The sequence below is a fragment of the Neophocaena asiaeorientalis genome, unplaced genomic scaffold (assembly GCF_003031525.2).
Source record: "Neophocaena asiaeorientalis asiaeorientalis breed wild unplaced genomic scaffold, Neophocaena_asiaeorientalis_V1.1 scaffold145, whole genome shotgun sequence".
NCBI lineage: Eukaryota > Metazoa > Chordata > Mammalia > Artiodactyla > Phocoenidae > Neophocaena > Neophocaena asiaeorientalis.
The window spans coordinates 4034874-4096389 of record NW_020172629.1 but is presented as its reverse complement, the minus strand read 5'-3'; the positions used below and the strand labels follow the sequence as shown (position 1 = coordinate 4096389).

Genomic DNA, 61516 nt, shown 5'->3' with positions numbered 1-61516 from the left:
CTCTCTCTCTCTCTCTCTCTCTCTCTCTCTCTCTCTCTCTCTCTCTCTATCCCTCTCTCTCCTTCTCTCTCTCTCATTACACTTTCCAAAGTGGCAGAAGGAGAGTGCAGGGCTGCCCCCAGGCAGCTGACGAAGGCCGCACGTGGGTCCCTCAGGAACCTACCCCTCTGGCACCCACTCTGCTCCAGGCCCCCCGCTTCCCCACTGAAGTGACTGCCCAGGACGGAAGACGGGCCGCCCACCCCCAGGTGATGCCCGGCGCCCGGCAGGAGTCCCGTCTCCACCAAGTGACACCTGGGAACGTGTGAAGCACCCACTGGCGGTGACCGAACACGGGGACATAGCGGTTGTGATAGAATAATGCCCCCAGGGACATCTACCACTGAGCGCTGGAGCCCGCGGACCCCAGGCCAAGGGCCTCTGCTCTGTGGGCGGGAGGGGCCGCGGACGCTCCCCTGGAAGGCCGACGGCCTCCTCGGGCTGGGGTGGGGTGGGGGGCAGGAGTAGAGGCTGGGAGGTCGAGGCCAGCTTGCCGGGGGCCGTGGGGAAGCACTAGGAGGAACCGGGTGGCCTCTGGGGGCAAAGTGGGACCCCTGTCCTGGGGCTGCGGGACGGGGCCAGCCACAGCCTCGCGTCCTCCTGGAGACCTAGACTCCACGCGCCCGGGGGCCCAGCTGAGCCCCGACCCCTCACCCCCGGCCTGCGAGGGGCACACGTGTGGGTGTGAGCGCGAGCTTCACGCAGCGAAGGGCGGGGGCAGGTGTCAGGAAGGCAGTCCCACGGGAGCTGGGCAGGGTGGCCGGGTGCTGGCTGTGCGGGTGTGAAAAGTCACTATAATACCCTTGCCGAGGGCGCTTCTGGAGTGGGTATCGCTCCTCCATGAAAAGGGTTTTAAACCCCTGGGCCAGATCCCACTCCAAGGCCAGCCAACAGCCACCTGGTTTCCCAGCTGCCGTGAGCCTGGAGCGCCCGGGGTGCTGGACGTTGGCCATGGCACCCCACCTGTCCCCCCCCCACCAGGGTCTGGAGGCCTGGCCAGCGTCCAGCCCTGCAGTCACTTCCCCCGGGGGGCCCTGCGGGGGGCTCTTCTCACCTGTCTTTGGCCCGGACCGTCTGTGAAGGTGAATGAGGACTCAGGAAGGTTGGGACGAGTGAAGCTGAGCTGGTCTCCAGACAGGATGCTGTGACGGGGGCTCCCTGGTGGGCAGCGCTGCTCCAGACCCTGCAGAAGGGAGAAGATTCAGAGTCACCAGGAGTGAGAGCACGTGTGTGTGTGTGTGTGTGTGTGTGTGTGTGCATGCACACGCGTGTGGCTGAACTTTTGAGCCACGACTGTGACACATCAAGTGAACATCTGACACCTGTTGTTCACCAGGATGTGCTCTCCTGCACAAGTGTCCCCTCGTGGCGGATGGTGGACACGGGACACAAGGCACTTGTGGGCTCCTACTTCAGGGACCGTCTTGCAGAAGCCAGTGTCGTGGCTGATCAGGTCGGGTCAGATCTCTGCTTCCCCCTCACGGGTCCCCCCACCGAGCGCCCACGGCATCAACAGCTCATCCGGACGTGACTCCCCGGCCACTTCCCGGACGCGATCCTGCCGCACCCTCCCCTCCACGTACCAGGCTCCCCTGATGAGCTCCTGGCGGTTCCCAGGACCAAACACTCTCAGCAAAGCACAGAGACCCCCCCATGCCATCCCACAGCATTTTTCCTGGTGCATCACCAGGTAAACATCCCCTCCCAAGGTGGCGGCCTTGAGGGCAGCACGTCTGCACGTGTGACATGCGTGACTGCGCGTGCGCGCGTGAGACACGCGGACATGGGCTGGGACCGGCAGGGGCTGTGGGCGCCTCTCGTCCAGGCAGCAGCGCAGCGAGAGACGCCGTGGGAAACCCAGGGCTTCCTGCTGCTCCATCTCAGAGAGAAGCCTCCGGAAGCATCCAGCAGTGACCGCGCCGGGACCACGGCTCCCTATGGCAACGGCGTGTTGTCTGCAGTGCGCTTCCCCCACCTGCTCACTTCACGCAGCCAAAGGCCAGTGTCGGGTTGACCCCCGAGGAGCGTGAGAGCTTCGTACATGAAAGTGGACTGAGGGCTTCCCTGGTGGCGCAGTGGTTAAGAATCTGCCTGCCAATGCAGGGGATGTGAGTTCGAGCCCTGATCAGGGAAGATCCCACATGCCGGGGAGCAACTAAGCCCGTGCGCCACAACTACTGAGCCTGCGCTCTAGAGACCACGTGCCACAACTACTGAAGCCCGCGCGCCTAGACCCCGTGCTCCACAACAAGAGAAGCCACCGCAGTGAGAAGCCCGCGTACCGCAACGAAGAGTAGCCCCTTCTCGCTGCAACTAGAGAAAGCCCACGCGCAGCAACGAAGACCCAACGCAGCCCAAAATAAATAAATAAATATATAATTTTAAAAAAGAAAGAAAGTGGACTGATTTCAGCTGCGGCTGTCGGCTTGGACCAACCAGACGGATTTGATCACAGACATGATTGCACACCAGGGCTTTATGGTCTCCACGTAGAAGTCTGCAGGCTGTCCCCCAGGGACAGAAGTTCTCCCTCTGACCGTGAGGAGGGTTTCTTGGCTTCAGCCTCATCTGTCTGCATTTTTGTGAAAAGCCTCGGGGCCCCTGCCGCCCCCAGACCGTGTGCACCACCCAGCAAACATTCACGTCCTGGCTCCCGGCTTCAAGAGCAGCAGACGCTTTCACAGATGCTGGCTGTTCATACCTCCTTACCAGCTCCTTCCACACTGAAAAAAGAAGTGTTTTCAACAAAAACAACCAGAAAAAAAAGAGAAAAATCAGGAGTGCTCCCCGACAGACTTACTTGTCACAGCTTGTTCGCTGTAACATCAACGCATCGAAACAGAAACTGTTTCTGTGTCATCAGAACCACATTTAGGAAGGAGACAAGATTCTCAGTTTGGGGGAATTTCTGAAGTTGTTGGTACCCGTGGTCCTCATTAGTCACCACAGATGGCATGTGACAAAGGCGAGGCAGCTGGTGTACAGGCAGCGTCCCTCCTGCTCGACGCCCCAGGTCACCTCCCAGCAGCCTGATCATTTTTTTCAAAGAAGATTCCTATATTTGTTAACTTCAGCTGTCAATATTTTCTACGTTATCTATCATTCTGAGCGCTTTGTAAATGACTTTTAAAATGCAAAGAACAACTGGCAGGTGCCCCCACACGCACACACACCCCTAACTACGCCACATTTTGATTGAATACGTCCTCAAGTCTCTGGTGATGTCTTAGACATCAAACCCCATGACTTCCTGTGGCAGCTATAATACATCACTATTCGTATCAACTCTAAAACTCTTGGATTGTTGATCCGCGTCCCTAAAAGTGGTAATAAAAACCATATATTTCAGAGCAATGACCGTTTCATTCCAGGGATCTTATTTTATGAAATACTTGCTTACCAAAGACCACAATTCACTTTTTACAGTTTCATTTAACGATTTGACATTTGAAACATTCCCTAATTAATTCCAACTCTTTCTAAACTGGCTGTGATAAATATAAACTGTGCTGAGGAGATCACAATGTCAGTTCTGGCAAATCCACAGCACAGCCGAAGGTTAGACCCACACGCGAGGAAACTCACTTCCACAGAGTAATCAGCACCGGGTCGGTCCTGTTATTCTGACCTGACAACGGACACTGCATTAAAAATATGTAAGCGGTAGAGATTGTATATAAAAAGTAGAATTCCAGAAACGTGCAGGCAGCCTCTTACTCTGAAATGAAGATGGTTGTCTGGCTCTAATGAAAGGCAGATCTAATAATATTTATATTCTCCCAAGAAGCTTGCACTTACAGCGAAGTATTTGTCAATGCAGCTAAAAATGAAAAGAAAGTAGATTTAAGGGCACATAAAAGGGGTGGAGAGATGAATTTTTCTAGACCATGCCTGTATTTCCTAGTTCCTAAATCTGGGCGACAGGGCGGCGAGACTGTCACAGCCGCCCTCTCAACGTCTGATCGGAGCCTCAGCTGGGGTGTGGTGTCGGTAAAGCCTCCCAGCCCCCGACTGACGGGAGGTTTTTACAACCACCCGGAAGGACCTTTGAAACCCCACGCCTACTGTCATACGCTGTCCTTCCAACGCAAACCATAAACCCTTTAAGCCTAAGACTGGAGTTCACGAAGGAGTCACAGAAATCAACTGACTTTTGCATCAGAATGGAAGCCAGTCTATTAGGAGGATGTCGTTTCCTAGACTGGCTGGTGACCCCGGAGGTTTTCTTAGGTCCGAGGTTGGATCAGGGGGGTCGTTTGGAGGAAGAGGCTGCAGCAGGCATGTCAGAGCACAGCACGTATTTCAAGTTCCCCCCTGTGCGTTTTAAATGGGGACCGACGGGGAGGGGCGATGACTTCTCATGGGTGTTATTGGGATTGGGGCAGCTCGGGTTTGGCCGCTGTCTTCTTCCCCTTTATTTCTTCCGTCAGCTTGTCTTTCACCTCGGTTTCAGTAACAGTCTGGTAGGGAGTAGAGGACGGGGGACACTAGATGTCACCCTCTTTGACGTCACAAAGTGTCACATCACACTTAGGGGACAGGAAGACTTGCACTAGTTATTAGAAAGTTAAACCACACCTTGGAGAAATGACTCATTGTAAAAGTCAGGATTAATGAAACAGCTGCATGTTCGCACCAAGAGCTTCAAAAACAATTCTCCACCATCAAAAAAATCTACTAACAATAAATGCTGCAGAGGGCGTGGAGAAAAGGGAACCTTCCTGCACTGTTGGTGGGAATGTAAATTGATACAACCACTGTGGAGAACAGTATGGAAGTTCCTTAAAAAACTAACAATAGAACTACCATACGACCCAGCAATCCCACTACAGGGCATATACCCTGAGAAAACCATAACTCAAAAAGAGTCATGTACCAAAATGTTCATTGCGGCTCTATTTACAATAGCCAGGAGATGGAAGCAACCTAAGTGTCCATCGACAGATGAATGGATAAAGAAGATGTGGTATATATATACAATGGAATATTACTCAGCTATAACAAGGAACAAAAGTGGGTCATTTGTAGAGGCGTGGATGGACCTAGAGACTGTCATACAGAGTGAAGTAAGTCAGAAAGAGAAAAACAAATATCGTATATGAACGCATATATGTGGAATCTGAAAAAATTGGATAAACGATCTTATTCACAAAGCAGAAAGAGACACAAAGAGAACAAACATATGGATACCAAGTGGGAAGGGGAGTGGGATGAACTGGGAGATTGGGATTGACATATATACACTATGTACGTATATATTATGTATAAAATAGATAACTAATGAGAACCTACTGCATAGCTCAGGGAACTCTACTCAGTGCTCTGTGGTGACCTAAATGGGAAGAAAATCCAAAAAAGAGGGGATATATGTATACGTATAGCTGATTCACTTTGCTGTACAGCAGAAACTAACACAACATTGTAAAGCAACTCTACTCCAATAAAATTTTTTTTAAAAATTCCCAGACGGGTTTTTTTCAAGGGCAGAGATGCAATGCCTCCCATTTGCTCCCAGGCAGCCGGGATGGCGGGGCTCTGGTGCAAGTTTGGGCAGGTTTGACGTTTCCTCCCCATCACCTACTAGTGGGGGACCAGTGCAGGCTTCAGCAGGTCATGAGATTATTTTAGCCAGAAGGTGCTAGAAATATTAACAACAGATTTTATTTTTCTCTATTATCCCAGGCAACTACAAATGACCATTTGTCAGATGTTATTTGAGTGAAAGATGTAGAAATGTTCTTGGTGTGTGAGTGTAGGAAAAAAATCTGGAGCTATTGGTACAGCCTAATTTTATCTTTTAAAGTTGTGTTCTTGTGAATCCTTTGACGTGTTATTTATAACATGATGAGACTAGATGGTAAATGTTGAACAAGAAAAGCTTCCAGCTCTCCAGTAAAGCTATTTTATTCCACCGAGAGAGGAAACCACTCTGGTCCCCTCCCCCTCCAACTCACTTTAGCCTTGATTATTTTCAACATTATTAAAGTTTAAGGACGACCGATTTACTCTACCATGTGTGCCTGTGTGCACGCCTGTGCAGGTATGCGTGTGTGTGTGCAGGCGCATGTGGGAGGGGGCAGAGGTGGGGCTCCTGCCCACAGTCCTGTTTTCCTTTATGGAGTCGCCCTCCTGTGGCCACAGAAAATACTGCGCCATACGAGGCCATCTTGCCACGCGGACCTTTCTCCTTGAAGACCCTGGATAAGGAAAAATCCCCTCCAAACTGCACAGACACACGGGAATCTTCAGAAAATATTTGATGTGGGTTTTTTAAGTTGAGATGCTGAAGTGCTACATCCCAGAAACCACATCCTAAGCTGAATCTCCCAGAGCAGTGCCCACAGGCGATGGATGGATAGATGGACGGATGGATGGATGGACTGATGTATGGATGGGGCCAGGGTGTGACCCAGGCTGTGGCGGCCTTGCCCCCAGCTCCCGCCCGGCTCCTCCCAGCATGTCTGAGCCTCAGGCATCCTCCCTGTCTTAGAGGACGCCAACCCCTGCACTGGGGCCACCCTAGCCCACAAGACCAGTTCCTTGGCTAGATATACGGCGTCTGCAAAGACCCGATTTCCTCACAGTTTCCAGGCTAGGACGTGGACCCCCTTGCCAGGACGTGGGGTCTCCAGGAGCTGGGGCGGCGGGGCCGGGCAGTCAGCTGTGGCCATGGGACACAGGGTGCTCGTGGCCTGACTGGTCCTGTGCCCGGGCTGCTCTGCCCGGCGGTCGTCCTCGGTGCTGCCCCACATCCCCGTTCTCCCTCTGGACTCCTCTCCTGTGCACGCGTCCTCCAGGCCTGCTCGGTGCCGCTCGAGGGTGGACGAGACGGTGGGGAGAGGGCACCTCTCACAGCATCCAGGGATGACGGCCGAGTAGAGGGGGCTGGGGGCAGGACCCGCACCTGGAGCCAGGGGTGAGCTGCCAGGTGATCCTGTCAGGTGAGAAGTGATCCCTGTCAAGTGACAGGTGGCAACTTCAAGGCTGCCAGGAGACACAGATGGCGCCAGCCCTGACGCGGCGGCCACTTCCTGCAAGAGCGAGCGGGCACCTGAGAAGTCACCCTGTCGCCCCCCACCCATCCCCAGACCTGGTTCCTGCTGCTTCCGTGGTCCAAGGTCACGCCTGAGCTCAAAGGACCTGCTCTGACGTTGGGAGGGGCTTTCATGGGGCGAGCCTCCCTGCCCACCATGGGCGGACGTGGTCCTCAGGGCAGGTCCATCGCTGGCCCATCGGCAGGGCGCCTTGGCCTAGGCAGGCGGCCGAAGTCAGCCCGGCGCCCTCTCCTCCGGACGGCCGTGTTCAGGCCAGGCCTGCTCTGCTGGACTCAGCGCCCAGCCCAGACTCTGTTGTCCTGGAAGCTGCCCCGACCTGGCTCCTCCAGCCCACTGCTCTCCGCCCTACTCGGCCCAGACCCTCCTTCCCACGAGTTCTCCTCACCGGGACCACCCCCCCGCAGCAGATGCCCCTCCTCGGAGCTCCTCTTGCACTGTCTGAGCCCCCTGCCGGGATGGGGCCTGAGAAGGCAGGACCGGGGGTGACTCCTCCTACCTGTGCACAGTGCATGTGGGCCCATCTGCAGGGCAGGCTGCAGCTCGCACAGCTGTGCCCCCAACAAGCCTGCACACGCCAGACGCATGACTGGTATGCCCTGGATGGATGATGGATGGATGGATGATGGATGGATGGATGATGGAAGGATGATGGATGGATGGATGATGGATGGATGATGGATGGATGATGGAGGTGGGTGGATGGATGTATGATGGGGGTGGGTGGGTGGACCAATCACCATTGGTGGCCTCTCCTCCACGACCAACGGCCGTGGGAATCTGGAAGGAGCTGGCGGCAGCAGCCGGCCCAGGAAGGAAGAAGGGCAGCCTTGGGCCCGGCCTCTGCTGGTCACTGGAAGCTAGGCCTGCAATTCCTCCCACCTGGGCTACTCTGGGTCACGGGAGAGGCCGTGTTGTCTTCTCATCCCATCCGTTCAGCCCTGTGAGCTTTTCCCAAACCATTTTAACATCTCAGGGCCCTGATAACGAATGGACCTCCCTCTCACAGCACAGCACCGCAGCCCTCTGCCGTCTCTGCGGGGGACCACGGTGCCCTCCTGAGGAACGCAGTCCACAGGCCAGAGCTTCCTGCGGCATCTCTGCCTCAGTCTCTGTCTCTGTCACTCACACACACACACCAGGCCTAGCCCAGCACCGCAGAGTTACTCTGAGTCCTGGGATGACCCTTGGTTAAATGCACATATCCCTCACAATCACCCAGAGCGCCCTGGGATGTGGCTTCAATGGACAAAACACAAGAAAGATATCTGAGACTAAAAAGAGAAAGTAACCGGTCACCTTGGGTGTCCGAGGAGGAAGTCGGGAAACAAGCATTATTCTGAGGACTGAAAAGTAGGAAAAGGACACCACATTTATCAGGCCTTTTCTGTGCAAACTGCACTTCAGGGTCCCAGAGTGGGGCTGGGAACATCCGCGTTCATAGAATTCCAGCTGAGAACACAGAGGGAGACGGTGGTGGATACTCAGAGGCAAAAGGAGAGGATGTCCAGGCTTTGAAGGGAGGATCTGGACCAGACAGACCGACAGGTGCCACGTACTCTGTCCACTCAAATACACGCTGCACGTGACAAAGACTTCTCATCACAGAAGGAAAGAACGCAGAGTTAGGCAACATAAGCACAAAGGAGAATGTGGTCTTGAGTGAAGCATGATTTTATAACATTATAAAATCATTTTGAAAATGACTGGGAGTTTGGTGGCACTGGGGAATTACCGTTAATTTTCTGAGGTGTGATAATGGTATTGAGGTTGTGCAAAGAATGATATTTTTGGAGATGCATAGGAAGTATTTAAGAACCAAGTGTCTGATTTACTTTAAAATGGTCTGCAAATCACACACCCACACGACTGTCACATCTAGCTACTCTCCTGTAGGAACATCTCCCTGCTACCAAGTTAAAACCGCAAAAGCCGAACACAACTCCGGATGCTCAGCTCCCTGGCAACTGGTGCGTGAGGTGCCTGGAACCAAGCACACACCCCCGACACCCTGGCCAAGTCAGTCCTGAGCCCTTTTCACCCTCAAAGCACCCGGGCTGGGTTGATAAAGCCCAGGCCGCCTATCCGGGTGTCACCCAGTGGGGAGGCCCGGTGGGCGGCATCCCAGGCAGGGCAGGTGGCTCAAGACCCCCCAGGACCACTCCCGCCCGGAAGGGAATCGTAAAGAGGTGACAACGCTTCGGGGAGGCTGTCTCCCCAGCCACCCTGAAGACAGGCGAGCTGGCCCAGCTTTGCACGAAACACCTCTGGCCTTGGCCGAGCATGACCTGGTGGGTCGGGGCATAAAAACCTCACGTCAAACAGACATAGCTCAGAGCCCACCTCTCCTCTCTCTGTGGACATCAGGGACCATATTTGACATCCTGGAGCCTGCGGTCTCCTTGTAAAAGGACAGGGACACAGCCAGGCGCCTGACAGCCAGGAGTCCAGAGCACCTGGGTGTCCCATCCCGGGGGCATCGCAGCGCCAGCCCTGGACCCCGACCTGGGTTCAAGGGAGAACAAGGAAAGAGGCAGGGGCCTGGGGAGTGCCGGCCCAGGGACGGGCAGTGTTTCGGAAGCCTGGCCGGTGGACTGAGGGGCTCACTGCTTCCCGCAGCCCCGCCCTCTCCTGCCAGGATTTCTGCCAGGCCCGCCTTCACTCCAGACCCAGACGCCTGGCCGACACCCACGCACGACGTCGGCTTTCTCAGGAACGGGCAGATTCATCGTCCTGGTCACCCAGGGCCACCCAGTCACTGTTTAAATGGCTACTTGGCCAGAGAAACAATAATTTCTAAGCCACAAAACCGAATTCTGTTTGTCCACTAAGAATGAATGCTGTTGATCAAGCGAAACCTATGAAAACCCCAGAGACAGAGGCAAGGAATCCGCTGACGCAGCGGCTGCCGACAGGCCCTGATGAGCTGCGTCCGCCGCCCCGCGTCGGGGAGCCGCAGCGGCGGGGGCAGCGCCAGGCGGGGAGGCACGCGGCGCCGGCGTCTCCTCCAGACCCAGCCCCCGGCACCCACCAGCCATCCACACCGGCTGCTGGCAACGCGGCCTCACCCATCAACCTGACCCCGCCCCGGGGCTCCAGTCAGAGTTGCTGGACCCGCTTGTCAACGACTCCATGTCTTCCTGGGGAAGAAGTCGGGAATTCGGATGAAACGAACACTGAGCCATTTTCTGACAAATATTCACGGCGTTGGGCTCAATCTGAGAAGCTGGGCGCCCGCCCGGCAGCGGGGTCCGAGGCAGCGGCCTGGTGCAGGTGCCGAGCCGGACTACCCCTCTGCCCTCACGTGGCCTCTACCAAGCGTGGGTCTCTAGTTGGGCTGGGGGCCTCGGCCCCGGGCGGTAACCATGCCTGGTGAGACCTTAACAGCCACCCCAGGGCCTGTCCTGCAGCCACCCAACACTGGGGCACCTTTGGTGTCCACTCTCATCACCCCCACCCCAGGCAGACTCAGCTGAGAGCCAGGTGGATGCGGCAGGTGTGAGGAGGTGCCCAGGTGGCCCAGGCACGGGCAAGAGTGAACGGAAAACCCAGGGGGGCCTCCGAGGGTGGTCAGTGGCAACGGGGCCCGCGAGCTGCAGGGGGCAGGGAGGCGGGCCCAGGAAGGGGCCTGGTGCCACATGTCCACCCAAAGCCGCCTGGCTGCGGGCCCCGGACGCCCTTCCTGCCCGGCCTTGATCAGCAGCTCCAGGTGGGCAGGAAGTCGGGGGCCTGCCGTGGAGGACTGCCCGAAACTGGGAGGCGGCGGCCTGGGGAGCGGAGCGCAGGCAGCGGGCACCGGGCATGCCCCGAGCCCCAGCGGCAGCGAAGGCTCCGCTGGCTGCGCCCGGTCGGGAGCCGTGTCCGGGGCTCTTGCCAAGCCTGGGGCTCGCCTGGTACCCGAGACGCTCCACGGGCCCGTCCACCCCTGCTGCCTCCCGAACCCCAGACAACAGAAGAGCCCTGCCACGCACCGTGTGGGGCGGGAGCTGACACAGCACACGCCTTGCCAGAGGATGGGACATTTCCCGAAGGGTCGGACCCTCTGCTGCTAATACATCAGGATGCAGGCCGGACGCGGCCCAGCAGCAGCGACCCAAGTGTCCGCCCCTCCGGGGACCGTGGTCACCCACCACGGACGCCCACGGCAACGTGGATGCTGGGCGAGACACGCCAGTCACAGGACAAACCCTGTGTGACCCCACTCACACGAGGTCCTGGAGCCACCGACAGAGACAGGAAGGAGGACGGGGTGGCGGGGGGGACAGGAGTCTTGTCTCACGGGGACACGGTTTGGGAAGATTAGAGCAAGTGCTGGACATGACGGGGTGGTGCTGGCAGAACAGGGTGCCTGTGCTGAGCGCCCCTGAGCTGTGCAATGAAAAACGGTTTAAATGGTCCATTTCATGTTCTCTGCATTTCACCAGCACTAAAAAACATGGCATCTTAGGCAGTTCACGGCACAGCTGCGGACAGGCGGTAACGGGGCCACGGCAGCCTCCCGTGACTTTGCTCCTCCAAAGGCCGGGAGCCCGGCGCCCCCTCCTCAGCCTCTTCATCCCTTCACTTCTTCAAAATACGCGTATTCAGCAGCCTCCCTGCCAAGCACGGGGCTGGACGCTGGTGGCCGGGGAGGGTCCCTGGGCCAGGCCGCCCCCCTCTCCGCCGTCTCCGCGATAAAGGCAGGGCTGTCATGGTCTCCAGCTGTCGGCCAAGGCCGGGGCCTCGGGAGGGGGAGGCCAGCAGGTCCCGTGCATCTTCTGCACGCTCCAGGCTTCAACCCAAGCGGGAGCGGCTCCCGGGGGTGGGGGAAGAGTCCCAAGGGACAGCCCCTCTCTGTGTGGGCGAAAGGCCTCTGTGCGGGGGCCGGCAGCCCGGACCTCTGCGTGGGACACGGGCCCCTGCTCTCAACCTGGGGTGACTCGCCTGCGGCGTCCCCGAAGCTCACAGCAGTCAACTGGCTGAGAACACCGGCCGCCTCCCCTGGACAGCCCGCAATCCCAGGGGGTCTGTCCCCAGGTCCCGGGCCAGGCCAGCACAGCGGGCTCTGCGAGGGCCCAGTGGGAGGCGGGCCCCGGGGAAACCTGCCCCCGAGCGAGCCGGGCTCTTCCGTGAGGTGGCAGGGTGCCGAGGGCCGGGTGGACCATCCGGGTGGACCATCCTTGGGCCAAGGCAGCAGCCACGGGTAAGGGAGGGCCCCCAGGGGGCACCGCGATGACAAGAACACATCGCACTCTCCAGAACCCGGTCTCATCTCTGCTCACCAGGCGGGGGAAGGGCCCATCCACCCGCAGGACCAAGTGGGCCGCCACCCGCCCTCCTGGGCAGACGCAGCTCCGCAGCCGCCCTTCCCTCCTGCCCACCTGGAGCCAGGGCCGTCCGCGGGGCTGCCCTGCCCGGCCCCTCCCGACCCCGGGCACCCACGTCCCGCGGCCGGGCCTCCATCAGCTCAGCGGTGCCGTCTGCTCTTCTGTCCGCGAGGAGGGGGGCACACTGCCTCTCATGCGCAGGGGTGCCCCGCCGCACTCGTCACCTCCGGTGTGGTGTTCGAAGCTGTGCGGCTGCTCGGTGCCGGATGGAGGGGGCGGCGTGGCAGGGGCAGAGCCACAGCCCCAGCGGTCCTCGTCCACTCTGGCCCGAGGCCACCCTCAGGTTCCCAGGACGACACCTGTGAGGACCAGAGGGCGCTGCAGACAGGGGTGTGCCCGGAGGGGTCCTCCAGGTGGGCAACTGCAGACCAAACGACCCGAAAGGATGGCCTCTGGTGGCAGACTCAGATGGTGAAGGAGGGAGGGGCCGGCGCCAGGGGAGGGGCAGTTTCTGGTGCAGAAGCTCCATGGAAGCAACCAGGGGTGACCAGGACCACCGGCGTGAGCAGAGACGTGACCTGGATTCCGAGCCCGGTGAATCCCAGGTCTCCCTACTGTCAAACAACCTTCAAAATAAAACCTCATTTTGGCAAAAGTGGAAGAAGCAGGCGTCATTATTAACGTCACACGCCCCACTTTTTGAAGGCTCCCAACAGGAGTCTGAAAGAGTTTCCCTGTGGATGTTTCCACAGCATTTTCCTGGTTCAATGCTGCCCCATCAGATTGGGGACGGGACACGGCATGTCCTATGAAAGGGATGCATTTCAAATTGCACGTTTCTTACGTGAGCTTTGCAGCCCTTAACCCTCCTAACACAGGGGAAGAGGCGGCTCCAGCCCCACAAGCTCTGTGCCCACCCCTGGGCTGGTGTGGCTCTGCCCCCTCTCCCCTCTCCTCCGAAGCGGGACCCACCTGTGGGCCTCCCCTCCAGGGGCCTCCCCTCTTCACTCAGGAGCGGCCTGCAGGGCAGGGTTGTGTGAAGACGGTCGTGGGGTCCCCAGTACCCTGATGACCGCTGGGGCTCTGCCCCATGGCACGGACACTGTGTCTGTCCTATCCTGGGGGACCGGCCTTGAGGACCTGAAACCTTCCTCGCGTCGGGCCAGCCCTCCCCCTGGGTCCCCACATGAGGGAAGCTCTGGGCTGAGAGCAGCTGAACCATGTCAGGGCGCCGTGCGTGGTGGTCGCCACTCCGAGAGGCTCCAAGGTCTAGGAGGGAGCCTCCTTTCACAGCCCCGGGACGTGAACACTGTCCGCGGCCAAGACAAAGTCTGGAGGAATGCCCGGCTCATCTCCGTGCTTCCCATGGTGTCAGCAAGGACGCTGGTTTCATACATCGTGCATTCAGCGGCACCGTCATCTTTAAAACATTTCCACCCTACGGTAATGCATCTCAGAATCGACTTTTGCCCCCAGAATATCACTTGATCTCTCATAACTGAAATGACAGAGAAGAACTGCTTTTCTTTTTAATTACTAATAACTGATGTTTATAAACGATGGCAAGTGAGTGTTAGTCAATAACGCTTACAGTTTATTTACGTGGGTAGCACTTAAAATCGTTACGCTTTCATGGTTACATTGTCCACATGAAGCATCCAACACCAGAGTCCGCACCACCTTTCACCACAAGCAGGCACACGGAGCAAACGGCACAGCCACCCGAGAATCACACGCGCCACACTCGCTCCTGCCGTCCAAGCCCGCAGCTCGGCCATGAAAGCTATGCCCCCGGTACCCGGGCTCCCAACACTGCTGGGTGAAAGCTGCTGGCGTTTGAGAATCCCATCCAAGCTTTTCACGATGCCCTCGGTGCCCGAGGGCAAAGGGAAAGGGGACTCAGGCGGGTGCGGGAGTGAGAGGAGGGGCCCTGACGGCAGGCGGGGAGGGGGTTGGGGGCCTCAATCCTGCAGAGGAGTCGCTGTGGGAAGCTGGGAGACCCCGGCCCAAGGGAAGCGATTCTTCTGAAGGAGCCGGTGCTGGAGCCCGTACCCGGCTCAGCGCCTGTGCTCAGTACCTCACGAGCTGCATGTGGGAGGGGCTCGTCTGCTTCCCCCGAGCCTGAGCCTAACCTAGGCTACTGAACAGAACTTTGTAGACTCCTGTGTCCCTGCCAAAACAACTACGGATCCAAGGAAAGACGGGCTATTCGAGAAGATTAGAAGTAAAACCATAACCGTGAGGGGGCTCCACACCTCGAGCGGCCAGGTCACAGTGAAGGTCTGGCTCCCCCGAAACTGAAGAGAAGGTCACCCGGGGTCAGGAGTCACCTTTACGTCACCCTGTGCTTAACTTGAGTCTAGATTCCATACACTCAGCGGAGGAGCGAAGGTCGTGTCGCGAGCACGCACGCACTGTCAGGAGCGCCACACGGCCAAAGCTGCAAGCATCTCCTCAGGTGTGCACCAGGCAAGCAGGGGCGGCCTCGGCCGCAGAGCTGGAGAAGCAGGGACGGTCCGGCGGCTCCGTGCTCCCGCCCCCCAGGCCCTGACCGGTGTGCCCCCAGCGTCCCCAGCGCCGAGCAGGTGTGGTCTCGGGGTGCGGCACCTAGCGCGTGTGTGCAGCCCCTCGGCTGGCCGCCCGCTGCTCCACTGCGGCCCGTCTACGGGCGGCCCTTGGTCGACTTCTTCTTCTTCAACTCCTCTCTCTGCTTCTGCTTCTTCCTCTTGCCACCTTCTTTGAATCCTAAGGAAACAGGCGTGTGAAACACTGCAGAGCAGCTGCGGCCCCACTAAGAGGCAAACGTGTCTCTAGATATCCCCCCAGTTAAAACAAACCAACCTCGCGATAAAGTAATGTGTCATCACTCCTATCTGCTCCATATCTAAGGCTCAACAAAAACATGGACGGACTTCCAACTTGGCAGATGTAAAGCTCTAACATGATCCAACCAGCATCCCAGCCCCGCGGGCCCACCCATCATCTGTCCCCACGCCCCAGCCCCAGGTCACCTGGAGACAAGGCAGGGCAGGCTCCGCCTCGGGGGATGGGCCTCCCCGGGGCCCCCTCTGCAGGGAGAAGCCCAGCTGTTACAGGGTCCGGGGCTCAACCAATGCCCCACGCCAACCTTTTCCCCTGTGCTGTGTGCTTGCCCGAAGCCGGGGGAGAAAGAGGTGGGTGTGACCTGCTCACCCTCCTGAGATTTTGTCCAAGAGCCGGAAGAGCTCCAGGTTATTTCTGCAAAAACAGCTCAGGACCTTGTGCTGCGTTAGTCCACACAGATGTGGGCGGAGCGGGACGCTGAATTTGGTAACAAAGGATCGTTCTGAACGGTCAGCCTAGAACCAGGCCAGGGTCACTGCAGGCCTGCGACCCAATGCACGTGGGCCCCTAAGCCTGCTGAGAAGAGCACATAAAAGCATCCTCGAGATTTTAAGTTGAGGCAGGCGCCATTTTAGAACACAGTCTCTCTCCAGACAGAACCCAGACCCAGTCTGCTCACGACACGCATGTGTCCACACAGCACCACCCCTGGGTGGGCCGGGCCCGGGGGTCAGTTAGGTGGGCGCTGACAGCCGACCGGGACCTGATCGCGATGCCCGCTGTGGGGCGGGGGGGAAGCTGAGGACACACACATGCCTCCAACAGAACGAGGCTGCCGGGGCCTCCCGGCCTCACCACGGACTCAACGCCCCTGGAATCCGCTCGCAGAGGGTGGAGGCTGGCGCGGTCCCCAGGGTCCTGCGGCCTCCCGGCAGGACAGCCATCCGGGTCACGTGCTGTACGGAAGTGGCCCTGACACGGGGGTCGTGGCAGGGGCCCTGGAGGTCCTCACGCCCAGCGTCCTCCTGCCTGACTCCGCTACCCGCACAATAAGCCAAAAGGAAGGAGAAGAAACTCCTGCTAACCCGCCACGAGCGCACGGCAGCCCCGTCCCTGTGACCAAGCTGCTCCGGCCAGAAGTCGCTGTCCCTTTCACACTCGACCACGACGACCGACCGAGGGGGCCACGGGGGCGCCGGGACCCTCTCCTGCCTCATACTCAGGCCCCGGCCCCGTCTCCACTCATGAGTCTCCTAAGCCAGAAGGGGCCCCCGGGCACACACCGGGCAGAGCTGGGAAGTTAAAGGATCAATGTTACCCTTTCATTCGTGAATTTCTTTTTCACTACGAATAATTTTTCCTTTTTCACAGTTACACATTCTCGATAGACCTCCAGCGTGTGTGGAATCCATAAATGAAAAACACTCATCCTTTATCCACATCTCGCCGTCTAATTCACGGGCTCCGAGAGGCGTGCGATGCGTCCTCTGAAATAAAGCCGGGGCGGTCACCCCGTCTCACAGCAGGTTAACACCACAGTGAATGCCGGCAAGAAGGCACCGTCGGGCCGAACACAGAACTCCCCCCGCGGACGGGCCAAGGCTCCCCCAGCCACATCCTGACCCTGAACCACAACGGGCCGCACCGTCAACACGGGAGATGCTCCCAGGAGCAATGAAGCCCATGTTCTGTGGCCTGAGCGCATCACAAGCGAGAGCTCGTTTTTAGCCTAAAATCATCAGAACCCGCCAGGCCACTGCCCACCCCGCCAGCCCCGGGGGCACCTAGCCCGGCGATTGCTCCAATGGCTGAAGCACCAAGTGGGGGCACCGGACACTTTGTAGGGAACCAAGCCCTTCACCACATGCTTCTAAGAAAGCTGCCCGCAATGTGAAAGCCTGGCAGGAAGCGACCGCGGGAGCCTCCAGACCACACGGAGAGCGCCCGCTGGAGGGGCAGGCGTGGCGGGGCAGGACGGGGGCCCATCACTCTGCTCCCTGGAGGCCCTGACCCACTGGGCACCTAGCTTTGCCCTGTTACCCAGCAGCCTTTTCCACTGTCCCAGTTTTGGAGTCTTCCTCTGGAGCAGCTCTATCGTCTCTCGATAAGAAGTCAAACGAGCTCACTCTAGTCATGTAAAAAGCGTATCTTTAATTCTTTGGTGATTCACTCTGACACTCTTTTGAAGGCCTCGTAGCCTGATGTGAAAGAAGGAAACAAACCACACACAAAAAAGAGGTGTGCTCCGCAGCGCCCAGCACCTGCCGGGCCGAGACCTGGCCGCCCGACATGGCTGTGGAACACGGGCAGGAAGCGTTCGGCAAACGCACAAGACCATTGCTGGCCCTCGTGTGTGAGCACGTGCGGGGTTCGTAAGTCAACAGTTTCCCCACCTGGAGACGACACCTGGGAGGGACCTGATGGTAAAAACTGCCAAAGCACAAGATTTCACAAAGAAGAATTCTCTTCTGATGATTCCCCAGCAGTGGCTACTCTCCTTCCGCCCACAGCCCTGGTCTCTGGCGCTCAGAGGCAGCACGGGCCTCACTGTGACCCCAGGTCCACTTCCCGTTCAGGAAGCCAGCTAGATGTCTCAACAAGGCTCCTCCGGGCAGTCCTGAGCCCACACGCCTCACTCTTGGGAACTGGGATGTTCCCACCCAGTTTAGACACCCAGGTTTATGGTAACCATCCAACCAAAGGGACAGCCCGGGAAGTCCCTGTTCAAATCGTATTTGTTCAGGGAAACTGCATCTACAACCCTGCCCCTCGCCAAGTCCAGCCAACGAGCGGCCAGGACCAGGAGGTGACGATAAATCTGGGGAGAACATCCACACGCCCATTCGAGACAGAACAAGTTTTTTCTGAATCCACACAGCCCTTCCAATCACCTCTATTTTTCTTTCAATTACCCAGGAAGAGACTAACGTTCCCAAATGGCCCATCTGCCTCGGGTGGCACTGCTCCCTGGCAGCCGGTGGCCAGGTCCGCACAGTCCCACGGGGCTCTGCACCCTGGCTCAGAACCCAGGACACCCGCCTTCCGGTGGGTGGATGGGACAAATCCCGTCCTCCTCAAGACACACACACACCCCCCTTTCCACATGAAAAGGGCCAGAAGGGGATTGAAGGGACAGAGCTCCCAACAGAAAGTTCTGGGAGAAGAAAAGGATAGACCTCATCCTTCCAGTTCCCTGTGCAGACGATGTTTTCTTGCCCTAGGTTCACAGAACTAACCTCACGACGTACACAGAGACGTCACCCTGAAACAAGGGACCAAGGATCCACCTCTTCCTCCACATAACCTGCGGTGGTCAACCTGGAGACTTCCAGTGCTGAGAGCCAAGACGGGCACAAATGCTTCAAACTGATGAGTAATTCAAACTAGATTTACATCGGCCTTTAGACTCAGCCAGGGTCAGCCTGCATGCACAGCCATGCCATCAGAAGTAATCCAGAACTTTCTACAGGGAACACACTTCAAAGACCCATCTGGGCTAAGAAATTACAGGTCAAGAAGCTGGAAGAGGGCAGAGCGGGGTCTGGAGAAAGGGGGTCACGAAGCCTCACTGCATCCAGAGGTGGGAAACCTCCCGTGGGGTAAGGGTGGGTCAGCACCCATCCACCTGACCACAGGACCCCTGGGGGCGGGTGTCAGGTTCTGTCTGTAATTCAACAGCAAGGCAGGGAGGCACGGCTGCAGCCGCAGGGCCCCCAGGAGAGGCTGGGCGGGTGGCCGCTCTGCGGGACCAGACTCCCAGCATGAAGTTGGAAGTTACACGAAGGGGCTCAGCTGCTGCCCACGACAACACACGGCATGCCGTGGTGGGAGACCGGCACCCCGCTTTAATGTGGGCTCCACGCGGCCTCCCTCCACCCGCCCGCCCATCCGTCAGGCCAGGACGCAGCAACACAGGTGCCATCTCGGTCCTCGGGGGCCCCGGGAAGGCCGGGAGGCAGCCCCGTGGGGAGGCTCCACGGCGGACACCCCGTGCACACCTGCGGGGAACGCGGCCGGGGGCTCCCAGCTGCTGGCGGCCCGGTGGTCCTCGCCCTCACCCGGGGGGTGGGGCGCGTGTTTGGGCACAGAGGCCGGCCGGTGGGACTTCAGAGGGCGGGCACTGGTGCTGGCGGGCTGGCCGGGCAGCGCGTGCTGGCCTCGTCGCCGGCACTCCTCCGCGAAGGCGTCCTCGTCGGCCACACCTGAAAGCACAGGACGGAGACGGGCATGAGCCGCACAGCGGGAGGTCCTGGTGCCTCAACCGGACCTTCCCAAAGAGAACAGAGGAAACCAAAGGAGCGCGGAAATCCAGTGACAGCGGCAGCTCCCCACCCGGCCCCCAGGGGGTCGGCAGCGAATCCTGAAAGCACACTCGACCTTCAGGAGGGAGGAGGACGGGGCCCCCATGACAAATTTCACCCTCAGAATTGGCACAAGGGTGTCACCCCGGAGGAGTGGGCTCCGGGCCAGCCATTGGTCTCTCTCTCAGGCAGCTGTGATGCCAGGACCTGCACAGCCCTGCGGTGATGGAGGTGGCGGCCACCCTGCTTCCCGCCCGCTCGTGCCACAGGGCGGCTCCGAGCTCTGGGCCGGGGACCCGCACGCACGGTCACCTTCACCAGACGCACAGCCAAGAACATTTCTCATTGCTCTCCACATTGTGTTTTTCTCGGTCTTTTCAAAAACAAAAGTTTTGCACATTAGGTGGAAACTAGCAATAAAATTAAAAACGAATGATAATAGTTACCGAATAACTTCAAATTTCATTCTCTGGGGGGTTTCTGACCAGCAGTCACACGGCGGGTTGGCAGGGCTTAAGGGAAAGGCTGTCAGAAACCCGGTAACAATGCAGGCAGGACACAACCTGTCTGATGGGACCAGTGACACCAGGCGGTAGCCTTCCTGTGCCTCAACAACCCTGCTCCCTGGAGGGTGGGTAGGCCCGTCACCCAAACGGCGACGTCCAGGGCGCACACCACTGACCCCCAAGCAGGTGACAGCCAGTGTGACCCGAGGTGCTCGCCCACTCCAAACCCCACCAACGCGGAGGACAACAGGCCTGCAGAGATGCTCCCTGTAACGAAGACCTGCTCTCTCATGGGGGTGCGCGATTACAATCATTTCCGCACCATTTACACGACCCTGAGCGCCAAGTTCAGTGCTGGGTACAGGCGTGGGGCCTCCCCTCCCTCTCCTCCAGACACCTGAGCTCAAGTACTGGCCCCGACCCGCTCTCATCACACCTGAGCTCACTGCACCCCCGCTCACTGCACCCGAGCTCACCGCACTCCCGCTCACCGCAACTGAGCTCACCACACCCCGCTTACCACAATGGAGCACACAGCACCCCGCTCACTGCACCCGAGCTCACCCCTCCCCCGCTCACCGCACCCGAGCTCACAGCACCCCCGCTCACCGCATCCGAGCTCACCGCACACCTGCTCACCGCACCCCCACTCAGCACACCCGCGCTCACAGCACCCCCGCTCGCACCCGAGCTCACAGCACACCCCGCTCACCGCACCCGAGCTCACCACACCAGCTCGCCTCACCCCCAGTCACCCACACCAGCCCCCCAACCCCGCGCTCACAGCGCCCCCGCTCCGCAGAGAATACCTCCTGAGACACCGCAAAGAAGTATGGTGACCCCGGGCGTGCATTTTAAGGCTCTCCTCGCCCTGCAGGGCCTCTGACATTCCCAGCACTGCTCCTCGGCAGGGTGCCCGGGGCTCATCGTCTTTCCCAACAGCACATCCCCTCCCTCCAAGAGACGTGCGCCAGCCGCTTGTGCGGCCAGCTAACCAAGCGCTCGGAGAGAGCACCTGGCGGTTGGCGCACGTGGCCTTGACCACCGTCACACCAGATGCCACCCCTAGCAGTCCCCTGGGGACCTATGGCCACCGTCACGGCGGCTTCTCAAACAGACCGCTGAGCTGAGGAAGCAGGCCCTGGGCGCGGCCGTCACATCTGCTCGCCGTCCCTCGAGCAGGGGCGCCCCTGTGCCCGCCGAGGGGGGTCATCAAGCACCGACTGGACGCAGGCTTCACTCGAGAGCAGAGCGCTCCCAGAACACGCCTGTCTGAAGGAGGAACGTGTGCGAGCGAGGGTCCCAGGGCAGGGCGAGGGCTGGGGGCACTCAGAGCCATTCCACCCCCCAGGGACTCTGCGGGGTCCAGACACAGGTATGACTCCCAAATCCACGAAGCCCTCCCAGGGGAGGGGGCCCCACGGAGCCGCGGCTAAGAGAACACCACCACGGCGACTTGATCTCAGAATCCGCACCGGACGCGGCAGGTGGGGCAGCGTGGGCAGCCCCAGCACGGCCGCAGGGTCTTGCAGGCTCGCGGCCCCTGCGTCAGGGGCAGGGAGCTCGGCACCCAGCAGCCCAGCCACAGGCTCGGCTTGTCTCCACCTGGGGAGGCCTCCAGGGTGAGCAGCCGGCCCCTCCCCGGCTCCAGGCCCAACCACGCAACCACGCCCGGTGGCTTTGATGAGACTTTAAGGATGACATGTTGCCCACAGGTGTAGCCTGAGCATCCCAGGTGCGGGACAACACACATCAGCGTGTTCACTCTGAGTGGCTGCGTGACTGCGACGGGCCTAGACGTGGTAGGGGTGGGCATCCCAGGAGGTAAGGGCACCCCGGGGGCCGGCCCGCCGCTATGTTACTCACCTCAGGTCAGTTCAAACCCACTGGGTCCCTGTCGGCCGCTCAGAAGAGGTGGTGCTCCCCCTGCCCCATTCCGCCCAGGGAAGCCCCACCTGCAGGACCGCACGGCCGTGGGCACAGGCGTCACTTACCTGCCAGGCGGGCGCGGGAGGCCCGGTGAACGGACAGCGCCGGCTGTGTCTCGCGCACGGCACGGCCACCTGCCCTGCTCCCTGACGGTCTTCAGCGGCGCCAGCGCACAGGCCGGGTGGCTCCCGTAGGACCCACATCCGCCCAGCGTGCCCCCTCAGCCGTGCTGTCACCCCGGGGCCCCGGCTGCACACACCAGCCCGTCTCCAGGCCCCCGCCACCCCAGCTCTCAGGGCCGCTGGGCACGCTCCATGTCTGCCGTCTGGTCAGAGGACGAAACGGTCACTAAGACGTTCCTCCTGGCATTCCGGAACAACTCCCAGCGCACAGCACAGTATACACTCCAGGCCTTCAGGGTCTGGTGACCTCCCCGAAGACCGGGACCCGCTGTGGGTGAAGGTGGGGACACTCTTGGGTCCTGGGGACCCCCTCCCCCGGCAGCCGCCCCGGGCAAATACTGGCGCCCTCCCACTTCTGGCCTCGCCTCTGTGAAGCCCCCCTCCCGAGGGCCCAGCCGCACCGTCTCTGGACCAGGGATTGTCCAAGGGTGGATGCAGGGGCCACAGCTGAGAGCCGGACTCTCGGGCTTGGACTCCGAGGCGAGCCCTTCAGAAGCTGCAATGGACACACAGCTGGGCGCCTCACTGTCGCACGAGCTGGCCCTGGTGGACACCGTCACCTACACCGTCACCTCTGTGCCCCAGAGGCCCTGGGTCTGGAGCAGGGTGGTCAAGCCACAGACCCCACAAGGCCCCCAGAAATCGCCTCCATTTCTCAAGTACCGGGAAAGGGATTTGCGGAAAAGAAAGAAAGGTGGATGCTGAGAAGCTTATGTGAGTGTCTCCGCTGGACACTTTCTGGAAGGAATCCCTCGACGTGTTCATTCAAGCGCTCATTTTGAACCCACTGCACTACACGCAGAATACCAGCAGGCACTGACAGACTGACAGAAGGGGCGGCACTGACAGACTGACAGAAGGGGCGGCCACCACACCCACAAGCGCAACCAGCTGCGGGCGACACGGGACCCCCTGGTCTGAGAAGATGGCCCGCTGCTGCTGCCGCTCTGAGTAAGAGCCATCAGCACAGCCAACTCCTGCCACGTCACGTGTTCACGACGGTGCCTGCCCTGCAGGGACCTGGCCTCACTGCACACAGCGGGGGTGAGCGGACCCGTGCGGCTCGCTGTGTCCCACGGCTCCTGAGCAGGAGAGACGAGAAGCCGAGGGGCACAGGAGGCTCGGCAGACGTGCAGCGTGCAAAGGAGAGCGGGCAGCCCCGGAGGGCAGGGAAGGAGGCCGTCCTGCCCCAACCCAGCGCCGTTTTCCCTGGGCCCAGCTGACGTCTCAGAACCGACACAGGCCTCTATCGCGTCTCCCCGCGCCGCAGCCCGGCTCGCCCCAGGAGCTGCCCTAGCTGCTCCAGGACGCAGATGGCAGAGGTCTGGAAATGGCCCCCAGCGACTGTCGTGTGCACCCCGAAGCCGGGCCGCGGAGACGCCCCCCGGGCCTGTTCAAGGGCAGGTCTGTCCAGGGCAGAGGTGGCTCTGCCTTCAGGGCAGACGGGGCCAGGGACGCCAGTGCCTGGCCCAGCACCCGGGTGGAGGGGGAGCCCCTCCCCCGGAGGGCAGGCGTCTCAAGGGGACGTGAGAGGCCCCGGGAAAAGCAGCGCCGGAGCTCCAGAGGCAGACGCCGACGCCGACGCCTGGGCGAGGGCTCCACAGAGGCCTTGCTGGCGGCCTCTCCCGCATCCATGGCTCCAGTGCGTCCCAGTCTGTTCCAGGGCTTCCCCGTTGTGCCGCCTGGGGCTCCTCGTTCTCACAGCGTCCCTCACGCCCCGAGTCCTCCCACAAGACCCGCCCCAGCTCCAGGGGGCTGGACCACGTGACCCGTGACAAGGGACTACCAGGCCTCTCCCTGAAGGCAGAGCAGAGCCCGGGATCTCCCTCCCCTGCAGGTGTGGGCGTGGGGAGGACTGAGCCGACCTGTGCCACGCTCTGCCCTCAGACCCCCTTCCTCCCCAGCCCCCAGCAAGGCACCCTCGGCTATGGGACATAACCGCTGAAGCAGCAGAGACACCTCGGGCCTCGAGGGTGTGGCAGGGAGGCCGGGCCTCGGGCGAGGGGGTCCTGGACGCGGAGATCCGTCCTCTCTGAGGCCCAGCCGCCCTGGCTAAGCATGTGGGGCCCTGATTTCAGACGGCAGGAGGGAGGGACTCACGCCACTGGCCCAGCTCCATTCCAGGTTCAGACGATGGGCTGTGAGTCCAGCTGCGTGAGGAGACCCCGTCGCCAAAACAATTCCTGAGCCTGTGGTTCCCGAAGCGGAGAGGAAGGTTCCCAGACGGTGTCCAGCATGGTGGACGCTGCCCGGGAGGCCCACAGAGGCTCTCCTCAGCGAGACACTCTTCCCTAAAGACAGGATCCCTCTGACACCCAGACGACAGCCCAGGTGCCTCCACCACCCGCCCAAGAAAACGCCTGCAGCCAATGCTCCTCCACTTTAAAGGAGCCTTGGGCTCTGCGATGCTCAGTTGCTAAACTCAGCATCGGCCGGCACCCACTTTCAGGGAGGGGCAGGGGGGGGTCTTAGCACTCACAGGACCCCTGGTGCCTCCAGACCCCCCCCCCCAGGCCCCATGGGGATGGTGGAGTGGGCGTCCCAGGGTTGGCTCTTCTCTGAACAAAAACCTTCTCCAAAAAAAGGGCGCTGCCCACCCAGGGTCATGGGACGCAAAATGCCGCCACACAGCAGACGCTTTGAGTCCGCCAGAGGAGGCGACAGCGACGTCCAGCACCCGCTAAGGACAGGAGGACACGCCCCCTCATGAGAAGAGAAGGCCCCCACGCAGGCCACCCACAGCCGCCGTCAAAGATCCACGTGGGGCCTCTTGGTACAACCTGAACTTCCAAGAGCTGACACCAAGAAGAGATGACCGCCACTTCCCATCCCATCCCCCCACTCCCAACATCACGCTTTCTGAAAGCCAACCACATGTTGGGCTTCTTTCTACAGCCTCTTCCAAAATTTCCATACATTTCTGTTAACTGCTGAAAGATTCCTCTTCTACGGAAAATTCACTAATTGTTTCAGCAATTTACTATAAAGGCGAAACACATGACTTGAAGAAAAATAAATAAGTCACGTCCACTCTTACAACCCAAACAGAATTTACTGTTTCGGCATAATTTCTGCTAACTTTTTCCTCCGCAGAAATCAGCTATTAACACACATGAATTTAACTAAAGTTCACGTGGGATACAATTCAAGCATCCTTTTCATCTGGGAAACAGAAAACATCCTGCCTTGTAGCACCAAGTTAGATAAAATTTCAAAACAAAGCACAACCCGCCCGTGCCCCTGTGGCAAAGCTCCCTGAAGTCACCGAGGAACTATGCAGGGGAGTTCCAGCCGCCGTCCCTCGGGCACAACCACCAACCCACGTGCTCCGCTTCTTTCCCCAAATGGAGGCCCAATGCGCAGCAGGAATCTGGCTGCTAACACGCAAATGAAAGCAAACTTCCTTATATAAAAACAGAACCACTTGTTTCCAAATACGTACAATCCAACAGGCCTCGGTTGTGGCTGCTGTTTTCTTTCTTCGAGGGGTCGGGGCAGGGGTTAATCCCATACTTCTTCCTATCACGCATACCACTGACACAAATGTAGATGACTCAGACAACCAAAAATGCATCACTGGCCCAAGAGAGGATTCAAATATTTAGGGCCTGAGAAGTGCCTGACACACACGATGCTGCCTCGCTCTCAGGGACTCAGTGCTGGACACACGCAAACAGAAAACCATGACACGACGAGGCGGAGGACGCGGAGACAGAAGCAGGGGCAGAGACGAGGAAGAGCAGGCGCCGCTCTCAGGATGGGGAAGAAAGCAAGGCACGGAGGCACGCGGGGAAGCCTCGGGAGCCGGCACAGACCACGATGTGACTCGGGTGCGGCAGGGCAGGCGTCACGGATGGGACAGGACGCAGGAAGAGCGGGCACACGGCCAAGTCGCCAGCACCTCGCAGGCGATTCTAAGCAGGGATCGACTTAATTCTCGCTGCCAGACTGCGGGCAGGCGACACGGTGGCAACGCGTCAGACCGACCATCAGATGGACGGAGAAAGCGGTCACGCGGAGGGGGACCCAGTCAGGAGGGGCCCAGGCTCTGGCAGGAGGTGGGCGGTGGTGCTGGCTGCGGCTGTGCGGACACGGGAGGATCACGGACCGAGGGTAAAGGTCAAGGAGACAACAGCAGGAACTCTCCTGTCCGAGCCCCTCTGAACTTAAGTCCTGCACAGAACCCACACCAAGGGTCGGAAGCTCCCGTTAGGGGCTGGTGGGGTTGGCCTCCCCCCCAGCACCATGGCTTCGAGCGTCCTTCATGGTAACGTCACAGAGGGTGGAGCCCCTTAACCTGCTCTGAGGCATCCGCCAGCCCCGCATGCGCCCGCCTCCCCCGGTGGGTGGGCTTCACTCGTTTGTCTGTGGAGACAGCTGCGGGGCAGGCAGTTCAGCAACCTGCTCCTCGGATGGGGGGGGAGTTCCTGAGGCATCACAGCACCCTGGGATGGAGGGCGTGGCCGGCCGGGCTCGGGCGGATGGGGCCCCACACTCACCCGGAAAGTAGGGGTGTCACAGCTCCGGCCAACAGCGCCTGGAGCTCGGATCTCACCACCACACACCCCCGGGGGTTGTACGCTTCGAGAACAATCACGACATGGAAACCCAGGGAGGCAGAAGCAGAGCCAGCCTCTGCCCCCCGGCCTCCCGACCCCGGCACCTCACTCTGCCCAGGAGCCGCCGAGCCCCCGGGACAAGGGGAAGCGGCAGAGGGAGAAGGAACCCAGCAGGCCACGCTCGCAGAGCCCCAGGCCCACAGTCCTCCAGCAGAGACCACCGTCTCCGGGGTCACGTGCTCGCTTGGCTGAAAAAGGCCCCGAGAGCAGCAGGGTAAGGATCAGGACCTACGGAGAGGAAGCAGGGGCGAGGGCTGTGTGCTGTCGGGGGCACCCCTACCGCCTGCCCCGTAAAGGACAAAGTAATGCTCTGATGCCCTGAGCACCCGCGGGACGCAGGCCGGCCCTGAGGCGCGAGCCACCAGGCTTTCCTGCTCAGTCCTCACTCAGGCTGCAGGGACTGGACCGTGCGGCTGAAGCACGACTTCCATCAAGATGACCGAAGGGGCTTCCCTGGTGGCTCAGTGGTTAGGAATCCGCCTGCCGATGCAGGGGACACGGGTTCGAGCCCTGGTCCAGGAAGATCCCGCATGCCGCAGAGCAACTAAGCCCGTGCGCCACAACTACCGAAGCCCAGCGCCTAGGGCCCGCGCTCGGCAGCGAGAGAAGCCGCCGCAACGAGGAGCCCGTGCACCGCAACGGAGACCCAACGCAGCCCAAAATAAAAAAATGACCGAAGGCTGTCGTAATAAACAATAACTGAAATAAATCATCAAAAAGAATAAACATTCTAATTTTGGTAGGGTCTTATATCCACAAAATCTTATTTTCCTAAAGACACAGTTTAATCCACATAAAAATCTCGAGTGATTCTAGCTTCTTCTCGATACCGACATCCGTTAAAGACTTACTAAAAAACCATATTACGTAGACTAAGCGGCCATGTGCCATGAACTCGCAGTTGTTTCATCAAAGCACTCCACCAGCGGACACCACATGACAAAGTGCAACCCGGGCTGAAAAGAAGACCCAAAGGACAAGAGAACACAAGTCCTGAACAGTTGCGTGTTGAATGAGATTTAATAGGTATTAACACTGGCAAGAAATCTGGGAGAAAGTTGGGTGTTTTTAACACATACAAACGTTCCAAGTAAATTAAAGAAGCAAACAGACATACAAGTGAAAGTACATTAAAAAATATGAAAATTTTTGGGCTTCCCTGGTGGCGCAGTGGTTGAGAGTCCGCCTGCCGATGCAGGGGACACGGGTTTGTGCTCCAGTCCGGAAAGATCCCACGTGCCGCGGAGCGGCTGGGCCCGTGAGCCATGGACGCTGAGCCTGCGCTCCTCAACGGGAGAGGCCACAACAGTGAGAGGCCCAAGTACCACAAAAAAATTTTTAAAAATTTAAAAATGTTTTAGTTGTGGAACATGTAGGACATTAAACAAAAGGCCACCCCAAAAAGCCACACAGTATGTCAAATGAACATGTGACAACTGAAAAGGAAAATCACTTTAACAGAGCAAGCAAAGGACTCATAAAACAATGAATTAACAGGGGCCTGTGAAATCAGGGAACAACTGCAGAAAAACAGGCATACCCGCCAACAACCAAGAGGCTCCACCTCATACAGTAACCAGAAATTTGAATTTTGACAACTGTTATCAGACAGTATTGCCAAGTACGTTGGCAGGCACATACTCTTTGTGGAAAGCAATTTATGGCTACCAGCTTCAAATGCCCACATTTCTCCACCCGACTGTTCAACTTCTTCTAGGCACCCGATTCAACGGAACTCCTCCTCCAAGGACACGCACGCACGCCAACACCTCAACAGTCACGGGAACAAAGGAGCGCCGACGCTCCCCAGGCTGCACGAGACTCTCAGGCCAGAGATGCAACGGGCCCCAGGCACAGACCTCGGGCTGGACGGCTGCCCCAGCCAGGCGCACGGGACCACAGCCGTTCCAGAAGCAGCTGGAACCCAGACCCTGCCCAGCAGGGCGGCCAGCAGCCAGTTCCGGGCCTCCACAGGACCCTTCCGCCACGCTCCTCCAACACGCAAGCACGGGCCGACTGCGCACGGTCCCCTCGGGAGGCACGGGGAAGCGCAGGCATCACGCGCGGAGACCGCCTCGCCTGCCCGCCCGGTCCTGGAGCCCGTGCTACCGGAGGCCTGGCGTCACCTCCAGCACGCCGGTGCGTCAGGTGAGAGCCCTCGGCCTCAGCTGGGGGCCGACAGCTGCAAGCGCAGCCCAGCTGGGTGCAGGCTCCGGGCACCTCCTCACTGCCGCGGACTGAGGGGCGGCAGAGGGGAAAATGTTCCCCCAAAGTGGAAAGACGGCAGCAGGAAAGGGTAACTCTTCCCTGGAAGCAAACGCAAACCAGAGTGAGAGGGAGGTGTAAAGCCCAGTGGACGAAGGGGCTCAGCAGGAAGCTCGGGCGTCTGGCTGCCTCGCGCTGGGAGGGGCACAGCCGCGCCCCGTGGGTGGTCCCCATCTTCCCCCTTGTGCAATCACAGGGGTGTATTTATCACCTCTTTGGTAAATGCAAGATTTTTTCAGGAGCTCCAGAAACATTTTTAATTAGGAAGAAATCCCACATCATCCCATCTTCAAGTACAAACGACTCAAAGAGGGGAAATCGTTTGGCAGTGTTTTTTTGGTACAACCAGAAAAGAGTGGTCTCTGAACGGGTGTCAGCTAACACTCCGAAGATGCTGGGGGTGGTCTTCACAGGCTGTAGTACACGGCACATGACGCGGCAACTGGATATAACCCACTCATACAGTTCACGCGTCTTGAATACCTTAAATGACTCCTATTCCCCGCTGGCTTCTGCCTGATGCTGGCCGTCCCAGTCAGAGCTCAGCGCCCTCAGACACCTGTGCTGGTGGCCGTCCGACCAGGTTCCCTAGTGAGTCGGCTAACATGTATGTATGTAGGCACAGTGTGTATGACAGTAAATAGTGCAACAGTGGAACTCGGGGTGTAAGAGCTTTGTCCACATTTGAAGATACCGGTACCTGACATCCTCTTAAGGAAATGCTACCTCCAGAACTTAAGCTGGAAAGTCACTGGAATTACTGTTTCAAGAAGAAAAATATCTACATGACTTTTTAGATTTTTGGTACATACATCGAGAACTGTGTGCAAACTGTAATGTCCTGCGTACTGATCCTCAAAACCAATAAATCTCGATTATTGAAAAAGAATTAGGGGAACAAGCCTAGTATTAGTCTCTTAAGACCGTGGTCACACGGTGCCCGCCCGCTGCACCCACCTGGGGTGGAGGGACGGCCACCAGAACGTTGGGACGGCCCCTGGAAGGACCGAAGTCCTCAAAGAGGCCACCTCCCCCTCCCGGCTTCACCGCCTGCACTACTCTCAGCACGTCCACACCCTGGCCGCGGGCTCGCGCTGCCGTCCAGCTGGGTGGAGCTCCGCAAGGGCAGGGAACTCCCCGCATCGCACGCTAAGGAAATGTGGTCTTCTCTACGAGACGACGGGAGAAAGGATGCAACGCTGCTTCTGCTACAGCGTGCCCAGCTCTGGGTCCTACAGCCCTGGGACCTGCTCCAGGTAAGAAAGTCCTGTTCTCGTGATGTCCTACCGATGCCTCAAATGCCTCTGGGGACCAGGACGGGGCGAGGGAAGGGGTGGGGAGAACAGACAATGCTGCTGTGCTGTGTTCAAGAAGCAACTCAATCCTACTGGGCGAAAAAAGGACAAGTAATGCGCTGCTATACTTACTAGACTGGGAAGCTCACCACCACCACGGACTATTCAGTGGTCCAAAGCACAAAGAAATGTCATAAACCAAGATGCACCCCCCAGTCCTCCCACACCAGACCTGGTGGTTACTCGGCACACTTGGACTGGGAGATACGGTGCTCCCAGGCTCACAGGGCAGCATTCCAGGGGCACAGTGGAAATGAGTGCCATGGGATGATTTATACAACAGATACTTAGGGAATGCTTCCAGCACCACGGGCTAGGGAGAAGCAGCAAGAAAATGGGCAAATCCTGCCCTCGTGGGGTCTGTATTCCTATGGAGGTTGGACTGCAGAAGACGAGTCTTTGTTCCCTGAATGCTGGGGCCAGAGGCAAAAGGAGAAATAGTCATGGCTCTCCACAAAGTGCAGAACTCACCCGGGTCCAAAACCTCAGTTAATGCCTTTGTATGTAGTTTGGTAAGAACAACTTACAGAGTGCACGAAGCAAGGAGCAAAGATTCACCTAAGCAAAGAGCAAGCACCGGGTCTTCTGACACCCAATTCCACTTCTAATGAACAAGACTCTCTCCAAAGTCCCAGCCAGGTCTAGTCTTTGGAAATCCATGATCACCATGATTTCTAGATTTCTGATTGACAGAGAAACAGCTGTTGTAACCTTCCCTCCTCTGACCTTTCCAAGTAGCAAGATGAAATAACTCATTTAGTCACCAAAAAAAAGAAAGAAAAAAAGTTGTCTTATCCCATTTTAACCACTAGTCATACTCAGTACTAAATCTCCATCTAATTAACCCAATTCATTAGAATAGAATTGCAAGGAATAGCAGATTCAAAGGTGCTGAGACAAGTCACCCCTGTGACCAGCTCTAAAAGCAGAAGCCTTAGACTGACTTTAAGGACGCAAGAAACGGTGACTGAGGAAGAATCTAATTATTTAAGCAAATGTTTCTAGACTTGCAGCATTAAACCACCCACTCTGAAAGTACCAATCACCTCGAAAATAACTCAAAAGGAGGCAGAATCTCGTACCTCATTAAAAAAAAAAAAAAAAAAAAAAAAAAAAAAAAAAAAAAAAAAAAAAAAAAAAAAAAAAAGCCACTGGGTCATACAGTTCATTCAACCTCCACCTGCCCACCATATCAAGTGCTCAAACTCACTCCACAATTCTGTGCTTGAAAGCCTCCTGAAATAGTAAGAACTATCCCATTACTAAACTTGCTGACGGCTAACCACTGAGAAGCAATAGCAGAGACAATGAATTACAAATTACTGTTGGATTCTCTAAAAATAAAAATATTTTCATGTGATTATGTAGTGCTGAAAGGAGAAACCTGAGCAGTCCCTGAAGAGGCTGAGGACAGCTAGTGGGTAATCAAGCAGGAACGGTGAGGCTTTAGTAGACAATAAACAAAGTGAAAACTGACCGGAAAGATGCTGCCCACAAATAATGTCCCTGGAGCTTCCCCACATCTGTACTGAAGACTCCAGCAGGCAAGATACACAGGTTACAAGAGTAACTTCAGGTAAGTCTAAAGCTATCTCTGCAAACTTCTACAATGTGCCCTTTGTGGACCCTCAAGAGGAAGAAAGATGAGCTACCGGGGCAGGTGTGACCAGTGGTATCATCTGTATCACAAAGAAGCAGTAACTGGGCTGCTAAAAGCAAACCTGGAACCTTTCGAACCTGAGCCGAAAAGGCAGGAACGAGGCAAGTGGCCATCACTGAACTACATCAAAGCAACGGAGGTGCAAACCGCAGCGAACGAGAAAACAAAGCATAAGTGAGAAAAGCAGAGCACACTGCTGCCCCCTCAAGACTGTGCTCCGGGGAGCTGAACAGAAGACCTCCATCCTGAGCGACTGTTACGATAACCCCCCGAGCATGGAGGAGACGAGCGCACACATGATGTGACAGCCCCGCGGCAGGCTCTCCCAGACGGTGGGCGCCGGCAGTTTGCGGGGAGCTCAGTCTCCGCTGCAAAGGCATTCAGGGCTACAGGAAGATTTTTGGTTTTTTAATCAGAAAGCACAGGGACTAACAAGTGACCAGACCTGTAACGTGAATTAAATGCTCTTGTCCCGAGTCGCTCCTTACGTGGTGACGCCGTTCACAGCTGTTTCACAGCACACTGGACCCAAGGCTGCGGGAACGAACCTGACTGCTTCCAAATACTCAGCAAACGAGACCCGACAGCAACAAGTTCTCTTTCCTATTTAATTAACATTTCTATCACCAGACGTGCAGAATAACGGCAATTTTCAAAGTGGGAATGGTGAACGTGTGACTGTGACGCTCCCCTAAAAACATGTCCCCAGAAGAGGTTCATCTTCCACCTGCGCCCTCAAGTGGAGCGACTTGCTCACAGCCGGGGCTGCACTAAACGCGACCATCCCAGGACACTCAGCCGTGTAAAGCCAAGGTTCCAATCAAAAGCTTCCTGGGACACCAACAACTGTGGGCTGGATGAGACTTCTCTTCATTCACCTGGTGTCCTGAGGGGGGCCATCGAGCCTGTTCTACCGAATGGTTCGTTCCACCCACCAATGAGAAATATAATCTCCAAGTCAGGGAACTGGCAGCCGTTCCTGTGAGCTTCTCACTTAGTAACAGAGAAACCACCTATCCTGACAGCAACAACGAAAGCAGACTTTCTGGTACTAGGGTTTTAGTTTGTGAAAGGAGATTCTACAATGTGGTTTCCCAGCGTGTGGTGTGCCTACACCGTCTCCACAGGCTCTGTGAGCTAAGACGGCGGGGCACACGGAAGCCCCTTTCCTTGTCTTCCCGGGTCCAGCTGTCTTCCAATACTTACATTCAAGGTTGCAATGTCTTTTTTAACACCTTCTTCTAGCAGTTTCACACTGCTTAGTCCCAAAACAAACTCGAGTGGGGTAGTATAAATACAATCAAACTCTTATTTAGTATTCCCCTGGCTGGAATTCCAGTTATCAATGGTTATCGTGACAGATTATACTGATTGAAAAACAAAAGAAATACCTTTACATTTGCCCACACCTGTATCGTTCCATGACTTTACTATGCATATTATCTTTAAATGAGCTGGCATCAAACATAACCTAGAAAACTACAACATATTCTGAAGAATGGAAAACTGGACAGCCGTTTCCTCCCTCACCAAAGAAATGTTCAATAATTATTGCTAATCATTATTCAACACTGATAGGAAAATTTTCATACGCACTCCAAATACACCAAAGAACACACGTAACTGAAGTCCAGCATCGGCCTTAGTGACCGGACACAGCAGGAATGAAAGGACTCTGGGAGCCCAGGCACAAAGTCACACACACACACGCAGGAGGCCTCGCCCCACTCAGGAAAGAATGCACCAAACACATTTGCATTTATTTTCTTTTTTTTTTTTAAGCAAATGACAAAGACCCAGTTTACCAGCTTAACTTTTTAAACCTAAGCTTAACACGTTACATATTTAAACAATTGTCAAAACTTACTAAGTTGCCAGCATTCATGCACAACTAGAGAACATCCTCAATTTATATTAAACCAGAAATGTACTACCATTAATTCATTAGTATCTTTCACTGCTAAATACTGAAAAAACTTGAAATCACTTTGTGGAAGATGTGCCCTGGCGACGGTAACGTCACAGCAGCTGACACTACTTGGCTCATGTTTCAAACACAATGGAAAAGCAGGTCCGTGCTGGTGTTAGTGTACGGAAGAGTCACGGCCACCTTGGATTACGTTTAATAAAAAAGCAAAGTGCATACAGAGATTTACAACAATTTTAAAGACAAAAACAAATGGTCCTATCATGTGGTCCCAACAATAAACTCAAAGGTCTATGACAAGTAGGGCTCCGATGAGCTGTGTATAAATACTTTAGATTAAGTACAGTTACACTGAGAGTCGAGTTCATGTGAAATCTTCAAAAAAATGTTCCTGCCAATCCTCCCATGGCGCGCGCCCGAGGGGACGCTGTGCTGCGCACGTGCGGCGAGCTACTTGTTATCCAAGCGCAGCAGCTGCTCCTTACCATTTATCGTCAAGGACTTCAGCTGGCCGTCTTCTTCGACTTCCACTCTCTCTTGACCATTCTCGACAATCCTGGCGGGGGGCGGAATAAGAGGCATTTTACGATCTTGTTACCAAATACGTAAACACGTATGTGAATATAAATGCGTACTTTTACAGGACTTGCCACAGATACACGTGCAATTACTCATTTTGTGGCTGAAGCCAACCTGCTGAGGACAGACGTTTCTTACAATCTGACACTGAACACGGGCACAGGCACTAGCAGTCAGAACGGTCCCGGTTCCACTATGAATGGTTCCATTTTACCATCCAACACACTATTACCCGTGAACACGGCTCTAAGTAAGGGTGATGTCTAATATGTAACACTGAGCAAAAATTCAGAAGGAAAAGCTCTAAATCGGAGATTAAGATTCTCATGGTACCAGACGGACTTAACATACAACCCGTATGTCACACACTGGAGGGTGTGCAAAGAAAATGTGGCACCAATGAAACACCACACCTACTTATTAGAAATATGAACTGGAGAAGATCACTGTACCTCTTTGTAGTGATTTTTCTGCCATTAACCACTTTAGTAGAAGTTGATATAGATTTGTAGTTGCCCATCCCACTGCCACCAAATGCCGTGGAAGAGAATGAGGTGAGGCCCCCATGACCTAGTGAACCAAAGGAAGTGAATCCTGTAGGGAAACAGGAAAGAAAGATTAGAGACTAGTATGTCCATTGTTGATTTAATGCACACATTTCCATCAGAGCCACAGGGCAGGAGGAACCCCCCCCCTTTCCAAAGGGCTCTGCTGGGCTTCCCTGCACTTCACCCTACTGAAGGGGAGCAACTTGGAGCCATGCATCTCACAGGAATGGGGCGAAGTTCCCGCCACAGATGGGCAAAGCCAACTTGCTTCTGACTTGCCCCTTGTAATTGTGACCACAGGGAATAAAAATCTGAATTATTAAAAAGCTGAAACAGTTTTAGAAAGAATACCACCAAGAATTATCTGGAAAAGCACGGGTCTGCAGTTCACGGACTAATTCTCAATTACATGGTGATCGACTACGGACACTGACTTCCACAGCCACACCAAAGCAAGCCAACTTTGATGTTGAGACTGCTTGCTTGTTCAAAGAACTTACCTACCTGTCCCACTCCAAAAGGCCCACATCACAGCACACATTGCACACTCCCTAACAACTCTTCCTGAGGCACCTTAAAGGTAAGGACTGCGTCCCACACACATTTCTTAAATGAAGCACTGTTGTGATATTTTTAACCAGCTCTATTTTACTCTCCCTCACACCTGAGTACACTACATGGCATCTAACGAAAGGATCTGCTGGATAGAAGTGCACCGACATGTGCCCTGTGTAATCAAGTCCAGCCGGCATTTGAGGAGAAGAGCCCTCGCAGGTGCATTGTGTGGGGTGGCCTGTACGAGGAGCACAGCCAGTTCTCACCACCGAGCGTTTAAACGAAAATGAGCCCCAGAAACACAGCAGCTCCTCTGTTGAGAGGAACTGGGTGAGCTTCAAAGAAAAGCTAAGATTACAATTCTTCAGGTGGAACACAGCGCTGCACCAGGCCGTGTGCACATGACTGCAGCTGGCGGACGGCCTCTACATCAACAGCTAAGCTCTGTGCAGCAGCGCGAACACAAGTGACCACGCCTCACCTGGGGACTCAGCTTGGCTCTGGTCACACAGAGACCTCATTAAAGCCCCGCCTCCTGACCCCATCAACCTGGACTCTCCTAAGATACTGGAATTTTTTTTAACTGCTGAGGTTAGATAAAAAAGGATTTAGTGAGATTGTCTAAGCGGGTTATTTCATAGTTATTTATCTCAAAACACCTTACTCCTTTTAACCAGAAATTTCATTAAATGCTGGCCACCTTTAACAGTTAAGATCAGAAGTAGGTTTTCAAGTATAACATTCTTGGGAAGATTAGGAAAAAATGTAGGTTACTAAGCACAGCCTTGTACACATAAAAAATACTGGCAAATCTGCTAAGCTGTTCTACCAAAAGGCATTATACACATACTGCAAAGTGCCCGAACTAGAAGAGCACCGCACTGATGTCTGATCACACGTTTAGTACCTGTATCAAAAGAAGAAAATCCCCCTCCAAAAGAGGGAAATCCACTGAAAGTGGAGAAAAACGACCCCGTGCCTCGGTTCCGGCTTCCGCGGGGGCCCCTTCGATTCCCAAAGAAGTCCTCAAACGGGTCTTCTAAAAACAAACAAAAGTGCTTTGTGAAATCTTGATTCAATTTTGCTTTTTCACAGGAGAGCTTCAATAAGGGTTAATGCCTTATGATACACTGTTCCATTAGGAACAAAAAACTTACCAAGAAATTACAACAATGTAGCGTATCTACAGAGCAGCCAGAAGTCCATCTAACCAGCAGTTTTACTTACTTGTTTAATGCAACTAAAGCTAGAATACATCAGGGATTTACAACAAACAAACAAAAAAACACAACACTATAAATATAAAACTCAAGGTCATCAATCTGCACTACAGACTTGGACAGAGAGCTGTTTTAACATAGCTTTTTACTGAAAGTTCTGGTAGACACTGTCCCAGCTGACGCCATTTAAAAGGTTAGGATTTCACACCTAAGCAGTCGTACTGCATGGAGTCTGGGTTGCCTTCTCCAAAGTCATTCAGGAATAAAAACAAAAACGGATTTTTCTAACGTATTTACTTATAACGCAAGAGAACGCTGTAGCAAAGTGAGGCAAAATTTAACAGCCGGTGATTCTGAGCCAAGTGCTAAGGAATCCCTTCGACTTTTCTGTAAGCCTGACATCTCAAAAAAAATTTAGGAAGGATAAGCTGAAGTCAAATCTGAATAAATGTTAATTGGCAGACACTACATTATACTTTAATAGAAAATTACTGACATGAATAGGCATCGTATTACTACTGGAGATGCTCCTGAAAATAAAAGCAAGATCAGCCTTGACAGTTTAGGGGCTTTTTTTGGTTGTTATTATCAATCAGTGAGCACCTACTGAAAACATGAATTACACAAGCTTTTAAAAAAATTCACTGAGGTTCTATGAAATTAATCAGCGCTATACTTTTTTTTTCGAAGAAACGGGAATTCTTTAAGAAATGAAAACAAGGACTCCTGATGGATGAGTAAGCTGGAAATGCACGTTGGGGAAAGAGAAAAGCAACCCACAACACACAAACTACAGAATCAGCACGGCATATTTTTAAGACAAGGCAAGAGTGACCAAAGCAGGAAGTTAATGCATTTGAGTAGTGAAATGAAAGAAATAAAAGTAAACAGAAAAATAAACACACAGTGAGCACAAAACCAAGTAGAAATTGAGATTCATGGCGCACTCGTGTTTACAGACAAATGTGACCTGAGCAGCGTGCCACACCCCCAGGGCAACCGGCAGTGACCTGAAAGGATGTGCGAGAGGTTACGTGCGCTGTTGCTCACAGACCCTGAGGAATGACCAAGGGCCAGGCAAGGCCAAGGCAGCTTAAACAATACTCAGAATGGGGGCGAGGAAAGGGGTGGCAAAACGACATGGCCGCACGCGCCTAGAGCCCGTGCTCTGCAACAAGAGCAGCCCCCGCTCGCCGCAGCTACAGAAAGCCTGTGCTCAGCAACAAAGACCCAAAAATAAATAAAAATTTTTTAAAAAGCAAAAAAAAATAAAAACCTACAAGGCCTCTCTTAAATAAGAGAGCTATGCAAAGTACACGAAAACAGGCCTGAAGAAGCAAACATTTAGAAAACCTGGTCACTGGTGGCCTGTTGAGAGACCAGAAAGAAGGAATGTTAGAGGGAGAAGGAGTGAACATGTGCACAGAGACCAGGTCCACCACCCCAAAGGGGGCCCGAGCCCCACGCAGCACTGGGCAAGGGCCTCTGCTGTGAACAAGAAAGCTCCAGGGCCTGCTGGTCTTGCACTTAATTCCCACGTTCCACAGTAAACGCCACTGTTTTCAAACACAACTTTAAGAAATTCATTTACCAGCTACCTTGTGAACAGGGCTTACAGTCCCATTATTACCATATCTAGAAGTGTAAGTAGAAAAATGGACCATAAACTTTATCTAGAGCTGGAGACATTCTGTAAATTTCTTCAGAGACTTCATCCTGTTCAAATAAAATACAAGCGTTCTATTTACTAAGTCACCTTTTACCTTATTATCATGGCCTACAAACCTGCAGGGACACATTCCCTATAGATCCGAGCTACAAGATGGCAGATAATTAACATTCCTATGTTACAACCACCCACGTTAAGACACACAAACGTAATATAACAAGTACAGTTTCAACTCACAGTGCAGTCATTTTCTCTTTCAAGCAGTAGCCGTTAAGAAGAATCTACAGGACCAGCTTTAGATTTTCACTATCCACATATGAGTTCCTAAACGATGTGCTGTTCTGCACATGCTCTGAAGTTTTAGTTTACACTGAATCACGTTGTGTCCTTCTGCAATGTTCCTTTTATTACTGCCGTAACAATCAGTTATGTTACAATTTAAGGTTCATACAGCAACTAAATCTTTAAAGGTTGTTCACAAGGCTTTGGAGACCAACTTAAACCAGTGTCCATGTGATACCACCACTGAACAAACGGTTGTAATTTGTTCACGTGAAGCTAAACTAAGCCTTTCATAATTATAAAATCACCTTCAGAAGCTGCTTCAAAAGCTGGCTGAGTAGTGTGCTGTAAGAAGGCCAGCTGGCTTTTCAAGTACATCTTCTTGTACTTTTGTATTCTTTTATTTTTAAAATCTTTTATCTCGCATATTTTTCTATTATACAGCCTAAATATGACTTTCTACAATTCAAGTAGTCACCATATTTTAACGTGTAGTTTCAGATATTACAGTTAACCCTAAAAATGAAAAGTCTCATTTGTAACAGTCATGGTGACACCAAAAAACACATTAAATAAAATGTCATGATTATAGTGATGTGTTGTTAACAGGTGCCACTGTGAGATCAGGCAAGTCCTTATTAAGAGCTTCCCATCACTGGCTGCTGCTGGTTTGGGGAGTATGGACCATGAGCTTTTACGATCTTCAGCCCCCAAGCTAAATACAATTTTTAAAGACCCTTCAATCCAGCAATTCAATTCTACTTCAGGGAAATCAACTCATCAAACATGGAAATAACTTACTATACTAAAGGAGTCCAAAGCATTTATAGTGAAAACTGAAACTTACCTAATTTTCCAAAAGAGTAAATGAATGGAGAGCATGTTAAATGCAAGTATTTGAATGGTCATCAAGTTTACGCTTTAGAAAAAGGCAGAAGAGAACATATATATATATATATATATATATATATATATATATATATACACACACACACACATCCCAACTATAATATCTGAAAAATGTTGACAGTGGACTTTCAATTGGTGGTAAGACAAAGGTTGATTCCCCCTCCCTCCTTTTTATCTCATTTATGTTTTCCAATTTCTTACGTTGAGTCTGTGTTATATTATTATTTTTGAGGTTAAAAGGGGCAAATACTGCATTTACTCTAAGTTTTAATGAGACATGTCAACATAACCAAATATTCTACCAAGTACTTCTTTACTTTCACTCCCCCAGGGATACAGAACCACACCGCCAGCCGAGGTGCCTGGTGGGCAAAGGGAACATGGACCAGGCGGAAGAAGGAGGTAGTTACACACAGCAGCTGTGCCCACAGGCCCTGTCACAGAAACAAGGGGTGCAGCTGCCGAGTGTACTTCCTCCTCATTGCTTTATGGATACTTTGTGCACACATGGTATTCATAAACACTGAGCACAGCTTTATCTTCTTGCCTCTTTTACCCCCTTATCACATCACATCACATCAAATGCAGGCTTTGCATCACAGTGTTTCAGCTATGGGACAAGGAGAAAGGTAAGTTCAAGGACCTTACCTCCTATGTGGGAGAAAGGTTAGCGCATTCTCGATTACATGCAGGACAGCCATCACATTAGGCACGATTACGATCTTGCTATTGTCTCCATTTGGAGATTAAGCGTGGTTTAAGGAGATAACGAGTGTGGGTGCCAAGTTGGGAGGGAGTGGACAGCTTCTGTGTGTCAACTTGAAGGGGCCACAGCACCCAGCTATTGGGTGCATCTCCGAGGGTGTTCTCAGGTGAGATGACCGTTCACATCAGTAGGCTGATTAGAGCAGACTGGCCTCCCCAACGTGGGCAGGCCCCATCCCATCAGCTAAAGGGCTGAATAGACCAAAAGGCCAACCCTCCCCGCTCTCCCCCGCCAAACACGAGAGAATTCTCCTGCCTGATGGCTTCTGAACCGGAACACTGATGGCACTTCTAGCCTGATGGAGTCAAACTGGGACATCAGCTCTGCAGATTCTGAAAGTGTCCATCTTCATAATCAAATGAGCCAATTCCTTATACTAAATTTCTTCAGAGAGAGATATAGAGATACACACCCTGTTGGATCTATCTCTCTGGACAACCTAAATACATTTCTAAAAGACTTCCTAAATTCTGTGTCCTTGGTCCTTTTAGAAGGGTCTCTAGCCAGGTCTTTATCCCGTAACAATGCTGTGCTGTGAGATACAAATATTACAGGCAACAGGCACATGCCTACCCTATGATTTAACTCTTTCCTTCCAGTGTCTCAGGCGTCCTGGATCAAGCACACCTCTACAACTTGGTGAGCTCCTGCGCTTCTCTCAGAAGTGCTGAATGCAATCCGTGAAGGCGGTATTTGCAGAACACTAAACTGACCAACACCCTAAGTGACGACGCCAAACCTACGACAAAAAGTATACTGCACTGAATGCTGTGAAAAAATCAGGCGCAAAACGGGACAAGTGTTTACGCGCATACATACACAGAGGAAGACTTAAGGGAAAAACCAAGTGCAAAGACGTTTAGAGACACACATTTTCTTAAATTTTACCAAAATTCAGTATCTGACAGAAGAGTAACCACACCACAATGGTTGGCTGAAACCAACTCAAGCCAAATACTGAAATCCACACCAAACGCCAACAGACGCAAAGCCAAGTGCCATGATTACCAGCACTCTTCCCTCTGTCCCAAAGGAAACATTTCAGTGAACACAAAACCCAAGCGAGGGAGAGGCCTGCGTTGGTGACTTAGGGCAGCAGCCGGTCCCTCCCTTATGGCCACACACCATCAAGTTCCCAGGCACACACACAAAAAACTGCACAAAAAAGGATAACACCATAAACCCAAAAAAGCATCCTGGGCATTTCAAACAAAGGAAAATCACACTGTACTACAGTTTCAAAGCTCAACTACAGCAACCCTTAGGAAAGGGGAAACACTTGAAATTCAAAGGCCGAGGGGAGCAGACAGATCTCAACGTGATAATCTCCCAGCTAATCCCAACACCACAAACAAAAACCGAAACACTCCTTTCACGACAACTCCAAGTTTTAAAATGTTTTTTTCTCATATTCAGAAGTAGAAAACAACGTATTTGAAAAGAATCTGAAACAGAAACGGAAACAAATCAGAAACACGGCCACAGCGTGATGCGAGACTGGAACCCTGGGGAGGATGGGTTTGGGACACGTCTCCGTGGCTGAACCAGCATCGGGGTGGTGCCTGGCACTGAACAGTAAGCAGGTAATAAATACATGCCAAGTGAACAGCATACTTTCAATTCTGCATGCAACTACTGTGTTACAAAATGCAATTTCTAGTTTCATCACAGGTCTCGTAGGGGCACTGTATTTTCTAGTGATTACAAAAACCTGACCAAGCCAAGGGTCCCAAATACACACCCTGGACCCAAACCACCCTATCTCAGACGCCAGCAGAGGTCTGGGCTCCCTGAGACTCTCTGTCCCTCTCAGGAGTCTGTGAGGGTCAGTGTGCGGCCCGTCTCGCCAGGGTCCCTTCTCTCTCTTGGTGCCATGTGCCCCCTCACAAACCACTAGGGAGCCACCCGCCCAGCACCTGAGGCTGGGGGAGCACAGCTCCAGGAGGAAGAGAAGGTGAGCAAGCCCTACACGGACTCGGGGAGCTCTGCCCTGGGTGGCACCGGGAGCTCCATTAAACCCTCAAAATTAACTCGTGGCAGGTGCTGGCTTCCCCGGGGGAGATGATCCAAACCTCAGGGCTGCTGCTCTTGTGGCCCAGAAAACCACCGAGCATGCCCTCTTCAGGAAACCCTTTCCCCTCCCGCTGGGGATGGGCTGGGGTCTGGCTCAGAGGAACACGAGGCCCGCCGGCACGGCACGCCGGCACGGCACCCACCCTCGCCCAACTATCTTCGAACGCCTGCTGCCCGTTCCGACAGAAGACTTCCCAAACACGGACAGAGCCACCCTCCTGTCCTCCTGGCCACAGCACCCCTCCCCCAGCGTGGGGGACCAGGGGCTTCGTAGTCGTTTTAAGTCTCGCGCAAAGTGTTTTTCTTTTAACTCCTTTAGCAGGAAACTCCACACGCTGCTGGTGTGGACCTGAAGCCTTACTCCTTGCCGCCTTTCCAATTCCACGCGTGCAGGTCTGTGCAGGTGGAGCCTGGGTGCACGGGACGGGGGCACGCTGGCCACCGGGTCTCAGGCCCACCCGGGGGGTCACCACCCAGGCCCTGCTTCTCCCAAGGGCCTCTCCCACCGCCGCAGCTGCGCTCTCCCACGTCCAGCTCCTCTCGGCGCGCCTGACTTCAAAGGCTTCCCCTCTCAAAATGTGCTGTTCCTAAACCGCAGGACAAGTCTTCACACGTTATACCGTCAACGGGGCCCCCATCGATGCGGCCTTCCTAACCCACAGGCCAGTGACTGTGACCTCATGTGGGAAGTAGGGCTTCTGCAGACGATCCAGTTACAAGCTCTCCCGGGTGGCCCTGATCCCATGTCACTAGTGTCCCTATAAAAAGGGACATTTGGACACGCAGAGGGAACACGATGTGAAGACACAGAAAGGACCATCTGAGGCCACCAGAAGCTGGAAGAGGCCTGGGGAGGGACCCAGCCAGGCGCACCGTCTCAGGCTCCAACCTTGGGGTCTGCTGTTCCCGCAGCTTGGACACTAGCACAGGCGCTGCCTCGGGCTGTGACATGGCTTCCCCGTGGAGGGTGGCCTGCAGGGCGTCCCAGGCCCCTGTGCGTCTCCACTCACCTCCACAACGGCCGCGGGGAGCCGCCCAAGGACGGTCAGGCACTAGCAGCAGGAAGTCTATTCCAGACACACTGTGGGCAGGGAGTCAGGCCCCCGCTCACCGCACAGCCCACCGGGGCAGGAGCAGGGCCTCGAGCTCGGCCCGCGTCCTCACACCCCTCAGGCCCCCCGGGGGCCCGTCCTCACTGGAGGTGACCTCCAGGCCCTTGCTGGGGAGCCCGCCCCGCCCCGCCCCACCCCACCGGGCTCCTCGTCACCTCGCTGGCTACCACCCCCAGGGCCTCGCTGGCCTCCACCACCACCTCCTCCCCAGGCTCCAGCTCCTTGCCAGCCGCCTCCGTGACCCTGGAGGAGGACAAAACGACCGGCTCACGACCCCCCACGCCTGGCTGCACCCCTCCCTCTGCAGCCCCGCCTGCCTGCGCTGCACCCACGCCCCCTCCTCTCCCCTCCTCGGCCGGGTGCCCACGCAGGACCCGCGCCCACACGGATGGGACACGAGCGAAGTGAACTCACTCTCGCTCGGGAAGAGGCTTTCGGTTTCAGAGCCTGGTTTTGGCTATCCAACCAGAGGGTACGAGTCAGGAGAAATGCCTCCCAGACAGCATTTCCTACTAGGCTGTAGTGGTCGAAGCTTTTCCATCTCAGAACATCATTCTAGCAAGTAACGGGCTCCTTCAGTAATAAACAAACGACGAGACCGCCCTAATTAATTCACATCAGGGTAATCCCTGCTCATTAGTTCTTTCCAATTAACACGCTCCTAAGGCCAGTTCTGTGCATGCTCTGCATTCGGGAAAGTCAGCCTTGAAAGGTCGGCCTGCATCCCCCACTGCAGAGCCAGTCTTCAGTGTCTTAGAAATGGTTTCCCCTGCCTCTCTGGGAAGGCGTCTGTCAAGGAGGCCCACGTCCTCTTCCCACCACATAACATTCCTTGCAGCGTGGCAGTCTGTGCGGCACCCCTCAGGCCTCAATCCTTCCCACCAGCTCTGGTTCTTCAAGTCTCCTCCCCTTTCATCTGGGGAGTCTGAAGTCAGAGGGTTTTATACTCTGATAAACGCAAAGCGACGCTCAGAATGTCTTTTAACAGGTTTTGAGCTACTCTTTTTGTTTTGGAAAACGGAGCGGAAAAAAGTTGGTCGTGTGAAAAATTAAGATGAAAAACGAACACACCCACTATAAATGGACGTTATAACCGGGTTGATCTGGATACTGAGAAACATCCACTAAATCACTGCTAAAGCAGAAAACCCCCAACCCTAGGTTCACTCGGATCTGCACTGAACATACCGCCATCGGGCCGCACTGTTACTTCATACATGCAGCAGCCGTGGCGCAGATTCTCTTCCTGTGTGTAAACCCTGAGAGCCTGAAAATGGAAGTCACCTAGAACACCTACAAGAATGGACTGGACAAGTTATCACTGCCACGCTAATCATGAGAAACATGGGAAACGCCTAGCGCTACAACGTGAGCAACGCTGCATCTCAAACAGAGGGCCCGAGAGTCTAGATCTACAGGACGACTAGGTCTCTCCTAAACTGGACTCTGAATCCAACGGAAGACATTTCCACCGTACGTCCTGCAATCTGTAACTCTTCTAAGCGAATTACATACGCACATAAAGATTTCTTTCTATACACGAACCTCAGTTTAGAAGGTGTGGAAATCAGTACTCACGATGGGATTACACACGCACATGAAGATTTCTTTCTATACACGAATCTCAGTTTAGAAGGTGTGGAAATCAGTACTCACGATGGGATTACACACGCACATGAAGATTTCTTTCTATACACGAATCTCAGTTTAGAAGGTGTGGAAATCAGTACTCACGATGGGATTACACACGCACATGAAGATTTCTTTCTATACACGAATCTCAGTTTAGAAGGTGTGGAAATCAGTACTCACGATGGGATTACACACGCACATGAAGATTTCTTTCTATACACGAATCTCAGTTTAGAAGGTGTGGAAATCAGTACTCACGATGGGCGAGAACCACATGCTACCTAACTCACCCACGTCTGGTTATCATCTCTACCCCTTCTTCACTCTAGAAAGAGCGGCTCAAGGAAAATCATTTTTCATGAGAAAGCTTGGCCTGTCAGATTTTTCTCCCAAGGAAAACAAAACCTGGCTACTGTTCAAGCACTAAGGGACTCTTCCCTTGAGAAGCCCTGTAAGTGATGAAGAAGCACGTATGAGCCGCCGGCCACAGCCCTGGCAAGGGCAGCCTGCTCTGCCTTCTCTGCCACCCCCATCACAGCTCGAGGTGGCAGAGACCAGGCCAATTTCACCCAGCACTGCCCTGCTCCCCAAAATAACACATCTGGAGCTCGCTAAAGGTTGTAATGAGACACAAGGTAATTTTAAGACGGGAAAGATCATTAAAACTGTTTGTGCTTTTCTTACAGTAAGATATCTTACCAATATAAGGGAAAATTAATAAAGGACATAATTATGTTTTGTATCATATTTATAGGGAGCCTTCCCAATACATACTTCTGCTTATGGTAGCAGTAATTAATGCAAAAAATAAAGTCTTTAAAAAAGATGACATAGTCTCCTCCCCCATCCCATTGGAACACTCCCCTGCTTAGCTTTTGTTGTTACATTTGTCCGTGAAAACGCTAATATACGCTACTATGCGTACACACCTTTCCTCCATAAGCTACTTTCTTAAAAAGTAAAGCCATACAACAGTAAAAAATAAGGAAATGCAGAAACTAACACACCGTTGTAAAGCAATTTACTCCAATAAAGATGCTAAAATAAATAAATAAGGACAGTCTCTCTGAACCCCCATCTGAAATAAACTGAAGGACCGCGCCAGGTAAAAGGCCCAACACCTACCAGACACGGTAGCGCCTTACTCCTCTTCGTGCCTGCGATGGGCAGGATCCACCGGTTCCCGTGTTAGCTGCAGACAGAACTGCTGTTCTTGTCTCCCTCCTGAGGGGCTGCAGGTGGCGTTCAGCCTTGTCGACCAGGCTCCAGGCAATGAAGCTCGGAGCAAACACAGGGTATGTCTCCCCCTCCAGGAGCCAAAGACAACAGTGGCCTCAGCAGCACACGCTGAATGAACCCTGACCTCTCGAGTCGCCCAGCACACAGGACGTTCCCGACACCAGACCCTAACATGAGCTCCCGACACTCTGCCTCTAGTCGGGCACCAGGACCAAGAGGTGCAGCGGATGGGAAACCCTCTCCTACAATGAAACAGCAGCTACAGCAGGACAGTCTCCTTTGGCAAAGCTATTCTCTCAAAGACGAACATCTGTGATGCCTTGCTCTAGAGGTGTCCTTTCTTTTCAAAAACTACAAACTCAATCGTCCTAACACCACAAATTAGAAAAACAAGTTTATAGATCAAATGTCTTCTGAACAATATCTGTCCCAATACTTAGTGTTTCTAACCAGACTATTACACACAGAATTCATTGTCCGACCAGGAACAGCATTTCTGAGCCCCCCGTGTCCACATCCTTCCCACTGCAGAGGTAGTTCAGCAGAGCCAAACACAGCCAAGGAAATGAGTACATGAAAGCCTTTATTATGTAAACACGCGAGGTGTACAATTCAGGGAAGTGTTCTGAAGGGAGAAGGAGAAGGGGTTTAGTTAAACTCCTGCACTGCTCAGACAGCAAGTTTAAGGACAAGCTACAACTGCGGTTACACAGAACGCGTATGTCTGTCTTCGCGAGTCACGGACACATTATGTAACCAACGACGCAGATGATGAACTTACCGAAGAAGTCGAATGAAAACGGGTCCCTTCCACCAAAAAATTCCCTGAAGACATCATCTGGGTTTCGGAATGTGAAGCCAAACTGAAACGGACCGTCGAAATGACTTCCACCTGCAGGAGCAAAGCACAGCTCTGTTACGGGTTCCTGCTCGCGGCTGACACACAACCACTTGTCTACAGAACATTCGATTGCAGTATAAATCATGATCTCAAAAGGAAAATGTTTCAGAAACCTGAGGCTCTCTCAAGCCCTACCGAGATCAAAACCACCTGAGCCCAGAGCTGGGAGACGTGCCTGGACGTCAGCGTTCCTGAGCTGCACACAGCACGAGGGCTGCCTCACCATCTCTAAGTGTGTCACCAGCACACAGTATAACACTATTTTTATTCTTTGTTGTGAAACTTCATGTAAGCCAAGCACATAAACATTCACTCATACGTGTGTACGGTCAGTTTGGAGCGTGAATGTCCAAATGCCCACTGTGGAGCCGGAAGGACAGCAGATCGCTGCAGGAACTTTTCATCAAAAATACACACGTCTAGGCCTCACCACCAGAGGCAGTTACTTTGGCGAAAGAATCTGCTTTTTTAAACCCTGAGGCTATTCTGACATACCAGGTACTGCTCTCGGGGTACAAACTCATGACGTGAGGTTTTACAGTATTTCCTATCTACAAAATGTACACCAATATACACTTCCTAGTATAACGAGATTTTTAATAGGCTTTTTCCGTGTTATCAATTTCTCCTCCCTTCCCCCATCCAGCCCACCCCCCCAAGACTGCGTTTGTATTTACTGAAACATGAGTGTCCAAGAGAAATAACACACTGAACCCCCATAAGACCCTTTGCCGTCAGACCACTTCCTCTTGTCACTACAAGGCCAAGAGAAAGACCAACGTGTACACACGTACCTCCACCACCACCGTTTAATCCTTCTTTGCCGTATTTGTCATAGATGTCCCGTTTTTTAGCTATAAATTTAAAAAGACAAGTCAGTAAAGACCAAGTTGTTCTTTGCCCTCAAAATTCAATAAAGTGTTTCCAAAGTTGTAAACCCAAAGACCCTTACTGTAGATGAAAAGGCAAAAGAGGGAACATCTAAGTGCTTCTCTCCCTTAAAAACAACTCGAAACGTTTTTAAGTACTACAAAGTTTAAAACATTAATTTCACTCTACTGCTCACTGCGCCCATGCATACTACATCAAAACCCCACCATAAAGTTGCAAAACGATTCCAACCCTAGACATGTACCTTCTTACTACAAAGTCCAACTGGGGGATAAGATCTGTGGCACAAAGAGGAACAGGACAGGGACTTGGTGAGGGCAGAAAGGAGACGAACTAAGTAACAGCCAGAGTAAGAGCCAACCCAAAGCCTACAGCTTGATCACCCTGGTCTAAGGCAAGAGCCCACCCAAGCCTTGATGATGGTCTACTATCCCTGGTCATCTTATCATTTGTGTTCTAGAATAAAAACAACTACGATGCAGCCCTGCTCAGACGTACAGGTTCTTTTCATACACAATGTGTGTTCCCCTAAAGTCTCATGTTCTACAAAATCGTGTGGTAAAATAACAGGAGTTTATGGGGAAACAAGTGTAGAAGCAAAGCATTTACAGCCAGTTTTTGGTAATCAGAGACTTGTAAGAACAGTAACTGTCTATCTGTGAAGGTAACTCCTGGGATTGAAGGCTGAATAAGAGAACATGAAAAATACACTCGCCCTCACCAAAAAAAACAAAAAAGCAGCATCTTTATGGGAGTTTAAAGGTTCTCTTTCTACCAGAAATCAAGCTTGACTTTAGTCCTCCATTTTTCTAGTGTCCCTGGTCCGTGAAATCCGCAGATCTGGGAGTGCTGGATCAGCACATGAACACCAGGACAAAGACAAGGACAACAAGGACAAAAGCTACTTGTTAAATAAGACGACTAGGCCTTCCTTCAAAATAAAGTGGGAGGGGCTGTTAGGACATAAGCAAGATGGTCCCGTGTCAACACAGGTGTCACCACGGGATAAGATGGTCAGCTGTCAACACGGGTGACGGTCACATGGAGCTGGTTCTAAAATCAGAACTCTCTTTTAACAGTGAACCTGGCTACATGTAGTGACACTTGGAGCAAAGGGTCCACTCCCTGTGGCCAGTGAGTCCGCCTCTCATCTTTTACAGTCTCCGCCTCGACTCATACCAGGCCCTCCTGTACTGCTTCCTGGCAAGGTGGTGTCAGCAGTTCTCCAGTCTTCTCCCTATCACACGGCCCACACACAACGCTTCTCTTACCAAGAAGCCGGGGAATCTATCTGGCTGACAGCTACCTTCCGCATGACCCCTGAAACTACGCCAGCAGATCTGACTTTCAGTTCCATTCAATACCTAAGCTCTAGACCTGGGGAGGGAAACCTACAAGCTGCGAAGTCTGAACCTCAGCTGTACGCGCAATGCCTGATTTCCTGACGCGCAGGAGATCCTTTCGAGCAGAAGCCAGCACATTCACACAGGGTGTTCAGCAGGGCAACGGGGATGAGAGGTCACGATACCAACTACACAAGTGGCCTCCACCGCACCCACAGAGACCCAGACAGATTCCCGCGACCTGACCTGTCCCGTCAGTCCCCAGACCAGGGGTCAGGACTGCTTTAAAAGAGCCACCCTAGGAGAAGTCTAGAGGCCAGGGTGCCCACAGCACTCACGGCTAACCTACCAGGTGGCTGCCAGGAACAGGAATGTCAAGTGTGCACAAGAAAGACCCTTCTCGTTGTCCCACAGCTCACTCAACCACCCCTCCGTCCGCAGGCCCTGGGGAGGGCACAGTCCACGCTGGACTACTCACCATCCGACAACACCTCATACGCCTCGGCTACTTGTTTGAATTTTCTCTCCGCTTCTTCTTTATTCTCAGGATTTTTATCTGGATGCCACTTCAGTGCCAGTTTCCTGTATCTTAAAAGGAGTAAAAGGGTCCTGATCAATCCAATGTCCAGAAAGCCAGTGGACTTTCAAACATAATTAAGCAAAAAAATCACAGCTGCAAACTAGCGAGATTAACCTTAGTCTCTACTGTAACATCTCCCTTTCTGCCAGAATGAAAAAAAAGGTTCTAAAATCGACAGCATAATACAAACCCACATCTAGAGATAAAAAAAGTTTTTAAAATGTGTGAGGACCAAAGTATGGGCAGCATGCACTCATGGTGCTAAGGCTGAGAAAATGGAGCGCGTGCAGACAAAGGCCTTGCTCCCTGAGGAAGGAGCCAACGTGACTGGCCCTATCCCTACGTCCCCATCGCCTGACCAGCCCATTACTTTCGCATCAGTGGGCGAAGGTGGGCCACTGGCCCCAGCACAGTGGAATATTCCAGCATCTTTCACGACTTGAGATTTGAATTCAAGATTCACTTAAAGATTCCATGACCAAGGTCGGTCTGCTCCATGGTTCCAATTAACATTAACAAGTACATGCTTTCCAAGTAACAAAAAATGGGGGGGGGGGCACGAGAGAGGGAGAGGGCGTGCTCCTTAAAAATCTAAGACTAGAATACGAACCGAACAGTCCTTCTAACACTTGGCAAGTTATTCATGTAAGGCTGCTGTGGTTCCATTTAATTTCAGCATTTTAATCAAAAACCTCAGCTTCACTTACTAAAACCGGATTAAAGCGGGAATCTAATGATAAAACAGTACTTTATTATTAAATCACTGTGGACCTAACCATGCAGTAGCAGACCAAAACCCCTCAAGTGCTGCTACAGACCCTCCATTTAAAAAAAGACAAACCCTACAAAAGGATAAAGAGAGAAAAAACAACTGGTTTGCACTAGCACGCTCGTGTGAAAGTGAAGAAATGTACGCGCGTCCAGAATAAGGTTCAATTATCTACGCCTTGTGAACGACTGCTAGATTCCTTTAGATCCAAGGCATAACGCAGTGAGTTAAGGGGCGCCATGTGTTCGCCTCTCCACTCCACTGCTTTAGTCACCCAGAGACACTGCGCTCTAATCGTGTCTGGCACAACACAGGCATGATTTCCCATCGGTTCATGTAAGTACTGTACACATATTACACTTACTAAGAACAGTACAATTACTTCCAACTGTACCAAACTGCTCTTGCTTGTAACCGTGAGCGAGTGTGAGGAACCCCACAGCCCACTGGTGACACAGCTCTAAGGTACGTCCTTGGCCGCCTGGTCCCCACTGTTTCTTGGCCAAGGTCTGACACAGGGATATTCTGCAAGCAGCTTCAGGTATGCCCAACAGCAGTCAACCTGCTGAATTAGTTGAGCATTTTTAAAAGAACGACCTGGTTCAAAAATCCTTCGTTTCCATCTGCACACCTACTGAGTCTAATAGTATAGACTTCATTAAGCCTTAAAAAGCTAGTTCCTGCAACACAAACCGGAAACTGATTCCCTATTATTCCAGGCTTACGCATTAGTCTGGAGCTAGGCTAAAAATCTATCAACCTTCTGCTGTACGTTAACACTGAATTAAATCGATCCCAGTTTACCTTGAGAGCTGCCCGTGACCTGAGACTTGCCTCAGATGCCTCCCGTGGGCCAGGCCCTGGTCACAAAGGTTCAGCAAGGACAGACAGTAGCGCTAGGCTCAAGCGTGAACGTGGACCAGGACAGGGTCATGCAACGTGGACCTTTAAGCAACTACACCAAGGATGTTATGGCGACAACCCTACGAGCACCAAGGCAGCTCCACTTCCAAGTCCAGCATCAAAGTTCTTTAGGCTGATTTCACATCCTCAGCAAGTTTTTGATCTGATTCCAGCAGAAATGGAATCCACTGTCCCAAGACAAAGTGACAGAGGAAACCAAGTGCCCTCTTCTCCCTGAATGACAGGTGGTAAGGTGGGCCTAGGTCTGAGGCAAAAGCTAACTTGTTAAATGCTGTCTACAATTCAAACTAGACTGCAGCAGTCAGACTCACACCACCTGAAGTGCCGTTTCTAGGGGCGATATAAAGTTACACTGCAAATGACCAGCATACCAGCGCACAGATTAACTCATTCAGAAATACGATTACTTACGCCTTTTTAATATCCTCGGCTGAGGCATGTCTCTGCACGCCTAGAACTTCATAGTAATCCACCATGTTTTAACCGGCTGTTGGAAACGAGTCCTGCAATCAGAAATCCACGGTCAGTGACAAGACTGCCAAGGCTGGGCTCATCTTAGGGGCAGGGGCGGACAGAGCAGGGGTGAGGGGTGTGTGTCGCCTTGCCTGGGCACTAACCACCAGCCTGTTGGGCCGGGGCCTCATCTGGGAGCTGATTCCAAGACTCACACCCTAAGACCCTTCCCGACGTAGGAAAAAACGCTCTGAAATGAGCTAAGAATAGTCTCAACTAAATAAAACCGACAGGTGACTCTGCACCAGCCTCGGGCCCGCCGGCCACCAGCTGCCAGGCCCCTGTTGAGCAGCCCAGAGCATCGGTCCCCTCCTCACGCCCTGCACTCCTGTCCCAGGCACTGGGCAAGCCTGCGGCCACCTGACAAACATGCCGTCGCTGCCCTGGGGACGCTACACAGGAACAGCAGACACCTTCCACAGCCGGGCAGCCCTTCCTACTGACCAGCCAACACCCTCCCACGGCCCCTGGCTCTGACTCAGGGCTATTCCTGCAACGGCCCCTCTGGCCTCCCGTGCCCATCCGTCAGACATGAAAACAAACACACTGTGCCCCTGCTGGCAGTCCTAGTGAGAGGGCACCCAAAATGCAGGCCTTCAGGGGACACCTGCAGTGCCTCCTCGCCATCACTACACAGCGCAGGATGACGAACCCCTGCCGCTCCCACCACCACCACGAGGATCGAGCCTCGGGTCCCACAAAGCGAACACAACCGACACATCTGCTCCCTCTTCAGATGTGAAGTCTAAGGCATTTGCGTCTTTACGTTTGACTAAGTCACCTCGTCAAGCCAGTGACCAAAAACGTACAAGAAGCAGGCCTATTCCACACAAGAGGACAAAGTAACTTCACCCAATAAAGCGAAGTTCCTCTATCAAGCAGCTGTGCTCAAAACTGAAGCCAGGGGACTTCCCCGGTGGTCCAGTGGGTAAGACTCCACACTCCCAATGCAGGGGGCGCGGGTTCCATCCCTGGTTGGGGAACTAGATCCTGCATGGCACAACTGGCAGTCTGCATGCCGCAACTAGGACCTGACACGGCCTAAATAAATAAATATTAAACAAAACCAAACCCAAAAAATTAGCGTAGTTTAAAAAAAAAAAAACTGAAGCTAGGCTTTCAGTAGCCTTCCCCCAAATTCTAGGAACAGATTTTCAAATGAAATGTTCTGACTGTAAACCTCCCTGAGGCCACTCTGCTGGGGTTAAATCATGTCACAACTGGGAAATACCCCATCTCAAACAGGATACACAGCTGTATCACACTTCTACTTTTCAACACTGGGGAGCAACCCATGGTAAAACAAATCTGTTGCAGCATGACTCAGCACGCAGGTGCGCCCATCAGCCTGTGTGGCCCTCATCGGACACTCACAGAGGACGCCACATACAAGGGTCAGGAAGAACACACAGAGAAAAACCCCCTCCATGCCAGTCCAGGGACTTCGTGCAAAAAAACAACTCAAAGATACCACAGGGGAATCAAAACTAGAAACCCCTCCTACTACCTCAAAATCTCTAGAAATGTTAGATAAAAACCCAACCAACACCTCTGAAGAGCCAGCTGAGCTGAAGCAGTTAGAAGTGACAGAAACAGAGAATTAATTACACCAAGAACAGTGACCCTGAGGGGGCGGGGCTGTTGCTGTGCTTTCAGGATGGGACTTGCTTCTGTGGCACTAATGGCTGCAATGAAAATCCGTAATTTAGTCTCCCCAAAAGGCTGTAACTGCAAGAAAGGGAGACGAGAAAAACTGTCCACTGAACTGCAAGGGAGAGGAAAGGGAACACCCCTGAGAATCGAAGCCTTAAGCCTTGGAACTGCAGAATGGAATCCCATTACCTTCATTAACCTGCAATGCTTCCAAGCTCTCCAAAACCACCAAATACTATTCCAGGGTGGGGAGGCAAAAAGAGCTGTGCTGGAGAAACAAGTATCTCTACAACCCACGTTGTGGGCGTCTGACCAGTGTGGAGATTTTTCAATGCGCTATGGAGAGCTAACGCCCAGCGTGGTGACTACCACCAACAATACTATGTCATATATTCAGAGTTGCTGAGAGACTAGATCTTAAACATTCTCACAGCAAAAAAAAAAAAAATGCTGATTTCATAATGCAAGAGGTGTTAGCTAACTCAGGTGGCAATCACACTGCAAGACGTAAATGACTGAAATCAGTATGTCTCAAATCAATTATATCTCATTTTTTAAAATAAAAATTTAAAAATAAAATGTAACCTTATCAATGAGAGGGAGGAGTGCACAGGCATCTTTGTGAGAAAGCACAAAACAGGACTTTAAAATTTTTTTAATTTAACAAAACAGGTATAGCGGGCATAATTCTAAGTATTCTATAAACATTAACTCATTTAATTCAAATACTTTAGTAAAACAATAAGAAAATTAAGATCAAAGATATCCTAAAATTGACTTTGGCTTGTTCCTCCAGCTTTATCCAGATACAACTGACATATAACCTTGTGTAAGTTTAAGATGTGCGTCGTGCATGTTAATTTTATTAAAATTGAATTTTTAAAAAAACTACAAATGACCTTTGACAAATGACCTTTGAATAACATGGGTTTGAGCTACACAAGTCCACTTGTATGCAGATTTTTTTCAATAAAGATTGGTAAATTTTTTGGAGATTTGAAACAATCTGAAAAAACTCAGAAGAACCATGAAGCCTAGAAATACTGGAAAAATTAAGAAAAAGTTAGGTAAACCACGAATGAAAAAGATATAATGTAGATATATACCAGTCCATCCTTACATAGGTATAAGGTGAGTGATATTTAATCCAAAATTAGTAACATTTTAGTTTTCGTTCTATAACTTTGCTTTCAAAGAATTACATAACCACACAGTATGTCTCTCCCTCCAGTATCAGCTTATCACAAGTGGTTTTTTAAAAATGTAACAATGTTTCCAATACTGTATTATGAATGAGTGTAATACTGTATGTCATAAAAATTTTATGATTCATTCATTAGTGTATAGGCTAGGCTATCGTGAAGCAATCATATCGATTACACTAGGCTACCGTAAAGCAATCATACTGCTGCTGTCTCATTAGCGATGTACGAATTATCATACCGATAAACAAACGTGAATTGTTTTCGTATTATCTTTTCATTTTTGTCACATAGATACTGACAGACAATTCATCTTGTAAAAATATGATGTAAACTTATGTTATCAATAAATACAATACTGTGAACGCAAGTTCTCTTTTTTATGACTTTGTTAATATTTTCTCTAGTTTACTGTAAGAATACAGTGATATAATACATATAACATACAAAGTACGTGCCAATCAACTTTGTTATCGGTAAGGCTTCTGGTCAACAATAGACTTTAACTCGGGGGAGTCAAAGAGTCATACACAGATTTTCAACTGCAAGGGGTCAGCACCCCTAAGCCCCACGTTGTTCAAGGATCATCGTTGCTCAGGGATCAACTGTACACTCTTTCGAGAGACAAAAAACAATTCAAACTCCCGGGGCGGGCAGGCAAGATGCCCAAGGCAAAGTGAGCCTGGAAATTCCTACCCAGAAGAGACGGCCTGTAGGAGCACAGCAACCTCACATCTCCTGGAACCACAAACCTGACCACTGGCAAGAACATCCGCAAAGCAGCAGAAAATCAGCACCCCTTCATCTGTACTGCAAAGGGCTAGTAATTAACTCCGGTGGGCATCTTCACTTTTGAGCTCCAGCTACTGCTGCATGGGGACATCTTAGTGCCCAGCAGTGTCAAAAATGCAGGGAAACCTTACCAGACCACTGTCACCAATGGGACAAGGAGAGAAGTCGCAGGATGAAGCCGCCCTCTCCTAACAGCTGAACCACTGCCTGAGCCACATGTGACCAGAGATCACCAGTGTGTCAGATGCCACTGCTTAGACATCTCTGCTCCCAGTTCAGAGCTCACGTTCTCCTAAGTCCAATCGATTTGTCCTATATTTGCAATAATGTGCCAGTGTCTGTGCAGACAATGGTGGCGAAAAGCAAGAACCTCAACGCAGTCGGCGCAGACATGGCGAGATGGGCTTAGACTCGGCCGTGCCCGCCAAGTGGTGAACGCTGTGACCGCTTAACCACCTAACACATCCCCCGGGAAGATTCATCGGTCCCACAGGACCGTCACGGGGGCTGAGGGAGCACGTGAGCGTCATCAATTAACAGCGCCTGGGACACAAGCCACGCTGGGATGCTGGCTGTTTTCTTCCTTTCTAAATGGAGACTTCAGAAGGCAATGCAGATGAACTGAGTGAGGCCCATCAGACACCCAGTCTGCAGCCAACTCTGGACACAAACGCTGCCTTCACTACAGTCCTGTCCAGCTCCAGCCAGCCCACCGCTTGAAGCTGACTCTGACTTAACGTCAAAAGGAAAAGCTTCCGCAATTAACGTCCAACGCGCACATTCAGGGCTCACGCTGTTTGACTTCCCAAAGCCCTAAGCACCCAGGGGCTTTCTGGCTGTGGAGTCTCCTGGTTTGCGTACCTCTTGCCAGCCTGCTCCCCTCAATCAGCCTGTGAATAAACAGTGGGAACGCCGGGGGCTCAAAGCCCCCTTCTCACCCTACTCCTGTGTTTTCATCCACACTGTTATTTAAATACCGTTTATGTAGCAATGACTCCCTGATGTTAGCTCCAATCGTAGATCTCACTTTGGCATTCAGACACAAACAGACAGATGGCTACTGACGTAGCCACTTGGATGTCTGACAAGACATCCCGAATAGAACATGACCAAATTTAACTCTCGGCCCTCCTCACTCCCACACCTGGCCTTTCCCTATTAATTCTGCCCCAAGCTGCGTGGCTGGAAACCTTCACCATCGCCCACACTGCTACGCCACCACATACACACAACAAACGAATCCACTGTTCTGCCTGGTTTACCCGCAAAATACCTCAAACCCCTTCACTTCTCCCGATCTTCAGTGGCACCAGATACCCTCCTCGGAAATACTGTGGCAGCCTCCTTCTCACAGCCAAGATGAGCTGTGAATATGCAGATGCTATCACAACAGACACTGCCTACTGTCCAGCAGCAAACAAACCAGCACTAAAGGTCACGGTCGGCTCCCCTGGGAGTCACGGAATGACACTTCACTGCGCTAGCTAATGCTAGGTCTGGGACAGCAAAGGTACCGGATGAGCCTAGGATATGCTGTCAATCAACAAAGTAAAGATGCCAGCAGAAAGCACAGGCCCGGTCAAGAAAAACACGACTGTGGAACTGGGCCAGCTTGGAGGTGACTAAGAATAAGTGACAACCAAGTGCCATCTGGGCTCCAGGGCTGGTGTCTGTGGCAAGAAACACACTTTGGGGGGAAAACTGGTGGGATGCGAATGAAGTCTGTAGTTAATAGTACTGTACCCACATAATTTTTTAGTTTTGATAAACACCAGGGTTACATTTGTTATGTTAAGGAAAGCTAGGTAAGAGGTCTACAGGAAAACTCCTGTACTATCTTCACAACTCTTTTGTAAACATACAATAGTTTCAAAGTAAAAAGTTCAAAAGTCAGTCAAAAAGAGAAATATGTGCAACCATGTCAAAATGACATCGGAGCAAAACTGAAACATCCACAGATCAGAAGGGATTCTGAGTTTCAAAAAGAATGGCTACCACGCATTTTTTCCCTCCGCTTTTATTGAGATATAACTGACACAGAGCACTGTGCATGTTTAAGGGGTGCAGTGTGACTTACGTACGTCATGACATGATTACCACAATCAGTTCAGAGTACATCTATCACCTCATAGAGACACAAAATAAAAGACGCAGGAAAAGTACTTTTCCTCGTGATGGAACTCTTAGGCTTTACTCTTAACTTTCACATAACACACAGCAGTGTTAATTATATTTCTCATGTTGTACATCAAATCCCTACTACTTATTTCTCTTATGACTGGAACGACTGTTGTGCATTTTAAGTACACATACCAGGGACTTCCCTGGGGGCCCAGTGATTAGGACTCCGAGCTTCCACTGTAGGGAACTAAGATCCTGCATAGCCACAAGGCGGAGCCAAAAAAAATAAAGCAATTTTTAAAAAGCATACGTAACAGCAATAAAATTAAAAACATTAAGCATTTATTGCACGGCCTTTCCTGTGCACACTGCACGTGAAACCAAAGAGCTGATGAGCCAACCTTCCAGCAGACAAATGCAGAAGAAATGCCGGAATGTGAAAACACTATTATCTTGAAACCCCCCAACACAGTGATTCTCAAAGCACAGACCTGGCCCAGCAGCATCAACCCGGTCTTGTTAAACAAAAATGACCTTTTAAGAAACCGAGTTCAAACCACCGCATAAAGCCTTCCCACTACAATAAACACTAACGAATCCACACTCTCTCTGCCCCAACAGACTCCGGGCGCAGCCCTTAGTTCTGGACGGCTACCTCTTCTTTCTGAACAGTGGAGCCTTCAGGGAACTGTCCCTCTAGGACCTTGTTCAGGTTACATAAGGCATTTGAATTTCTCTTCCACACAGATGTCCTCAAACATTCAAGGGCTTTACCTTCATGCAGTTTTCACTCTCTAGGCTAACACAGCCTCACATTTCTTTGCAGTTAACTCCTAAGAACACTACCCTGGTCCCGGCCGAGAGCAAGCTCCAAAGCTGCAATTCCTTGGTACCCAGAACCCAACACTGACAATGAGGACACACTCCAGCCGTCACCAACAAAAAGTAAGACCACCGCTGCCCCCCTTCCCTCTCGACTCCCCTAGGAAACACCAGAACCCAATGACCAACATAGACTTGGCTAAGCCGTGGTCTTTCTGAGCCTGTGGTCACTGTCCTGCCTCCTATTACTCACTCTGTACGACTATGGCTCTTCAGACAAGTGAAGTTCGCAGCTTTTGCCCATAAATTCCACCTTGGATATGGTGGCCCATCGTCCCAAATGATCAACCCTTTTGGATACCAATTACACCATAAACGCATTCATGCTCAGTAAAAACAACGATGTAATTCTGAGTGAATTTCACTACGTAAATTTAATATTGAAAACAATCGTGATACTCTTGGGACCAAGTCATCAAGTTTAGGAAAAGACACACCTGTAAACAAGTTAGGCACATACAATTAAGAAAGTATGAACAGAGTGCTGGAGAGAGGCTATGGAGACAGTGGGGCCAGGAAAGAGGTTATGGAGTCAGCCTGCGCCATCAAGCCCTGCTACCAGGGCAGGGCTCAAGTACTGGATGCTATGGACACTCTCCCTTATCAACAGTATCTCTTTAGTATTCAACCAGTGCCAATAAGATTAACAAATTTTAATACAAACTCAAATTAAAACGTGCTCTAGAGACAATAAAGTGACAATACCCCGAGGTCTAGAAACAGAGGACCAAATGAGGTCCCTTATCCCGAGGATACCTCCTTGGAAACCTGAGAAGTCGGCTTCAGTACTGATCCCACAGCCACCACCATGCAGCGTCAGCCGCAAATTAATTCATTTCTTGCTGCTTCAGAATAATCAGGCATAAAAGAAACAATCTAAGTTTTGACAAAATGGTTAACTGCATTCAAATTACTTTTGACTGATCCCGGAGTTTTACACAAAATAAAAAACCACTAATGGCAATTCCCTGGCGGTCCAGTGGTTAGCACTCCGTGCTTTCACTGGGGGCCTGGGTTCAACCCCTCATCGGGGAACTAAGATCCCACAAGCGAAAAAAAACAATACAAAACAAAAAAGCCACTTACACACTTGTATCAGGAATTTCTCTACAGAATTCAGTATTTCTACATATTTTAAGTGGCTGTCACCTAGCCCCTAAGACTGGCCAGGTGTCCTGCTCCCCAGAGAAAACTGTAAGGCTGGAGGATGAGAGAGAGCCTGGACTCTGCAAACACTTCCCGTGCCCACCTCCACCCCTGTCATCTCCGTGCTCGGCTGGCACTACAGGGGACAGCAGACACCAGAACACACGGGCCCTCGGGCGACTGAGACCACTCGACCTGCCCTCCCTTCTCAATCGCCCCTGGATGAAGGGAGCAGCGCGCTTCCACACCCCGCACCCCAGGGTCAGCGCATCTCCCCCTCAGTCGCAGAAAACGAGGCACAGCTTCTGTGACAGAATGCTGCGTGGAAACGCAGACAGAGCCTTTTTCAAAGCACAGCGTCCACGAGGACTTCAGGCAGGTGGCAACTGCTGCTGGCAAACACCACCTCAAACCGAGCTGCCTGACCCGCAAGCCAAACACAGTCTCTTACACCTACAATCATTAAAACTAAACAGCACTGGAAACTCAGCCCCTCAGCCGCACAAGCCCCATTTCCAGGGCTCAGCCCCCAGTGTGACTACTGGCACCCACCCTGGAAAGGACCAGTGTGGAAAATCGATTCAGACTTAAAGGGAATCTGGGTGAGGAGTGGGAAGATGCTCGTTTCGAACAACCGTTATCAAAGTTCTGAACTTCTCACTGACGCAATCTACTGTATGTTAAGGAAGCTGGATGAAACCAATGCTTTAGATTTTCAATTAAGAAAAAAAAAGAATGTTTCTTAGGACTAGTTTGTTAATCTATGCAATTTCCAACAAAACAGGCCTCATCAAGTCAAAAAAGTTTTAACTCTGCCTCTTTAGTAAAGCCACTAAGTAGCCTAATACCCATTAACCAAAAATAACTGCCTCTTGGGGCTTCCCTGGCCGTGCAGCGGTTTAGACTCCACGCTTCCACTGTCGAGGGCACAGGTTCAATCCCTGGTCAGGGAACTAAGATCCCCGCAAGCCACGCGACGCGGCCAAAAACAAAACAAAACAAAAACAAACCCTGCTTCTTCCAATAAATTTATTCACCTTCAATGTTAGGAGTTTCAGAACACACACTTAAGTCTCATGGTACCTAAACTCACGTGCGGACCACTTGGTAGAAAAGTGTGCGCCTCCCCGGGACACGTGCACATACTTATAAGTTACATACAGGCACCTCAGAGATATTGTGGGTTCGGCTCCAGACCACAATGAAGCCAATTAAGTGAGTCACACAAAGTTTTCTGGCTTCCCAGTGCAT

At 52.7% G+C, this 61516-nt stretch overlaps 1 protein-coding gene across 4 annotated transcripts; it reads right to left on the bottom strand.

The window, feature by feature from the left end:
- Positions 1-1118: 1118 nt before the first annotated feature.
- On the bottom strand, positions 1119-52505 carry DNAJB6 (DnaJ heat shock protein family (Hsp40) member B6). Of its 4 annotated transcripts, none has more exons than XM_024739127.1 (9): positions 52368-52505; positions 50162-50271; positions 48244-48303; positions 47330-47440; positions 36554-36685; positions 34996-35137; positions 34450-34520; positions 19219-19422; positions 1119-1222 (listed from the first exon to the last, which is right to left on the bottom strand). In XM_024739127.1, the coding sequence occupies exons 1-9, from the start codon at positions 52430-52432 to the stop codon at positions 1134-1136; spliced, it is 984 nt and encodes a 327-aa protein (XP_024594895.1). In that variant the 5' UTR covers positions 52433-52505; the 3' UTR covers positions 1119-1133. The 4 variants fall into 4 exon arrangements, 3 of the variants coding, with proteins under 3 accessions (XP_024594895.1, XP_024594896.1, XP_024594897.1); XM_024739128.1 differs by lacking the exon at positions 1119-1222 and adding an exon at positions 13969-15142; XR_003002434.1 differs by lacking the exon at positions 1119-1222 and adding an exon at positions 15044-15142 and having other exon boundaries at positions 15590-19422.
- Positions 52506-61516: the final 9011 nt, after the last annotated feature.

Bases quoted from the DNA above. Each gene is read 5' to 3' on its own strand.
- DNAJB6 (XM_024739127.1), bottom strand. From the start codon at position 52,432: ATGGTGGATTACTATGAAGTTCTAGGCGTGCAGAGACATGCCTCAGCC. The intron at 50,272-52,367 runs GTAAGTAATCGT...ACTCCTTTTAAG, and splicing joins GCCGAGGATATTAAAAAGGC to ATACAGGAAACTGGCACTGA. The intron at 19,423-34,449 runs GTAAGGAGCAGC...CTGTGCTTTCAG, and splicing joins GAAGTCCTTGACGATAAATG to GTGTGGCCGACGAGGACGCC.